The 70334-nt window shown below is 44.9% G+C and overlaps 4 protein-coding genes and 2 long non-coding RNA genes across 28 annotated transcripts in view; 3 read left to right on the forward strand and 3 right to left on the reverse strand.

Moving 5' to 3' along the window:
* The window catches only part of ZNF655 (zinc finger protein 655), a 13408-nt gene extending 12389 nt beyond the window's left edge, over window positions 1-1019 (reverse strand). For 6 of the 9 annotated variants that reach the window (XM_068565874.1, XM_068565879.1, XM_068565877.1 and 3 more), the window contains exon 1: window positions 715-917. The gene's annotated coding sequence lies outside the window, so the exon portion shown is untranslated. The other 3 variants (XM_068565876.1, XM_068565873.1, XM_068565875.1) reach the window with 2 other exon arrangements.
* Window positions 1020-5615: 4596 nt separating this feature from the next.
* Window positions 5616-10449, forward strand: LOC137778684 (uncharacterized). Its single transcript, XR_011076972.1, has 3 exons — window positions 5616-5718; window positions 6397-6705; window positions 8540-10449. It is a non-coding gene; the product is annotated as an uncharacterized lncRNA (long non-coding RNA).
* Window positions 10450-20217: 9768 nt separating this feature from the next.
* ZNF789 (zinc finger protein 789) lies at window positions 20218-31659 on the forward strand. 10 transcript variants are annotated; one of them, XM_068565906.1, is made up of 5 exons: window positions 20218-20303; window positions 22710-22787; window positions 26686-26812; window positions 29341-29454; window positions 30557-31659. In XM_068565906.1, the coding sequence occupies exons 2-5, from the start codon at window positions 22719-22721 to the stop codon at window positions 31567-31569; spliced, it is 1323 nt and encodes a 440-aa protein (XP_068422007.1). In that variant the 5' UTR covers window positions 20218-20303; window positions 22710-22718; the 3' UTR covers window positions 31570-31659. The 10 variants fall into 10 exon arrangements, with proteins under 10 accessions (XP_068422007.1, XP_068422015.1, XP_068422006.1 ...); XM_068565905.1 differs by having other exon boundaries at window positions 20262-20445; XM_068565907.1 differs by lacking the exon at window positions 20218-20303 and adding an exon at window positions 20482-20520.
* On the reverse strand, window positions 24761-33154 carry LOC137778685 (uncharacterized). The gene is made up of 3 exons (XR_011076973.1): window positions 33104-33154; window positions 26473-26870; window positions 24761-25362 (listed from the first exon to the last, which is right to left on the reverse strand). It is a non-coding gene; the product is annotated as an uncharacterized lncRNA (long non-coding RNA).
* A 7351-nt stretch (window positions 33155-40505) lies between these two features.
* ZKSCAN5 (zinc finger with KRAB and SCAN domains 5) lies at window positions 40506-60206 on the reverse strand. Of its 6 annotated transcripts, none has more exons than XM_068565868.1 (7): window positions 60115-60206; window positions 58458-58974; window positions 54822-54960; window positions 50707-50789; window positions 50298-50433; window positions 45714-46322; window positions 40506-42841 (listed from the first exon to the last, which is right to left on the reverse strand). In XM_068565868.1, exons 2-7 carry the CDS (start codon window positions 58869-58871, stop codon window positions 41715-41717), a joined length of 2508 nt encoding a protein of 835 aa, XP_068421969.1. In that variant the 5' UTR covers window positions 58872-58974; window positions 60115-60206; the 3' UTR covers window positions 40506-41714. The 6 variants fall into 6 exon arrangements, with proteins under 6 accessions (XP_068421969.1, XP_068421968.1, XP_068421970.1 ...); XM_068565867.1 differs by having other exon boundaries at window positions 58458-58977; XM_068565869.1 differs by lacking the exon at window positions 60115-60206 and adding an exon at window positions 59417-59662.
* A 4835-nt stretch (window positions 60207-65041) lies between these two features.
* ZNF394 (zinc finger protein 394) overlaps window positions 65042-70334 on the forward strand; it is a 7392-nt gene continuing 2099 nt past the window's right edge. Inside the window, exons 1-2 of the mRNA XM_068565871.1 lie at window positions 65042-65566; window positions 66346-66472. Coding sequence (XP_068421972.1) covers window positions 65156-65566; window positions 66346-66472 — 538 coding nt within the window. The 5' untranslated portion in view covers window positions 65042-65155. The remainder of the gene's footprint in view (window positions 65567-66345; window positions 66473-70334) is intronic.

Consider the following 70334-nt stretch of genomic DNA (forward strand, 5'->3'; position numbering starts at 1 on the left):
AGCCCGTCATCTTACATCCTCAGGACTTAGCAAAGTATCTTGCACGCTGTAGACACAATGAAAATAGTTAATGATGATTAACCACCTAAAATAAACAGCAGGAAGAAAAACGGACATTATTCACTTTCAGATATTTAAGAACCAACTCAAATGGTCCAAGTATGCTGGTTTATTTGAACTCCACTAATCCAGAATTTGTGGAATTTTTTTTAATCAAGGAAACACAATTTAATAGCCTAAAATTTTCTGTGTCAATTGAAAATACTTGACATTTACAAACTTCTTTCAAGGCTCAGGTACGCACCCAAGGAAATATACTAGTTCCGATTACTCGTTATTTTTTTAAAGCAGGCCCCGAAGAATTTTTTGGTAAACACTCTGTCAGCCCACTCTGAATTACTGAATGGCCTTGACCGATAACCAAATTCCACTCTGAGGGGGGGGTCAGACCCTTCGATAACTCAGACCAGGTGGGCAGGCCTTTCCCACAGTCCTGACAGTAAGCCAGGGAAGGGCTGCGACTCGAACACGTCTGACTGGTTGTCCTTCACACCCAAGGACGCGGCAGCGCTCCGTCCCCTTTCCACACCCTCAGAAAGGGCCCTCGCGCCCGGCCCTCAGAAGGCCTCGCCCGGCGCTGCCCTCCTCCCACTTCCCTGCTAGGTCAAGACACTGTCCCAAAAGGGCGAAGCGGGCCCCAGAAACCCAGCTCACAGCAGGGCACGGTCACCGGGTCCTGACGCCGGGGCCCTCCGTCCGCGGGGTGTCGGGGCGAACCCTGACTGAAGAGAAACGGGCCCTCGCACCCCGGCCCCGCGCGCTCCTGGGGACGGGAACCGCAGTCAGCCGGGGACGGGAGACTCCTCCTCCTCCCCGGGAGGCTAAACAAGAGGCCGACCCACCCCGACCCCAGAACGCCTTCCGGAGACTCACCAAGCGGAGGGGCGGGCCAGGCGGCCGTCCGGTCGCGGACACCCAGGCTCGCGGTGCCACCACAGCCTTTCGGGGATCGCTCTAGGGCGCTCGGAGGCCGGCGCTTCTCTGTGGTACTTCCGGAGGCGGAGTCCGATGGCTGGGGGCAGGGCGGGCCCCGGATGAGCGGGTGGCAGTCGCTAAGGCTCGTTTGCGAGGCTTTTCCGTCCACGTCCTTCTGCCGGTCTCACCCTCTCTGCTGACCCCCGCTGGCCGCTCTGTAGCCAGTACATCGGTAGTGACCGCGACAGCCCCGGACTTGGGAAGGCGGCCCCGCTCTCCCTTCCCCGGCTCCAGCCAACCTTCGAGACTCCCTGCGGGGTGGTGGCTCTTCCGCGGGGGTGCGTGTCGGGGAGGAGGACGAAATGTCCAACCTAGTGGTCCGACCTCCATGAGTCAGCCATTCGGGAACTAGCACAGGGGTACAAAATACGCTGATTACAGCCAGGGTTGAAGGCGCTTCGGTTATATGAGAACCTCAGAAAATCATCGGATCGAAACATAATACGGTTCTTGGGGGACGGTGGGGGCATTGAGCAAGTTGGAGTGGAAGAGAGACTGGAAAAGAGCTGTGTTCCTGGTGGAAGGACGGGACTCTGCAGAAGGAGGGATGGATAAAGCACGGTGCACGTGGAGAGGCAGGCCCAGGGCTAGCACAGAAGCCCCTAGGGCATTAGGACCTCCTGCATCCTTAGAGAATGTGATGTCCTGTGGTGGGACTAGGTCCGCCAGGGACTGGCAAGTCGACTAAAGGATCAAAACAGTGATTTGGAAGGGACTTTAGCTACTATTCCTTTGTTTAAGCTCACAAATCAGATATTACCCTTTAATGATATTTGACATTTACAGTTAAATATAAGAAAAATCAAGTGTGACATTCTCCATGCTTTTTCAAACTACATGAGCCTCTGGGAGATTCTGTTATGCCTTCCCTTTCTCTCCTTGAGAATCTCATGGATCTATAGCAACTTCCTACTATGACACAATCTCTCTAGTCTATAGTATCTCTGTCACAAGGGAGTCAGCATCACGGATAGGAAATGCACTGCTTAAAAAAAAAAAAAAAGCACTGCTTGGTCAATTGCTTGTTGGACAGCTCCAGTTAGAAAGTTTTTCGTGTGTTGAACAGAACTATACCTCCTGGTGATGTCCATTGTTCCTGTTGCAATCCCTGGGACAACGGATGACACATTACTTCCTGCTTGTCATTAACAACTTGTTATGAACCAGGTTCGTTTGCCCAATGGGCAGCAAGCCAAACACTGAGAGACTGAGGTTTGCAGCAGAGTTTATTAACACGGAAGCCAAGTGAGGAGATAGGAGAACAAATCTCAGATCCACCTCCCTGAAGGTGAGGGGCTTGAGATTTTTATTGGATAAAGAAGCACATTGGTCTTAGGTGTGGGGTAAGGTGATAGGAGGTCGGGGAAAGGTGAGGTAATCAGTGTTCTGCAAAGGCATATCTGAGTTACAGGCTTCTTAATGGGATGCATGTTCAAAAATGCGGGCACTTAGCATGATCTGAGCTTCGAGTTTTTGGCCCTCTGATGTCAAAAGTTCATTCGTCAGACACCTGCACAGGCCGAGTTTTAGGATCAGTGGTCCCAACCAGTCTTAGCCAGCTTGAACTGGAAAAGAGCTGACTCCAAGTTTCTGAAAAACAGCTTTAGTCCCTGTTACTATAGCCACTCATATGTCAGAGGTGTTATCTATAAGGGTAGTTGAGGAATCTCCTGGTATATTATCTAGGCTACAGGAAGCTTGGAGGGTATGTAACTTGAAAAAAATAAGCGAGCTTGTTCAGTGAAGGCAGAGGGTTTTTTAAACAAGTTGTTCCTTTAGCTGCTGTTCTGTAAAACAAGCTCAAGAATTGGGCACCATTTCAAGCTCTTCTAATATTCTAGGATAGCTATAAGTTTGAGGTTCTTTCCTGAGTTGCCATTCCCCAAAGGTTGTACCTCTCAGCAGAGTGTTGCATTTCTACAGCAGAGGTGAACAAACTATGACAGTGGTGCATTTGTGTCTAAGTTTTGCCTGACTCGGGCAGTTTTCTCCACCGAGAGGTCCTCAGGAGGCACCCATTTAAGAGTCCATGTCCCACCAATAGGCACCAATCCCTAACAAAGGATGGTAAGAAACAGTAGCTACTGTTTTGCTCTTGAGCACAATTTTCTTTCAACCGTTATTCAGATGATGCAGGTGGAAACGACGAACTCACAAAATTTATGATTCTTAACTTAAACTATATTGCTTTAAAGAAAATGTAGGAGCCACTATTCCCAAGGGATTGAACACTTCACTACTCTTTCCCACATGCCCATCATTGCACTAGGCATGGATAGATACAAAAGAAGGGAACTATCACACCAGAATCGATACATGCTCTGAATATGGGTTTGTCTTCCCTGAGTGCTTTGCCTCCATCCACACCATCATCTGAGGGCTTATAGGATGCCTTATCCACTGGATATACCTTAAACCAAGGAACCCATTTTATAGTCAAGGAGGTGTGACAATGAGCTTGTAACCACAGAATTCACAGTGTTTACTCATCAGCCAGAAACAACTAGCATGATGGAACTGTGGAATGGCACGTTGAAGACTCAGCTAAATTGCTGATACAAGATACAGCACCTTGTGAAGCTGGGCAGCTGTCCTCCATGATACAGTATATGCACTGAACCAATAACATATATATGGTATTGTGTCTCCAATAGAAAGACTACATGGATACAGGAACCAAGGGGTCAAAACAGGAGTGGCCCCTATTACCATCATAACCAGCAACCTATGTGTGGAATTTGTGCTTCCTGTCTCCCCAGTCTAGAGTCTGTTGGGTATGATCCTGATTCTCAAGAAGGGCATTTCTTCTAGGAGATACCTTGGGTGTTCCACTGAACTGGAAACTGAAAATGCCACCACGCCACTTCAGTTCCTTGTGCCATTATATCAGCAGGCAAAGAATGGAGTTATTACAAAGGCTTCCTACAGTCCCTTCGACACACAATACATAAATACAAAAACATACCCAGCTGGCTGCACTCAACAACTTACCTTCCTGGATCCTTTAGGCGCTTTAAAGTACGAACAGGGGTGGGAGCATAGGGGAGAAGGCAGATTTAGACAAAGAAGAAAAATACAACGTACAACAATGCAATGGCTCTTAGAGATGATTTGCAACACTGGAAGGAAATAGGAGGAAGAATCTGGAGGCAGAAGTTCTGGGAATATGTCTTCAAGGAGGACCATAGGTCAGGGAGCCAGCCAGTGATAGAGGAGCGAAAACCTACTCAAGTGGATTACTGAAGAGTCACAGGGAAGTAGAAGGAGAAAACAATGGCAACCACAGCAAGGTCAAACCTCGCTGGGAATGGAACATTACTCAGGGCTTGGAAGATTATTCAGAACATCACCTAGTCATTGGTAGCCTCTGTAGTAGGTGGCTGTTCCTTTTGGGCTTTCCATTGTTGCCCTCAAATTCATCTTGGAACTTAAGAGCCATGTCACAATCATTCAAGGTCTCTGTTACTGTTTTATAAAAAGTGAAGTAATAGCAAATGCTGTAATTACTGTGATAACATTTTAATAGCAAAAATGCCTCAAGTTCGAATAACTATAGTAATTCCATTATTATCACACTCAAAACTCCCTGGAAACATTAGCCAAGCTCAGAATCTTGTAACTATCTAGTATTGGAAAGAATATCTGTTGCTTATTGAACGAATATTTGAAAATACTGTCTGTCGACTGAAAAAAAAAAAAAAGGCACAACGTAAAAGTTGAGAATTATGTTTTATTTGGCAGACAAAATTGAGGACTTAAGCCGGGAAGACAGCCTCTCAGCTCTAAGGGGCTGCTCCGAAGAGACAAGGGAGAAGCCTGGATATGTAGGAGTTTTGCAGCAAAAACCTCGTAGCCAGAACATCAAAAGATTACTCTTAATTGAAGAAAACCAGACATTTCAAGTTAATGATTTTAGAGCTTTTCTATATATGGGAAGATGCAAGAGTCTGGGCGCACTGAAATCATTCCTTTGACATGCACCTCAGCTGTCTGGGGCCAGTACCCTGCTCTTCTCCATCCTGAATCCCCTCAGGGTACACAGTTGGGGGCGGCTGCAGTGATTGCTGGCTTGAAGGCCGCGGTTTACTGCTATGGCAGGCAACATTTTTCCTCCCCAGATCCGTTCAAGTGGCAATACGCAATCAGGGTCCCCGGAGAAGCAACCACTTCGGTTTCGTGAAACCATCCATCCTTTACTTCACTTTGCTCTACTGTCTACATTTTTGTTTCAGTTCCTCTGCCACAGACACACAATCACCTTATTGTTTGATAATAACTAGAATTATTACGATTACTGCCATCAATAAGAAAAAGTAGGAGAATTGTATAAGTATCTGAGCAGGAGGGTACCGAGGGAAGCTTAACCCCCGTTTTCCCGGACGGGAAAAGCGGAGCTAAAACATCCCCAAAGCCCGACCCACGAATTGGGGAACAAGAACCAAAGACCTCCCGCTTTCCTAGAGAGGACCAACCCCACACCCACCCCCACACACACACCCCCACCCCCCGACACACACCACCAGCGCAGCGCAGGCCCGGAAGGCGGAAGTTGACGCACTTCCGGCTTTTGTGACACTCTGGGGTCTGGCGAGCGGAGGGCCTGGGTCCAAGTCCACTGCCCTTTGGTCCCCAGAGTCACCTCCCTTTTCTATCCCAGCACCCCAGGCTTCTCCGGGGTTCACGGTGAGACGGGGCTCCAGCCGGGGAGGACGGGCGGGGACGCAGGTGGATGTGTACGGCCGTGTTCCGCGATCCCCCTCGCCACGACCGTCCCCAGACGGGGTGGAGGGTCCGTGTCCCTGTCCTTCGTCCCAGCCTCGGCCGTAGGAAGCGCCGTCTCCCCGCAGATACAGCCTTGGATCCCTGGTTTCTGGACTGGGATGAGATACCTCTGGGACCGGGAGGAGGCAGCCTGCGTGCCCCACCTACGCCGCCTCGTCCTCGGTTTTCACCCCAAATGACCCTAGCCTAATTTCTGTGCTCCCCGATCGTCCTCCTTTGCTTTCCTTCTGGTGAAAGCTTGTCTCCTGGGTTCCTAGGGACCTCGCGGTGTAAAATGAGAAAGACCCTAGAGGCTACCAAGCTCCACGGTTTTGTTTTTGATTTTTTTAGTAGAGAAGTTTAAGACTCATAAGTGTTTGCAGATCATCTGCTCACCCCCAAATCCACCACCATTAATGGCAGTGATTAAAGAATGTTTGAAGCTTAGTGAATAAAGTGAGTTGAACGCAGTAGGAAAAGGTGACATGCACTTCACCCTCTTCCTTGCAGTTTCCGAGCTTCCTGAAAGCTTTTTTACAGGAGTAATTTGAGACACCAGGTGAATTTTTTTTTTTTTTTTTTTTTTTTTTTTTAAAATAGAGACGGGGTCTCGCTATGTTGCCCAGGCTGGAGTGCAGTGGCTATTCACAGGCGCGATCCCACTACTGATCAGCACGGGAGTTTTGACCTGCTCCGTTTCCGACCTGGGCCGGTTCACCCCTCCTTAGGCAACCTGGTGGTCCCCCGCTCCCGGGAGGTCACCATATTGATGCCGAACTTAGTGCGGACACCCGATCGGCATAGCGCACTACAGCCCAGAACTCCTGGGCTCAAGCGATCCTCCTGCCTCAGCCTCCCGTGTAGCTGGGACTACAGGCGCGCGCCACCACGCCCGGCATGAGACACCAGGTGAATTTTTCAGTTGTGGGAGCCAACTGTGCTTGACTCAGAGGGCTGAGTAGTGAGGGGCGTCTGCCGTGGTGCGGCGGCAAGAGCAAGAGCGCTGGGCCATTTGCCCACTGGGCACTGGCACCCTCTCTGCCACTGGTTAGCGGGATGCTCTTAGACAAAACACCAAGTTTCAAATTTATCCTAAGTAAAGTAAACTAGACTGCATATCTCAGAGGGCCCTTCCAACTTGGACATTCATCGATAGAGGGAAATTAACTGAAAAATGCAGCTAGGCCAAACTTAATGCCCCATCTCCGTTTTCTGAAGTGCCACCAGTATACACAAAGACACTGTCATTATTGAGAAAGGCTGTTAAGTAGCAGAGGACCAAAGAAAACACTTATACAGGGCTGTGCTACACAGATCATTTGCAATCAATAAATAAGTTGCGGAGAATACCTTGTAAGCAGATCAATGAAACCTTACTATTTGCTGGAGAAATAGGTTGGTTACATAGTGTAATGGGAGACATAGGTAACTTACCTATGGACACATTATTTACTCATGTATTTTAAACCTGTGCTGCTATAGTATTCCTCCCATTCTTACTCAGATGTTTCATAAGTAACCTGACAGTTGCAATAGAGTAGCATCTCTTAATTTCTAAATGACATGCCCTTCCAAGTATTGCAATACCAGGCCTATAATGAATTTGTTGAACTTTCTCCAAATGGGCAAAAAATGTTGACATTGCATTCATTCAAACAAATGTTTTTTAAAATATCTCCTGGTTGCAAGGAACTACGTCATGTGACTTAAGGGCCACAATGAAAGTAAAAGACAGTCTTTATTCTTGAGGAGTAGTCTAATTGAAATAAGGCATGAAAGCATTAAAAATTAAATTTCAGGGTAAAAACTATCAAAATATTGCATACCAAACTGGAGACAGCTAGTGAGCTTAAAGTCAAGAGATGACTGAGTGCTGGAATCATTCAAGAAATGCAAAATAAAACCCAGTCTTTCTACTGCTACTTGCCTAGAACATGAGCAGGAAAACACTCCAGAAGGGCCTGTCCATGTCCTGACCTCAGCCCTGTATCTTTGAGTTTCACTCCCTTGGAGTCACTTCATTTTGATTCATACTGCCAGTGGGAGGGAAGGCCTCTAGGAATGCGTTATTCCCCATACCCCACCTTTAAATCTTTGATGAGATGTCAAAAACCAAGATTCCTTTTCCTTGATCTTAAAATACCTGAGAAAGAATGAGATTTTCGACAATATATCACTAAAAATGAAGGGAAATGAGCAAAGAAAATAAAATAGTTGGAAGGTGAAAATAAGAACGGCAACACAAATGATGACAGAATATAAATGCTATAAGATGGCTATCAGGAAAGCTTAAGTGGGTTTCAGTGTTTTTAAAAAATAAATACAAGTTTCAATTGTTTTCCCCTGTGCCCCAATGGATGGTCTTGTACACCGTACTTTGGTGATCACTTTCTAAGAGTATCTAGATGGCAGTGTAGCAGCATAGTTAGGACTCTGGACTTCAGACTTGGGTTTGAGTACTGGATCCACTACATTATGTTGTTAGACACATTTTTAAATCTTTCTCAGCTTTTAAAATAGGAATAATAATTGTGTACTTCATTAGGTTTCCATGAGACTTAAATGAGCTGTGTATGTAATGTACCGAATCTGCCTGGTACACAGCTAACATGAATGGCAGTTACTCAGCATTTACTATGTCACATCATTGGATCTAGTGACTTGTCTTCATGGATGAGGTGTAAGCAGCATAGCAACACCGTGTTACCTTTTAATACTGCTATTAAATTTTTCTACCCTGCAGAACAGCAAAAACTGATCTCATAAAACATCTAGGACAAAAAGGGAAGTCCTGCAGACAGACCCTGTTTGGATCAAGTGAGCCAGTTCTTTGAACCTGAACAATGACTGCTGAATCAAGGAATGCTACAGATTTGTCTCCCCGGGCTACCCAGGAGATGGAAGGCACAGTGATAGTGAAGGCGGAGGAGGAAGAGGAAGAAGATGAGGAAGACCGTTTTCAAACAGAAAGAAATAGCCTAGAGTCATCACCCCGATTTCTTAGTCGTTCCACAACTATGAACGAGAGAGCCTTATTATCATCGTATTTAGTGGCGTATCGCGTGGCAAAAGAGAAAATGGCTCACACAGCTGCTGAAAAAATTATTCTCCCAGCATGTATGGATATGGTACGTACCATCTTTGATGATAAATCAGCTGATAAATTAAGAACTATACCCCTTAGTGATAATACAATATCTCGTCGAATCTGTACTATTGCAAAACATTTAGAAGCAATGCTTATGACACGGCTACAGTCTGGTATAGATTTTGCAATACAACTTGATGAGAGCACTGATATTGCAAGCTGTCCCACACTCTTGGTATATGTCAGGTATGTATGGCAAGATGATTTTATAGAAGATCTGTTGTGTTGTTTAAATTTAAATTCACATGTAACCGGAGTAGATTTATTCACTGAATTAGAAAAGTGCATTGTTGGTCAATATAAATTAAACTGGAAAAATTGTAAAGGAATTTCAAGTGATGGAGCAGCAAATATGACTGGGAAACATAGCAGAGTTATTGAAAAATTGTTAGAAGCCACCCATAACAACTGTCTTTGGAATCATTGTTTTATTCACCGAGAAGCTTTGGTATCCAAAGAAATTCCGCCGAGCCTAATGGATGTATTGAAACATGCAGTGAAAATTGTTAATTTTATTAAAGGAAGCTCATCGAATAGCCGACTTCTTGAAATATTGTGTTCAGAGATTGGAGTGAACCATACCCACTTATTGTTTCATACAGAAGTTCGTTGGTTGTCTCAAGGAAAAGTATTGAGCAGAGTATACGAACTCAGGAATGAGATTTACATTTTTCTCATTGAAAAGCAATCGCATTTGGCAAATATTTTTGAAGATGACATTTGGGTAACAAAATTGGCGTATTTAAGTGACATTTTTGGCATTTTAAATGAATTAAATTCGAAGCTACAAGGGAAAAACAATGATATATTTCAATATCTTGAACACGTTCAAGGATTCCAAAAGGCATTATTGTTGTGGCAGGTAAGACTTAAAAGTAATCACCCCAGCTACTACATGTTCCCAACGCTGTTGCAACACATTGAAGAGAACGTTATTCATGAAGACTGCTTAAGAGAAATAAAATTAGAGATATTAGTACATCTCACTTCTTTGTCTCAAACCTTCAATCGTTACTTTCCAGAAGAGAAATTTGCATTGTTAAAGGAAGCTATTTGGATGAAAGATCCATTTGCTTATCAAACCCCAGAATCAATAATTGAGTTACACTTGGTGCCTGAAGAAGAGAATGAATTACTGCAGCTCAGTTCGTCATTCACACTGAGGAATTATTATAGGACATTAAGTTTATCAGCATTTTGGATTAAGATTAAAGATGAATTTCCACTGCTAAGTAGAAAGAGTATATTGCTATTATTACCATTCACATCTACCTATTTGTGTGAACTAGGATTTTCGATCTTGACACGATTAAAAACAAAGAAAAGAAATCGGCTCAACAGCGCACCTGACATGCGTGTTGCCTTATCTTCATGTGTGCCTGACTGGAACGAACTCATGAACAGGCAAGCACACCCATCACATTAAGTACAATCTTTATGAAATTTTGTTTTTGTACATTCTTAGGCACTTTTTGTATATTGTATTTAAATATTAATAAAATTATGGTTGGGATTTACTAGGTTTCATTTTCTTATATAGTAAGTATTGTTTCGTGAAACTTGTTTGTTATATGAATATGTGTGTATGTGTATGCAGAGTAATGATGTAAAATACATTTCTATGAATTGCTGTCAATTTGGAAAAATAGTGCTCTTAACACTCTTAGTTTTATACTCCAATCTGTCGCCTTGTCCACTGCTGCTGCCTTGCTTCTTTCAGGCAGAGCCCCATTCAGGTTCAGTTTCTCACCATTTATGTGCCTATGTGCTCTTCCTTGTCGGTTTTGTTTTGTTTTGTTTGTTTGTTTTTTGCCACACCACGCGGCTTGGGGGATCTTAGTTCCCCGACCAGGGATCAAACCCAGGCCCCCTGCAGTGGAAGCACAGAGTCCTAACCATGGGACCACCAGGGAATTTCTGTCTGTTCTAATTCCAGGAAGTGAATCTTGATGCTGATCATGGTCTAACACCATCCTCGTCGCTGGGTTTATTTATGCATGTGCAAGTGTTATAATTCTAGCTAAGGATATATGTAGGGCAGTCTATCAGGATATCTTTGTGAAGGTTTCCCTTGCTCTCAAGAAAGGACACAAGAGAAGATAATGATGATAGTGCCGTAGTTTTTGTATCTCCCCAAATCCCTCCTAAAAAACACACAGAGCACCATATGCTCCTGCAATCCCACTCCTGGGCATATATCTGGAGAAAACTCTAATTCACAAATATACGTGTACCCCAATGTTCAAAGCAGCACTATTTACAATAGCCAAGACATGGAAGCAACCCAAGTGTCCATCGACAGATGAATGGATAAAGAAGGTGTGGTAGTTACATTCAATGGAATGATTACCCATAAAAAAGAATGAAATTATGCCACTTGCAGCAACATGGATGGACCTAGAGATTATCGTATTAAGTGGAATAAACCAAAGACAAGTATCATATGATACTACCTATATGTAGAATCTTAAAAAATGATATAAATGAACTTATTTACAAAACAGAAATATACTCACAGACACAAAAAACAAACTTACCAAAGGGGATGGTGGTGGGGGCAGGGGAGAGATAAATCAAAAGTTTCAGATTAACAGATACACACTACCATGTATAAAATAGGTAAACAACAAGGACCTACTGTATCGCACAGGCAACTATACTCAATATCTTGTAATATCCTACAATAATGGAAAAGAATCTGAAAAAGAATATGTGTCAATAGATAGATGTATGTATAACTGAAAAAAAAAAAAAACAAAGAGCAACTAGGATTGCAAAGCTGAAACCCATGGACATCTACAACAAAACCAGGTGGCGGAACCAGCAACAGTTACAAAACTAGCACGGTCTCAAGCAATTCTGTAAAAGGAAACAGAAGCAACAAGCATCTGACAGATTAAAGAACTGCAAATAGTCAACAGGTATTCCTGCAATATTTCAGTGAGCTATACTGAGAACAGCAGCTGAAACCAGGATGAGTTTGTCCATTTCTTTTTTTTTCTTTTTTTTTTTTAGATTAATTTATTTTTGGCTGTGTTGGGTCTTCGTTTCTGTGCGAGGGCTTTCTCTAGTTGCGGCGAGCGGGGGCCACTCTTCATCGCGGTGTGCGGGCCTCTCACTATCGTGGCCTCTCTTGTTGGGAGCGCAGGCTCCAGACGCGCAGGCTCAGTAGTTGTGGCTCACGGGCCTAGCTGCTCTGCGGCATGTGGGATCATCCCAGACCAGGGCTCGAACCCGTGTCCCCTGCCTTGGCAGGCAGATTCTCAACCACTGCGCCACCAGGGAAGCCCTGTCCATTTCAATAGAGAGGAAGTGTTGGGAATTGGTGGTAAAGTCTGGGAGCAGTGTAGACTCTGTGAAATAGAATCCAAATTGACCAAGATGGGGACAAGAGAGATCAAGACTTATCTCTGTGTCCTTGAGGCTTGCTTTGCCCAGAATCAAGATCTGTTTGGCTCCTGTTAGTGAAAATTGGCCTTTGGCCAAGTTCCAGGTTTGTACAAGCACCATCCTGTGGACCATGGCAGTTTTTGTGGGGTCTTTTCTATCTAAAATCTTGCTTCTTCTTAGTCAAATACCTGCTTTCTTCATGTTTTCTCACTGTAAATTAAGAAGTATGTATAGCTCACGAGCACAGTGTTTCACCAGGGACGATTTGGAATCACAATGGCCACTTTCAGGGAACTTGACGTGAACAAGGTTGTTCATTTGAGAAGTGCCTTAAACGAAAAGGGAAGAAACTCTCACGAGAGTTCTGGACTCGCGCAAAAGTGGTGGTGAAGCAGCTGGCCCTGGCCTCGCGGTGCTGAAATTGAGGATTTTTAACACGAGAGATAGAATTGGAGTTAGAAGGTGAGTGACGGCAGAAGGTCCCACAGATGAGAGTCAGGAGACCGAGTCCAGTCGTGGGCCTGTCACTCCCTAACTGAACTGACCCAGGTTTGCTGTGAGGCTATCCTTTTTATCTAAGGATGCTTTGCAAATGGTCTCTATACATTATATGGTGTAATGATTATTGTTATCATCACCAGACACTGACACTGTGTCTTGGGTGGGGGTGGGGGATGAGTCTACCACGTGCGCAAACCCTTCTTACATTCTTACAGTTTCAGGTAATGACCAGGTCTGGAGTGTGACTATGGGAGCATGTATTGTAGGATGGAGGACAAGATACTGCAGGAGAAAATTCAGAGGACTGACAGATCAGGATGTTAGAGAACCATTCATGTCTATATAGAAATTACCAAGAATGCAGACAGAACTAGTTTTAAAGAGTGATGGGGATCCAGGAGCTAAAATCAAGGAGAAATAAAAGAAAATGATACACGGGCCAGTAGACCATAACAATGGGGGAGAGGAAGTAAGAGTGTTAAAATCTGATGACGATGCAGACATCCTTCCCCCTGTACCACACTGGCTCCCAGCTCCTGTTAGGTTTCGTGTTACTTTTTGGGAAAATAGATTCTTGTAATTCCAAAGGCCATCTGCCATGTAATCTGTCTCCAGTTTTTCTAGGTTTTGAAGTCAGGAGCTTCGGCTTTCTCCCTCACAAGGACTTTATCAGGTTCACCGTGCAGGATCAGCACCCCAAAAATTGTTCTCACTAGGTAAGGTTTTTGGCTTGTCTAGACCATAGCCTGGGGGTTTCTGTCCTCCCTGGTTTGTCATGACCCTCTGGGTTTGAGAAGGTAAGCAGGGTTACCATTGTGGATTGAGGAAAGAATCAACTATAGCACATTTCTCTAACGTATTTCCCTCTGGGACACATGAGATCTCCTCCCAAACTAACAATCTCAGTACTGACGCCCCACTGCTCAAGATTCACTCCCTAATCAACTGAGGGTGATGGCAGATACAAGGCAGCAACCAGTGCCCCTCTGTTTCAATATGGAAACAAAACCGGAAGCTGAAGGGGGACAAGCATTGGAGAGAGGTAGGAGGGAAGGAAGAAAACTCACATTTTTCAAGTGCCTACTATGTGTCTCACACTACATTAGATGCTTTCATTTTTTTGTTTTCACAGCAACACAGTAGGAAGCTATTATTTTTGTATTTTTACAGGTGAGGAAAATGCTCAGAAACTAAGTAACTGGCCCACTGTCACATTTACCAAATAGCAGAGATAGGATTCAGACCAAGGTCTAACTGACGCAAAAGGCTACACTGTATGGCGAGAAAGCACCTGGAAATTACGGTATAACAAGGACCAGGGAATACATAGTGATACAAGTCAAAAATCACATTACAACAATCTTCTAGACCATCGATTATCTCCATTTTTCTCGTATACCATAGTTTAATTGATTAGTATATAACTTGTATGGCTTAGTGTATAACTGAAAAATCAATTGGGCTTATTACTGCTTTTAGTTTTATCATTAAAATAAAAAGAAAAAGCTGAAGATCTGACATATGCAACTATATTTATTCATAAGCCCAGTCATTTCCTAGCCACTCATCTCTGCATGGAAGAAAAATAATGCCTCTTGATAAATAAATAAATACAGTTACAGTCACATTTTATGTCTGTGCCCCCTCCGCCCCAAGGTATGTATCTCCCAGAGATGTACATTATGAGGATGTACAGAGAAATTGGCATAAATAAGTAAACACACACAAAAATTAGGAGGAAGATAAGAGGAAAGATATGGGTCTTTGAGGAAAGGGAAAAAAGGGTAGAAAAGTAGGTGGAGAGCAGTTAGAAAAGTGAGACTTTGGAGACCTCAGGTTGGTAGCAGAACAAAGAACACTGTGACCAGTTCACAATGCCAGATCTTCAAATAGATCTTTAACATTATGATGATTCCCAATAGGTTTAAGAGAGGGCCCATGAGTCTCTCTCTCCTGAGGGAAAAAAGGTAATCAGGAGTCCCAGGCTGGGTTGCCAGAGCCTGATTTGTTCCATTGCTTCTGAGTATTCAATTTCAGCCAACAGGAGAACATCTCATCTTCAACCAATTTGAAGGATTCTGCACCCTTCCTGTTAAGCATGTAATATACCTTTTTCCCTAGGGTTTCTGCAGATATATATTTAGACTCTATGAAGCACTCAAAAAAATCAGAGGCATGATACTTGGTGTTCAAAACTTGCTTTCTAAGCTTGAGAGATCAAAACCACCCAAACAGGAAGGTTGAAGAGTACAGATTCTGAAGCCATTCTGCTTGGGATAGAATCCTGGCTCTAACACATGTTAGCCTGTACTTGAGCAAGATACTCAACCATGTGTGTGCCTCAGTTTTCTCCTCCATAAAATGGGAACAATAATAGGCCCTACCTAATAAGGTTGCCATAAGAATGAACTGCATTTATACATATATGTGTATATATATATATATGTGTGTGTGTGTGTGTGTGTGTGTGTGTGTGTGTGTATATATGGCACCTAGGAGAGTGCCTGACATATAGTAAGTGCTACACACATGTCTGAGAGAGAGGAAAGAAAGAAAAAGAAAGAAAGAAAGAAGGAAAGAAAGAAAATAAAGAAGGGAGGAAGGGAGGGAGAAGGGAGGGAAGGAGGGAGGGAAGGAGGGAGGAAAGAAAGAAAAAGAAAGAGAAGAAGAAAGGATTACAAATGAGTAATTTCAATTAAATGAGGCACTGTAGAGCAAAGTGAGGTGGAACTAACCAAATAAGGCTTCATAGAAGAGGTGAACACAAAACAGACTATAAAATGAACATTCAGAACCAGCCATATGAACACAGCCTATGAAAAGACCTTACTCAGGGGTTGTTTGGACAGAGTCACCCAAGCATCCCTTCTGCTATCTTTGCCTTTGAACTCTGTAAATTCCTGTATTCAGAGGAACTTGTACTTTAACTTAGTCTAATGTAATTGCTCCAACCATCCTTTCCCTCCAGTTCCAAATCCTATTTCAAGACTAACACCTTTACTTCTTACGTTTTCCTTTAGATTCTAAAATGACAAAAAGAAAGAAAGAAAGGAATGAAAAGGCTTCAAGGCAGAAAATGGTGGGAAAAAAGTGAAACTTCCAGGACATGATTAGGAGAAATCAAACAATATGCCAATGATGATGGGCAAGGCTGTGAAAGTTTTGGCAATGTGCAGATGCTTACAGAGACACCTGGGAAAATAACCCAGAAACAAGATGTTTGTTGTTTTCATAAACCACACAGGGGAGAATGGGAAGAGCTTTGGCAGAGTTCTGGTGCCATCAGAAGACACATGCCGGAGAGAAGCCCTACCAGTGTAAGGAATGTGGGGAAAGCTCCAGCCAGAGCAGAGCTGGGAGTCCACGCCCAGGAAAGGCTCTGAGTGTGTGGTGAGCGCAGGAATAGTTTTAGTTCTGGCTCATGCCTCACCATGCCCCACACGAGGGAGAGACCACATCATTGCCTTGACAGTGAGAAAACCTTACATGCACCACCCAGAAGGTGCATCAGAGAATCCACACTAAACCACAAAAGGTTGTGAGAGTGGCAAAAGCTTCATGCAGAGCTCAGCACCCTCATCACCACCAGGTGGCCACACTGAGGCGAAATCCCGTCCTTGTGGGGAGTGTGGGAAAAGCTTCAGGTAAAGCTCATGCCTCACCATGCACCAGCGAAACCAATTGTAGGAGAGACCCTACAGTGCGGTGGGTGTGAGAAGGCTTCCAAACTCAGCATAACTTTGTGATGCGCAGGAGAGAAACCCTGCAAATCATGGATGTATGGCACCAGCTTGATTTTACATTACAGAATCTACCTGGAAGAGAAAACTTACCAGTGTCGTGCATAGGAGAAGAGGTTTGATGGCAGCTCTTATCGTTTACGTGAGATACCAGAAAACTCACAGCTCAGGAATGGTTTGACAAGGAAAAGTTCTATAAGATTAGATTTCCTTGGTCATAAGCAACTACACTGGGCAAAGGAAAGAATCCATGACCCAAAGGTGACCTGTGAATAAAATACCACAGGAGCAAAGCTATCTATTGTTTCCCTTTACCCCAGGATCAAGGGCATGGTGTTGGATAGACAGGCCAGGAACCCTCACGTACAAGTGTGTCTTCTCACTTCCCATTCCCTACCTTTACATTTCAGTCAGTGGGTTGGGGAGGGGGGCGAAATACTGAGCAAGCATCAGAGGTGTTGAGACCAAAATCCATAACCTGATACCCCAAGAGAAAAACATCCAAATACAATTTTAGAGAGTTCACTAAAAAATGCAAATGGAATTTAATCATATAAAAACTTCGAGTGCACTCACATTAAAAGAAACACACATTAAAACTATACTGAGTTTCTTCTTCTGGCCGTGATGCAGTTTCTAGGACTGGACTGACTTATTGGACTCACTGTAAAAACTATCAAACTAGACAGAATATATGAAAAAATGTTCTCAGACCTTGGACAACAGGCAGGGCAGACCCGTGATCCCTGGGAAAAAGGAAACACATCAGGTGAGGCCTATATGGCCCTGACTTTCTAACTGGAGGCACTTTCCAGGCCCCAGTGCAGGGGAGGAGGAACCCAAACAGACCACAGCAGGCTCTCAGATGAGGAGACAGAGATTTGAGTTCAAGGAGGCAGAGGGAGCTGGGATTTGGGTAGCAGAAGCCTAGAAAGCCAGAAGCTGTACAGAGAAAAAGCTCTAGAAATCTCCATAACGGGTCCTCCTGAGTTTGTTCCTGGCAGAATCAAGCCAGGCAAAGAACAAGCAGGAAGCTGTAAGCTGAGTAATTCCCAGAGCTCACACAGAGCTGGGAGATGTTCATGTCCTGGCCAGCTATAATGGAGTCCTCACTGAACACCTGAGGCAGCCAGTAGAGATCCTACAAGGATAATGCCTTAATAAAAGGACTGAACCAGGCCTGGAGTACTTCAAGATTAGTTCAAGCTTTCAAGCCAAGATCACACTCTTCCAGGTGGTGATACACCCGTACAAAGCTTCAAAATAAGCCTTGAAAGAATCCAGGTGATATAAAAGTACTTTGAACTGTTGGCCAGGGGGAAATTTTTTATTATGGTAAAATACATGTAAAATGAAATTTACCTTTTTAATAATTTTTAAGTGTACAGTTCAGTGCCATTAAGAGCGTTCACATTGTTGTGCAACCACCAACACAGTCCATCTCCAGAACTTTCTTCATCTTCACAAACTGAATCTCTGTACCCATTAAACACCACCTCTCCATTTCCCCCTCCACTCAGTCCCTGGCAACCACCTTTCCACTTTCTGTCTCTATGAATTTTACTATTCTAGGTACCTCATATAAGTGGAATCATACAATATTTGTCCTTTTATGTCTGGCCTATTTCACTTAGCATAACATCCTCAAGGTTCATCATGTTATAGCATTTGTCAGAATGTCCTTCCTATTTAGTGCTGAACAATATTCCATTGTACGTAGACTACCGTTTGTTTATCTATTCATCTGTCCAGGTCACTTGTTTTCACCTTTTGGTTATTGTGAATAATGAACATGGGTGTACAAATATCTGTTTGAGTTGCTGCTTTCAATTCTTTGTGGAACTTACCCAGAAGTGGAATTTCTGGACTGTATGGTTCTAATGATTTTTAAAGGAAGACAACAAACTCTAACATGCAATGTAAACTTCATAATTTCTAGCGTCCAATCAAAAATTAATAGATATGTAAAGAAGCAGGAAAATGTAATCCAAAACCAGGAAAATAATCAGTCAGTAGAAACAGATTCAGAAAGAACAGAAATTATGGGCTTTGGAGACAAGGACTTTAAAATAATTATTATGGATATGCTGCTCAAGGATTTAAAAGAAAGCATAAACATAATGAACAGAAAAATACAACATAATAAAAAGAAATAAATGTAACTTGTAGAGATTTTAAAAAGCACCAATATCTGAAAGGATCAGCAAGCTTAAACAGTAGCAATAGGAACTATTGCTTATAAGACTTACAATTATTGATCTCCTCTCCATAGTGGTCTTTATCTCATAAACACTGGGAGACTGGAAAATTCCTCTCTTCCTTGTCCAATGTTCTAGTATAGCTCTTTAGCCTTCTGTTGCATGTAGCTTCAGATATCAGTAAATATTTTGATAGGGAAACTATCCCTGAGTTTGAGGCCCCCAGGTCTCCAATGTCGTCACTTTAGCACAGCATGATTGTCAAAAGCTCAACTGTGTGAGCATTTTTCTGTCTGAGTTCAGCAGCTTTCTGCCTGGACCAAGCCCTATGTGCTTTGAGTAACATTTAAATGTGTACTATTTAAAATCTAACAGTGCCTGGCACATTCTAGGCACTCAATAAACATTAATCGAATTAATGAATTTCATTGTATTTCCTGATTTTTTAAATTCTCCTATGGAAGTTCAAACTGCTACAACACTGAGTCAATGAATGTCTGTATTCATCTAAAGATGTTTGGAAAACTGAAGGTTTTCACTCTAATACTTGAGGAACATTTACTATGTGCCAGGCATTGTTTTAAGCACTTCACACATATTAACTCATTTAATACTCATAACTCTATGAAATTCATAATACTGGTATCCTCATTTTACATCTCTGGAAAATAAGGTACAGAGGAGCTAAGTAATTTGTCCTAGGTCAAACAACTAGTATGATACCAGGGATATATATATGTATATCCTGTGGAAATCAGCACTTAAACGGAGATTTCACACACTACCTCAAAAGGCTTTTTTTTTTAAATCTGTAGTCTCTCTTACTTCTTTACTAAACATATGGAATCATATAAAAGATTAGTCCTACTATCAATTACAATTAATTGCCACTAAGTCCTCTGTTGCTTTAAATAACAGCATTCATGTCACAGAAAAGTAAACAATTCTGAATAACATAGTTTCAGATAAGTATCTATTTTTATGTTTTTATCTTAATAACATATATGTGTATTATAATTCATTATATTAACATATTTTTTTTGCCTGGTAGGGCTGTGTCCAGGGTCGGCTCTCTAAAAAGTTGGTCACTCTACATTAGACTACCAGGAGGAGCTTTTAAAAATACCCAACTGCACGAGGGCTCACTCCTAGAGATTTTGCTACAATCGGTGCGAAGGGGAAGGACTTGGTATTAGCCTTTTTAAAGCCCCTAGCCTATTCTTACGAGAGATTCCAGACCTCCAGGGTAGGCTGGAACGGGTCGGGGCGGGGCCTGGAAGTCACGTGGCCTAGTCAACGCCCTCTGCGGCAGTTGATTGGCTCCGGCCAGGAGCGGGGATTACGAGAGACATGAGCGCCCCGCCCCCTTACTCGCACACTCCCCCCCACCCCCGCCCCACCCCTTACCCCCTATCAGAGAGTTGCGAAGCCTCCGCCGTTCCTAGAAGGTACTCGGGTGGGGACGCTCTGCTCGGCGTGCGCCAGTGATCCGGCCGACGGGCACAGGGATCTTCTGCGTCGCGCCTTCAGGTGCGGGTTAGCTGAGAGGCTCGGACCTGATTCCGGGTCCGCCCCAGCACCTCGAGAGGGGAGCCCAGCCCCCATGGCAGCCGCAGGTGTATCCTGAGGACTTCCTGGAGGAGGCGACGCGGCTGGAGTCGGAGGCAGCGAGGTTTGGGGAGAAAGGAGCTAGTGTGATGGGAGGATTGGGTGCCGCGGGGGAGCCTCGGTGGCCCCGCCATAGAAGGTGTGAGGGCTGGAGAGACACCCCCCTCCCCCCGATTCCCACCCCGATCTTCAGGGCACTTACTGAGCGTCTTCCTGAAGACGCCAATCTCTGAGTATTGAGTATGTTAGGTCTTCATTAGGGAAGAGAGAGTCCGACGAATGAATGGCTGGTTAATACTATTGTTTGCTTTGGTATTGTTATAGATTAACAAATTGGATTATGGGTTCTGACTTCCAAATGCACAATGCTCACAGAAGATAATATAGTTTAGATAATTAAAGGGTCGAGGTCCCTTCCCCTGATCAGGACCGTCTGGGGAGTGCCTCCTTGCTCAAGAGGCAGCAGCGCTTAGGAACAGTGTTTTTAGGGAACGTGAACGGTGTGTGAGGGACTTTCTTAAAGATGTACTTACATAAAGCAAGGTTCGCCGGTAGCCAGAGAAGCACCATTAAAAAATGAGGATCCTCCGTATCCCATCATTTGTGTACTCCCTGAGAGAAACAACACCGAATTTACTATATTAAAAAAGAAGCAAAGTGGAGGCCACAGTTTGGGTATGTCCCCTGGCCAACCACCCATAGCTGCGGAACCAAAACTTAAAAGCTGTCCTAGTTTCCCCAAAATGCTGGCTCTGTCCTTAAAGGAAACAAGCTTTCTTCATGTCAGGGTGACCTTGCAGCTTCCTAGCCAATCAGCTACAAACAGGTAAACTTGTCCGGTGCTACTCTTCTAAAAGGGATGTCAGTTTCTAGTAACCAGTCCCAATAGAAAACAATGTACTTCCTCATTCATGTGCATGGGAGGAAAATAATTTTCTCTCTACCCTTCTGAGTACTTAGTTGAGACCCCCGCAATAAAAGATGAAAACAAACAAGTTTCTTAACATGTATACCTCATGTAAAGATGGGAGATACCCAAGGAAAAATGACTAACCCCTGAGATGGCTTAGAATTCAGGCCTAAATACTATCTTCATAGGGAAAGCGGAGGGAGGTTCCATACCTGGAAGAGGCTGAAACGGCAGTTAGGTTAAGTATTAAGTGTTGGTTTGCTGACATGGGGCTTAGCATGAGTGAATCCACATAGCTTTCAGGATCTTAGTTCCCCGACCAGGGACGGAACCCGGGCCCCGGCAGTGAAAGCCCCGAGTCCTAACCACTGGACTGCCAGGAAGTTCCCCTGTTGCTTCTTTTTTAAACAGCCGTTTTTTAAGTCCCACAGCTCAGTATTCTAAAGTGGTATATTTTGGGGTGGCTTATTCTGCCACCCCTTCACAGGCTTTATAAACTGAGCGGTAACTGCTGAGAGCCCAAGACTTTCAATTTTGAAGTCTCCTTGTTCACAGTTTGGGTTTTGCTCCATAAAATGTTCGTATCAAGTAAAGTCTTCTGAATTTTCTTTTGACCACAATTAGCTCTTTGTATATCATATGTAGCCTAAAATCTCTAACTGCCCTAAAATCATTTTTACACTATCTGAGCTGATTCTGTGTGATGTAGAAATACATGAAGACCACCCAAAAGAGAACAAGCAAAGGCTCTTCATTCCCTTCATGGCCAAGGGAATTGGCCACCATCACATGTGTTTGGCAGAGACTCAAAGGCAAGCAGGGGAAGTTTTATAGTGGAAAAGAGGGAAGACTCAAATATGCTGAGTTTGGAGGTGATTGGCTTGGAAAAGCTGGAGGCAGGTTAAATAAAAGAAGTGGAACATCCTATGTGATTGGGTGCGGGAGCATATTTGGCTTTTCCTGTCGGCCCTAGATGGAGGATGGGGATACATGTTAGAGATAAGCTGGCACTTGTAGACCAAGTCCTGATGTAGGGCCTATTGCTGCATTGCTTGTGGTTTGGGTTCCAGGCGGGTTGCTGCAGGTTGCAGGTCAGAGTTCTGTTTTTTCCTATAGTCTGGTCCCTTGGTGTATTGAGTCTCTCAACGAGGTGCTGCAGAATATATTCTAGGGAGGAGGTGAGGGCAGAGCCACAGGTTTCCTTGGATAAAGACTGGAAATTGGTTTAGGTTCAGAAATTCCTAACAAGAGTATTCTAGCAGTTGCTTTCATTTTATCGCATATTCCAACACCAAACACAGTGACTTTGTGCTAGCTGAGGTTTGTTGGCCCCATTGGAATTCCCTGTCCCAGGGCTGCCCGGTGAGAGAGCTTCAAATCGGGGCTGGCCTTACGTGTTCTCTTGTCCTCTCCTTCAGCTTAGCCTGATGGCCAGGATCCTGCACCACCTCAGAGACCAGGCCACGGAAGCCGTGTTCCTGCCAGTCCTGTGGAAGGTGAGCAGGTCTCCTCCGCTTCCTTGGTGAAGTCTCAGCGCCGGGCGATGGCTTTCACATGGCTTTAACTCCTCTGTTCAGGTCGAGCCATCTTTATCAGCTGGGGGTTTTTCCTTCTTGGAAGGTAGGATGTGAAGAGCTTAAACTTTGGGGCCAGACGGGTTCAAATCCAGACTCTGTTTTAGATGTGTTACCTGATCTCTCACGGTTTCCTTTTCTGGAAAATGGGCTAATGATAGTAGCTGTCGCAGAGTTGTGAGGAGTCAGTGAAACGGGGCACGTGGAGTATCGGCAGGGTATCTAGTGACATGTGGAGCGCTCTGTAAGTTTGGGCTGTTGGCACCACAGTTGCTCCTTGTTTCTGTCAGTGAGCATTATTGTGTACCTACTGTATACTAGATAGTACTGCCTTTGTGCTGGGAGAGAAGCTCTCACCTAAGGCACTTACAGGCCATTTGGAGAGGGAGCTATGGAAACAAACTCCTGCAACACAGGATAAATTCTGATCTGTTGGCATCAAAGGGTACACGGGAAGCTTAGTTACTGAACTCGTAACATGATGGAGGGTGATTGTGAGAAGCTGAGTGGAAAAGTGAGGAGACACGTGAGGAACCATCGTGACCGTTTGGAAAGAACAGTCTTGGATGGGAGGGCGGCGAGAGGGAGTTCGAGGGGCAGCGGTTTGACCCGTTGGCCCAGCGTGTCCGCACTTGCTGAGGGATCGCAGAGCTCTGTCTGCCTTTCTGGTGGCATCTCCCGCCTTCCCTGACGGCCAGAGGACCCGCCCGCAGGGGTGTGGACTCCCTTCTGTCCCCCGGCCTGTGTGCATCCTGGTCTCCCTGTCCGCAGGCAGACCCACCTCTGCATCTGCTGAGACTCAGCTCAAAAATCCCCTGTGAAATCTCTCTGAGGTCCCGCATTAACCCCATTACTCTCCCTTGTGTCCCCACGTGGGCGGAGGGCTGGGCTGGGCTCAGGAGGACAAGCTGCAGAAGAGCCAGAGAGGGTGGGTGTGGGGTGACTGGAGGTGAGTGTGTAGGGTTTTCTTTACAGAAAAGGCCCAGTAAGGGAAGGAGAGGGCGGAAGCGAGAGGGAGCAAGGCACCCAGAGCATCTTTGTGAAGGCAGGAGAGGCGGCAGCAGCCTTGCGGGCTACGGGCAGGAGGGATAGTCTGGGAAGGAACGCGGCTGTGTTGCTCTGCTTCATGACGCCTCACTTCTGACCGTTCTGACGCCAGCTGGGTGCCCGCAATTTAACTCATTCTGACACTGTCCCCCTGGACTTAGCATCGGACCCACAGGGTAAGGGCTCAGTCCCCGCAGGGCCGCCCCCTGCCCCGACCTCAGACGCCAATCACAAGTGCGGGCTGTCACCTGTGCTTCTGACCCACCGGCTCTAAATTGGGGTTCCCACGACCCACTCCGCGGGTGCCATTGATCTGGTAGAGTGGCTCCCGGAACTCTGAAAACGGTTTACTTAGCAGATCCCTGGTTCATGTAGAAGGCGACAACTCAGGATCAGCCCGACGGAAGAGAGGCACAGGGCAGGGGGAGTGGGGGAGGGGTGCAGGGCTTTCCTCTCCAGGCAGACACCCCCCAGCACCTCCGTTTCTGCGTTTTTATGGGGGTTCATTACGTAGGCGTGCTAGGTCGAGTCACTGACCTTGGGTGACTGGCTGAACCCCAGCCTCTCCCCGCCCCTCAGGTGCTGGGGGTGAAGGTTCTCACCCTCTCGTCACATGCTTGTTCCCCTGACATCCAGCCCCATCCTTAGGAGTTTTCCGCATTAACATGAACTCAGGTGTGGTTGAGGGATTTGTTATGAGTAGCAAGACGTTCCTCTCACCTGTATGGCCCTGGAGCTATTTCAGAAACCGAGGACAAAAGCCCAAATATTAAAAGATGCTCCTCTGTTCTTATCCCTTAGGAAAATCCAAGGGTTTTTAGGAACTCTGTGCGCCAGAAGTAGGGAGGAAGACCAAATATATATTTCTTATTTAAATCAGAGTATCACAAGGGGGGAAAGGGCAAAGACAGAAGAGTCGTGGTCATTGGATTAAGACTCTGGAGGAGACAGGGGAGAATGGAATCGGGCGGAGGAGGAGGGGTCACCAGGAGGGAGAGGAGAGGAGGGGTGAGGCCCGATGCAGGGAATGTCTGGGAGCCGGTGGGGAGGCGGGAGGAGGTGAGGGCCATGTGCCCCGGGGGCTGTTTTCTGGGATGTGACTGGCAGTGCCTCCTGAGAGGAGGGGGTGGGGTGAGCCCCTGTCCTCACAGCCCCCGTCGCCCCCCGTGGACCCCTGGTTCGTCACCGTGTTGACTTCTCCCGCTTCCCCACTGGACCCTTCACTCCCTGAAGCGGGGCTGGGGCTCCGTGGGTCGCACAGGCTGTGCCCTTAGCAGCTCTGGGGGCCCCGTTGTCACAGCTTCCATGTGACGTGTCCCCTAGAGTCGAGCAGTGCGCAGCCCGAGGAGCTGGTCCTGTGGGCCCAGCAGGAGCTGTCACCTCTGTGCGATTACTGTCACTGGCGTGTGGCCCGGAGGCCGGTGACTTCTTGGTGCTCAGTAAATGTTTCCTGAAGGAACGGGAGTGATAAAGGGGGAGAAGACCACTGGTGAGGACCATGAGGGCGAGAACTGTGGGGCCACACGAAGGGCCCAGCTAGAAAGCCCACGTGCAGAGAGAACTCTGCGGGTTTGAACCGTTGTATCCCAGCACCTGGGAGCCTCCAGGCGGGTGCAGAGAAGGCAGCGGGCGGGTGGGGCAGGTGAGGGCGTCTGCAGGCAGCTCTGGGGATGGAGGATGTTGGGGATTGGGGGAGGGGGCGTGAGACCCTAACCCTGGAGCCAGGTGTGGGCAGGAGGGAAGAAAGGCCTGTCGTTTGGGAGACTCAGGGTCTGTCTGCAGAGGGGAGCGATGTGAAGCATCTCGGATGGGGCTGGTATCCCTATTGCCGAAGCCCTTCTGCACGAACACCCCCGAACCACAGCGAGTGTGGGGGGCAGATGCCAGGCCTCTCGGCCCCCGGGAGCTGGATACACAGTTGCAGATGGAAACTTCTGCCGTGGGCACGGTGCTCAGCGGTCTGCATTTGGCCCCGTGGAGACGCTCTCCAGGAGCTGGATACACAGTTGCAGATGGAAACTTCTGCCGTGGGCACGGTGCTCAGCGGTCTGCATTTGGCCCCGTGGAGACGCTCTCCACCGTTCCCCACTTTGTCTGCGCCCTGGGAGGCTGGCCTTTATCGTCTCCATCCACGGGCTCCCTTGCTCTTGCTTCGGGTTGGCTTCTGGCAGGGGGATGGGGTGGGGCCCGGAGGCCTGGAGGGGATCGCTGCTGGGGGTTTGTCCCTCAGTCCCTCCCCGCTGGGCTGCCCCCCGCTCCGGTCTCGCCTCTCCAGCAACTTTCTGGATGCCAGTGTCCCCTCCCGTCCTCCCCCTTCACACCTAGTGGGTAGCGGTGCCCACGACAGCCAGCCCGCGAGCTCCAGCCCGCCTGGTTGGTTCCCGTTAGCCTGTCCATCCCTGTGTCCCGTTAGCCTGTCCATCCCTGTGCGAATGGCCCGCACGCTGCCCCATCCTCAGTGACCTCATGGGAGTGAGCCATCTCTTTCCTGACAGGTCCGGGCAGAAGAAATACAGGATGTGGAAGGTAGGGTTGTGCAGAGCAGGGTCGGCCAACTCACCTGGAGCCGGGAGTAGTTTTATTGGGTCACAGCCACACCCGTTTGCTCTCCTGTTGTCTGTGCTGCGTCTGTGCTACCAGAGCAGAGCTGAGTGACTGCGGCAGAAACCAAACGGCCAGAGAAGCCTCCAGTGTTGACCATCTGTAATAATAATACTGTAGCTCACGAAGTTATTGTAAGAATCGCAGCTGCAGTTAGTCGCTGTGTTTCCAGGGGTTGCTGGCCTTTGAGGACGTGGCTGTGTACTTCACCAGGGAAGAGTGGGACGCACTGCACTGGCCTCAGAAGGCCCTCTACAGAGACGTGATGCTGGACAACTACAGAAACGTGCTCTCCTTGGGTAACGAGTCGGCTTAACATTTCACTTTGAGTGTCTGCACATCTCCTCAGTCTCTTATCTGCAATTCCAGAAGCAGAAAAAGCTCTGAAAACCAGTCGTTTTTTCATAACTCATTTGGCTGTAAGACCCAACCTGAAGTCATCAGGTGGTTCAATCTGATTTTTATCATACAGGAAGCTATTTATCATCTGCTATTTGTCATCCTTTTTCTCATTTGGTCTTTTTATATATATATATATATATATATATATATATATATATATATATATATATATATATATGGCATCAGAAATATCAGTGTGTTGATTAAGGTTTCAGCTCCAACCCCTGTTGGGGGTGGTGCATAAGAGAAAATATACCCACCAAGGCACCTTCCTGAAATCTGGAAAAATTCTGAGTCATGAAACACATCTGGCCTCAAAGTTTTCAAATGAGGGATTGTGGACAATGAATAGTTTCCTTTTGTTTTAGAGTTCAGAGACGATTAGCCCATTCCCCGCCCCGACCCGAATCCTCCACACCTGTTAAGACTCCTAGGAGCTGAAAAGACTGTGGCCGCTGCAGATTCCAAGTCTAGCATCTTGCTCCCTTGAAGAGTCTTTTTCTTCCTTCTATCTGAAAATGGTTTCCCTCCTTGTTTACAACATCACTGGGTGCCCAGGAAATGATTCTTCACTGACTTCACTTCTGAACCTTCACAGCTTCCATCTTCCCAGGAGCCTGCCTTTGTCTTACTCCGATGCAGAGTCTCCCTAGGGTGGGAGGTTCCTGGATGAATTTTTCTTTCTGGGGAGTGTTGGCTCCCATGCTGACACTCTTGGCACAGGGTCTTGACCACCTCTTGTGAGACTGTCCACCCACCACTGGATGTTTTACTGTTTATTTTTGTTTTAAAAGCATTACAAGAGCATACTTGAATATATGGAAGATAGAGGAAAGCATAAAGGGAAGGGGAAAACATTCAGGGCTAACACTGTTAATATTTTGGAATATTTCCTTCCTGTTTTTTTTTTTCCTGTGAAAAAGCTAGCTGAGCATAGTCTATGTATAATTCTGTAATCCCTTTGAAACTTAACATTATAGTATCAGCATTTTCCCTGTTATTAAAAACCCTCATAAAGCAGAAAATTAAAATCATCTGCATGCCCACTGCCCAGCATTAACCCTGTTAACATTTTGGTTACTTTTATGGATGTATACAGACAGTCCTATTTATGATGGTTCAGCTTAAGATTTTTTCAACTTTACAATGGTGTGAAAGCAATACGCATTCAGTGGCAAGTGCACTTTGAATTTTTATCTTTTCCTCAGGTAGCGATATGCAGGACCGTTCTCTCTGGTGATGCTGGGCTCAGAGCCGCAGCTCCCAGACAGCTATGTGATCATGTCATCACGAGGGCAGCCAACCAGTACACTTAAAACCATTCTGTTTCTCACTTTCAGTACAGTATTCATCAAGTTACAACAGGTTTTCACCACTTTATTATACAGTAGGTTTTGTGTTAGATGATCTTGCCCAACTGTGGCGTAATGTTAAGTGTTCTTTGCGTGTTTAAGGTCGGTGAGGCTAAGCTATGATGTTCGGGAGGTTAGGTGTAATAAATGCATTTCTGACTTAGGATATTTTCAGTTTAGATTGGGTTTATCAGGAAGTTACCCTTTTGTAAGTAGAGGAAGATCTGTACACACACACACATGCACGCACAGACACACACGTAGTTTTTAAAAACAAAATTTGGGTCATAATTTACATGAGTTTTGTATTCTGCTTTAAAATATCTAGGGAGCATTTTCCTATTTTAAGAAACATTCTTTGAAAAATGTATCAGATGCACTGGGGGGGAAAAGAAATATTCTTTTTTTTTTTTTAATATGAAACTTCAGGGTTTTTTTTTTAATGTATTTTATTTCTTTCTTTATTTTGGCTGTATTGGGTCTTCGTTGCTGCACGCGGGCTTTCTTTAGTTGTGGCTCGCGGGCTCTAGAGCACAGGCTCAGTAGTTGTGGTGCACGGGCTTAGTTGCTCCGCGGCATGTGGGACCTTCCTGGACCAGGGCTCGAACCTGTGTCCTCTGCATTGGCAGGCGGATTCTCAACCACTGCGCCACCAGGGAAGCCCAAAAGAAATATTCTTTGAACACATGGATTTTCAGTATCTGCCTAATACTTCTGCCTTCCTCGTATTCATGTGCTACACTTTAACCATTCACCTACTGACATTTAGTTTATTTCCAGTTTGCACTGTTTGTTAGAACTCTGCTGAACATCTCTGGTACATTAACCTTTGTCCTAATTTTCCTTAGGCTATATTTCTGAGAGTGAAATTACCACGTCCCAGAGTGTGAATATTGATCAGGCTTTCAGTAAAGATTGTGCCAGGTCCCCTCCGCACCAGCCCTCTCCATTACTGTCCTGATCTCTGCCTGTCACCGTCCCCCCACCGCGCAGACCCCATGGGGTAAAATGAGCTCCGAGGCACCTCCTGCTGCTCACTAACCAGCACATCCCATTTACTTCCCCACGAGTAGGATTTCAGTTTCCCAAACCTGAGGTGATCTGTCAGCTGGAGCAGTGGGAAGAGCCGTGGATCCTGGATCTACCGCGAGCTGGGACTAGGAAGGCTTCCGGTAGTGCTTGCCCAGGTGGGTGAGGAGAAGACCCGGCCCTGTGGGGGTCTTGCAGAGGGAGGGACCCCCATTCACCAGGCCCCTCCTGCACCAATACTGAGCCGGGTGTCTGGCGTCTCTCCTGCTCATTATCCCTTCTGCCGCCTGCAGGTGTGGGTATGATCGTCGGCCCCATTCCCAGGTGAAGAAACTAAGGGACTGCGGTGTCTGTCACACGGCTAGTAGGTTGAGAGTTGGGATTTGACATCAAGTCTGCAAAGCTCATCCTCTTTCTACTGCAGTTAAAGTGCTTCTCTGAGGCAGCCGGCCTGGTGTTTTCTGACAGCTCTTGTGCCATCCTAGATACTCCTTTTTTCTACCCTCATCACTTACCCTTCCTCTATACTTGCTCTTGTTCCCTTGCTCTCATTTTGTTTTCCAAATTCTCTCGGTGTTTACTGATGTTCCTTTTTCCTACATACTGATTACTGCTTCTACCTGTTTTCACATCCCTCCCTCCATGGTTTCACAGCCTCAGCACCGCTGACGTTTTAGCTGTTTAACTCTTTGCGGTGAGGGCTGTCCTGGGCCCTGTAGGATGTTTAGCAGCATTCTTGGCCTCCACCCACTAGGTTCCAGCAACACCATCCCTGGTTGAAAAACCACTGCTCTAGTCCATTGGTTTTGTACTTATTTCTCTCTGGTTCCTTTTCTATTCTATCTTACACACTTTCTCCATTTTTAAGAAGTTGTTTCTCCCAGAATTATTAAAAACATGCTTATCTAGAAAGTACAAGATGCTACCTCTCTCCTAGTTATGTGACATTGCTGGGTACTGAGAGTAAGTTGTTATCCCACTAATGATGATGGATTTATTCAATTCTCACATTCTCTGACATACACTCTTGTGCACATTTTAGCTGGTTAGCTGATGTCAAGAGCTCTTTCTGATATGAAAGCTGTGGGTCCTATGGAAGGAAATCAGAATACTGGCCTCTGTAGTATGATGATGTAACTAGGTGAGCACTTCTTAGCCTCGTTTGAGCCTCTCGTATCACAGACTTCCTGGCTTCTTTCCTTTTTTTCTCCTTCTATGGTGGTCAGGTCATTTATATACTTTCTTTTTTTTTTTGGCTAGGTCCTGAAGCCAGATTCAAGATGAAAGAGCTAACTCCAAAGCAGAACATTTCTGAAGATTTAGAGTCATGTAAGATGTCACTGGTAAAACAGAAAATGGCTAGGAAACCCTTAGAAAAGTTACTTGAATGTAACGAATTTGTGGACATTTACCGACTTTCACTCCCTACTATTGGTGATGAATGCTGTAAGGACTTCCTTCAAAACCTTAACCTTATTCAAGATCGGAAAGCTCAGGCAAGGACGAAGCAGGGCAAATATGATGAGTATGGAAAACCCTTCCATCAGAGATCACTGCTTTTGAGGCATAAGCGAATTCTTACAAATGCAAAATCTTATGAATGCAGCGAATGTGGAAGAGCCTTCCAGCGTCAGGCAAATTTTGTTCGACATCAAAGAATTCACAGTTCAGAGGATCCCTTTGAGTGCGACATATGTGGGCAGGCCTTCAAACAGAAGTCTGCTCTGATTGTCCACAAACAGTGTCACTCACAAAAAAAGCCATATAAATGTCATGACTGTGGAAAGTGTTTCCGTCAGATGGCGTATCTTGTTGAACATAGGAGGGTCCATACCAAAGAAAAACCCTATAAATGTAGCGAATGTGAAAGAACATTTAGTCAGAATTCAACCCTTATTCGACATCAGTTAATCCACAGTGGAGAGAAACCCCATAAATGCATTGAATGTGGAAAAGCCTTTGGCCGGCATTCAACCCTTATGAGCCATCGACAAATTCACAATAAACAGAACACTCATAAATGCAGTGAATGTGGTGAATCCTTTGGTCGGAATGTAGATCTCATTCAGCATCAAAGAATCCATACCAAGGAGGAATTCTTTGAATGTAGAGAATGTGGGAAAACTTTTAGTTTTAAGGCAAATCTTCATCGACATGAGGTCATTCATACTGGAGAGAGACCCTACAGATGTGACAAATGTGGAAAATCTTTCAGTTGGCGCACAAGCTTTATTAAGCATCAGGGTACTCACAGAGAGCAGATACCTATGTGATAGTAACCAGAAAAGCTACCATTTAAAGACCAGAACTTAACCACTCTTGCAAGTATGTGTAACTCAATTGTTTTATGAAAATTAATAAACAGGAACTGAAATGGTTTTTCTGTGGGGACCCTCTCTTCGTAGCTAACCTTCTTGCTACAGTCAAGAATTACTTAATAGAGGACTTCCCTGGCTGTCCAGTGGTTAGGACTCTGCACTTCCAACACAGGGGGCATGGGTTCGGTCCCTGGTCAGGGAACTAAGATCCCACATGCCGTGCAGCACAGCCAAAAAACAAAACAATAAAACTGGATTTAAATCAAAAAAAAAAAAAGAATTACTTAATAGAAATGTCATAGGCTGTCGTGTCCAGTCTCCCTGGGTCCCCTTTACCCTCATTTCCCTGAGTTAAGTCAAGGCAGATGGAAGGCTTAGAAGTTTTACTCTGTGGTCCCCCAGGCTGGAGACCATTTTCTGGATCGTGAACGATCTAAGAATGCCTTTCTTGGTTTCATACTGAAAAATCACCTGAGATTGTATAGACGTTTTAAAAATAAAGTAAGGGCTACCCACTAGTACCACTGAGATATTAAGAATTACCGAAATTTACCCAGAAACTAAAATTAGTGTGCTACTGGGTTCTACTGAGAGTTCGAAGTCAGTGTTCAGAGCAGATGCTTGTTAGTGCCCCGCCCCACCCCCCACCCCCCCCCACGGCACCGGCCTTGCCCCTGCCGTGTGCTCATCCCACTTGCACTATCTGTGTCTCTTGGGCTGCGGGCCTTTTCGAAAAACACGAAAGACCACTGCTCTGGGGGCAGCCCTCAACCACGCTTGATGGGATTCTGACGAATACCAGATCTCCCTCTCCCCTAGGGTGGAACATCTGTGAAGCATGTGTTTCACACTGTTTTCAGAGTCTTTCCATGGGATGACGCACATTCCCTCTCCGTGGTAGCTGCTTTATTAGCTGTCTGCCCTTCTCTGTGTCCCTTCTAACCCCCCTACCAGTATTTCAACACCTCTTCTCCCCATGAGTAAATTGCTGCTGTTAGACCCTCTCATGTTAATCAAATCCCTTGATTTTATTATTTTCTGGTCCTTACCAAGTTCCATGATTTCTTACCCAGCACATAAAAACAAAGTTCTATTGGGAATGAGAAGAAAGCAAGTGGCACCCCATAAAATGAAGGAACCTTCAGCTTTGCAGGAGGAAACTAATAAGTGTTAGATTATATACTGGGTTCGGTATCAGTACTTTTGTACCAAGCGGCAGGAATTGGCTGGAAGGAAAGGCTGCCAAACTGTATTTCCCCGAACAAAATTAAGAAGTCAAGGCCTGACAAGAGGAAGTAAGCCAATGAGAGAGAATTCTTGCTCACAACCACCTTTGGAGTTGGGGACCTGTGAAAGCAGATCCAGGCTTGAGTACACAGTCTGGCTCAGGCTACTGAATCTATTTTGTGTAGATGATGTACATGCTTCCAGCTTTTCAGAAAGAGAGAGGGTACAGCTAAGGATCCAGAGGTAACATGGAAATGCCTACCTTCAGCCACATCTGTCCCAAGGAGGAGTAAAGAGCTGCACTCTTCAATATGGCAGCCACTAGCCATATGAGCCTATTTAAATTAAAATTTTAAAAAGTTAAAAACCGTCCTCAAATCAAAAGCCACATTTCAAGATCAGCACAATGACAGAACATTCCCGTCTTCCCAGGCTTACTGGACAGCCCTGCTGGAGACACCCTAAGGACTTCTTATGGAGGCACAAGGGAGCTTGTATTTGGTGCCACTTCCTTCTCTACAACTAAATTAAATGGCCTTCCTTTCCCTTTATAAATGGCCCCTATAAAATGTTTTATTTGCTGAAAATATTTTTTTCAGTAGAATTCCTGGGACACAAAGGAGGGGAGGGGTGGGGCTGGTCTGGAAGCCTTGCTGAACTAACTTGCCTTGGGAGAAAGGGGTCCCCAGCTCAAGAGTGCCGGCGTGCAGGGCAGGCTTCCTGCCTTCCCCAGAGGCTGGATGGTCACCAGGCCGGGAGCACAGATCAGCGATGTCATCGTCAGAGTATGGTCATGTCTGTCAATATTTAGCAGTAGGGCAGAGGCTCCGAACTAGCCCTCCAGGGAAGGTAATGGAGAAGAAACGCTCAAGTTTTGGCTTTTCTATTTAGCTAATGGGCTGGACCCACTGTCCATGCCTGGCCACACAGGGCAACCATTAGCTCATACTGCAAAGGGCAGAAGAGTCTAGAATACTCCACTGGACTAGAAAAGGTGCACCTTTTTTTGACAAGACCAGTGAAGCTTTTTACACCATATTTAAATCAAGATGAAAAATAAATAATACAAATGTTATTTCCTTCTTTAGCTAATAATGCTAAACTATAAAAAAGACTGTTAAAACTCAAATGACTAAAAATAAGATATAAAAATTGTTCAGTTCTTTCATTTTCTCCTCTTTACACATTTGGATTACAGTTCATTAAAATGTCACGTAACATGGTCATATGACTAGTATGCAGCTCACACCTTTGACAACACCTGTGTGGGTCTAGATCTTGTGCAAGTTCACACTCAACTGTAGCTTTTATCAAGGTGGCTTCTCTTTCTGCCAACATTTCTTAGCTGGTAGAAAGGAGGGGAAGCATAAAGGAAAATACTACATGAAATTCTACAGTTTAGAATAAAATAGTAATAGATGACTTCCTGTCAAAACATACATTTTCAGGTAAGTTCTTAGATTTTTTTCAAGTAAATTTATGGTCAGTTATTTGTATCATTATCATAAATGGATATTTCCCCCACTTCCATTTCCAAGTGCATATTGCCAATATAAATGACTCAGTAGTGATACTGTTATTCTGAAATAATTTCCAAATTGCAAAAATAATACAGAGAATCCTTTACACCATCTACCCAGATTTACCAAATTTAACATTTTTCCAAGTCTGTCTCTCGAACTAATTTACAGCAGTTTGAATAAACTGGATCTATTTATATACAGAAACATAAATCAATCTTAAAATGGCAAATCAAGTTCCAACATGACAGAATACAATATGTCTGCATAAAATTTTAAATCCTGCAACACTACATATATTGTTTATGGATACAAGATCTTGTGGTATAAAATGGGGAAAAGAAGGACACAATTTCAGTATAGTTATTCCTTCTGATGAGGGGAAGGAATGGGAGTCTTTACAGTACATATTATTTTATTTCTTAAAATGATATGAGGGATTTCCCTGGTGGTGCAGTGGATAAGACTCCGCACTCCCAATGCAGGGGGTACGGGTTCGATACCTGGTCAGGGAACTAGATCCCACATGTGTGCCGCAACTAAGAGTTCACATGCCACAACTAAGAAGCCCGTGAGCCGCAACTAAGGAGCCCACCTGCCACAACTAAGACCTGATGCAACCAAATAAATACATTTTTTTTTACAAAGATATGAAGCAATTATGTTAAGCATTGATTAATCTGGTGCATATGTGAATGTTCTTTAAAATCAATCTCTATTGTCTATACTTGTCTGTATGTTAGCAATATTTTACAGTAAACATGTCCATGTTTATTGTGAAATAATACCATAATTCAAAAGTATCTGAGGATATATGACAGTAAATGATAATAAAAAGAACACCCATGCAGCCTCATACTAGGTAAGAAATAGATCATTTTCAGAATCACAAAAGCCTCTTATATTCTGTCCAATCTCCTCTCCCTCCCTCTTCACCAAAGGTTAACAAATACTCTGAGTTTTATGTTAATCATTCCCTTGTATTATGTAGACGTACCACCTATCTATTTATGTCTGGATGATGTATTACTTAGTTCTGCTTTTTCAGAACTTTACATACATGGAGTCATACTCTTATTCTTTCACTGCACATGTGTTTCGAGAATCATGCATCTTTCTGTGTAGCTGTGGTTCAACCACATTCACTGACAATAAGTATCCCACTGCAGGAATACAGCACAATTTATGAATCTATTCTTTTGTTGATGGGTTTTCAGGATGCTTCCAGTTTGGGGCTTTTATAAAACAGCATGTCAACATGCCTCTTGGTTCCCTGTGAAAAGACCTAGAAATAAGATATATACATGTTCAACTTTAAGAAGTATGGCCAGGGACTTCCCTGGCATTCCAGTGGTTAAGACTCCACGCTTCCAATGCAGGGGGCACAGGTTCGATCCCTGGTTGGGGAACTAAGATCCCACATGCCATGTGGCATGGCCAAAAAAAAAAAAAAAGAAGTATGGCCAAACTGTTTTCCCTAATAAATGTAACAACTTACACACTCAACAGCAGATGAGAGCTTCCACTATTCTATATCTTTATCGGTACTTGGTACTGACAGATTTTGAAAGATTTGATAATCTTTTGTGAAATCGTATCCAATTGTGGTTTAATTTGCATTTCTCTTATTACTAATGTAGTTGAGCATCTTTTCATCTTCCTGGGCTGTGCTTCCCATTTTGTTTGTCTTTTCCTAATATAGTGTAGTTGTAGTTGAATTTATCAATCTTCTACAGTTCGTAATTTTTGAGTCTTGTTGCAGATTGCTACCAGTTTATCAAAAATTTGTTTGTCTCCTTCCTAGACACACAGCTAGATTACACTTTGCAGCTTGTATTGTTAAATGCAGCTAGGTGACCGAGTTCTAACCAATGGACTATAGTGAGGATGATGTGTGCCACTTCTTGGTTTGGCCCATAAAGCCCTCTCACACGTCCGTGTTCTCTTCTCCCAGTGGACTAGGTTAGAAAATCCCCAAGGAGGTCTCAGAAGCCACGTCTGAAGATGCCAGGGCTGCCATCAGATTGACTGCTCAGAGGACAGCCTTCCTGTCAGTCATGTATATCTGCCTTACACTGTTACAGGAGTAAAAAGTAAACTTCTAGGGGCTTCCCTGGTGGTCCAGCGGTAAAGAATCCGCCTTCCAACGCAGGGGACGCAGGTTCGAGCCCTGGTTGGGGAACTAAGATCCCACATGCCACGGGGCAACTAAACCCACGCCACAGCAAAAGAGCCTGATTGCCGCAAACTACAGAGCCCATGAGCCCTGGAGACCTTGCGCCACAGCTAGAGAGAAGCCCGCAGTACAACGAGAGATCCCACACGCCTCAACAAAGACCCCACATGCTGCAACTAAGACCCGATGCAGCCCCAAAAATAAAATAGACAAATAAAATAAATAAATATTTTAAAAATTCATTAAAAAAAGAAAAACTGCTATTGTGTTTGAGCAGCTAGACCTCTGTAGGTCTATTTGTTAGAGCTGTTATCATTAAACTGACTTAATACATGTTTAAGATATTCTTCATTAAATCTGAGATTAGAACAATACCTCCTGCATTTTCTTTTTCAAAAGAACTGAAGAATTTCAACAAAGAACTGGATGGATTATTGGGCTGTAACCAAAAGCTAAGCGATATAGTCTGGCAAGTGGGGCTCGGACAATTAAACATCATTAAAATGGGGGGCCCAATTATGATAAGCCCTTTGCTCACCAAAAAGAATCCAGCGTGGGTTCTGAAGGGGACAGGATGCCAAGACAGATGTTCTAGTTCAAAGTGGCAATGCAATCTCTGCTCACCAAGATGAATGGCCACGGAGGCCCCCAAGCCATGCTGTGATCATCCAATGATCCCACATCCACTGTGACACCTGCTGGGGCAATACCGGTTACCGCAGACTGTTCAGAATCCCGCCAGAAGGTAAGCTTGTGAGAAGCAAGGGCTCACCCGCTCCACCTCGGCTGACTCCACCGCACCTGCCTGGTAGACAGCCCCACCCCGAACCCTCGCTAGGAACCACAGATGCTTGTTACACTGCTGGGGTTACTGCGAGGACACAGACCCTGCCCCTGCAGTTCCCACCCCAGAGGCCCCAGGAGCTTCCCTTTTACCTCTGTGCCATTGTCCTGGAGACTTTGAAGTTCCAAGCAGGAACTAGGACCTTCCAGAATAGAGCTCAGAAATTTTATAAACAAAGATGAGCTAAGACAATAGATTTAAATGACGTTATAACTCCTCTCCCAGTTCCCATCAGGTCTTCTATCACTTTGTTAACAAAAATCTAGATTTACCATTTTGCAAGGCGCTGAGCTAGGTGCTATGGGAAAATACAGAGAGTGACAAGATAGTTCCCAACTGTTCTGGACTGAATTGTGTGCCCCTCGCAAAATCCATGCACTGGAAGCCCTAACCCCCAGTGTGACTGTATTTGGAGACAGAGCACTTAAGGAGGTGACTAAGGTTAAATAAGGTCATAAGGGTGGGGTCCTCAAGGATAGGACTGGTGTCCTTATAAGAAGAGGAAAGAGACACCAGGAGTGCACAGGCCACAGTGAGAAGTCAGCCGTAGGCAAGCCCAGGAGAGGGCTCAGAGAAACCGACCCTGTGGACACCTTAGAAAACGCTAGTGTCTTGTTTTGTCTCCAATTCCTTTCCTAATCGATCTCATCATTTAGGTTAAGTCAAAGCACAAAGCTGGGCTGGGAGTGGGTGAGGGAAACGTGGGAGAGAGGCATCTCCCCACATCCTGCCGGGGGTAGTAACTACGCATCTCTTGTCCCCTACGCTACCCGCAGCCGGCAACTCCGAGTCCCGGGGACGGTGCGGGAACCAAGAACCTGCAGACAATACAACAACCTGTAGAACAAATAGAACGAGTTCCGGAAAGCTTACCGGAAGCCCGTCACGGTTCCGACCCCCCGGAACTCCACCCCTATTGGTGTTCTCTAGGAATCTAGGAGGTCTCGCTGTCTCGGTGGTTCCTCTATAAATCTAGGGAATTTAACCCCCTCCTCAGTTGAGGAAAAAGACCAAGATTTAGCGGCACGTCCTCACTAATGGGAAAGAAGTAAGGAATTGATGGGGAATCTAGCCTCCTGGGTGGAAGGTGCAGGTCACAAGTTTTGAGAACTAGCACATGGGTGTCTCTTTCTAATTGTTCCTTCTGCAGGGAAAGGACTCCAAGCTGATGACATTGACCTGGTCGCACTCAGATGGCTCTGATACTTTTGTGAAAACAACAACAAAAAATTGATAGAATCAATCACAGGCTTCCTCCCAGCCCCAATACCGTAGCAAAAATTTCTGTAGAATTCAACCAACGTGCTCCGGGCACGCATTTACTGATGTGATTGGAATGCAGATTCTACTGTCCTGTTCCTTTTCTGCCTTTAGTCCTTTACAACATTTTAATGTTAAAAAACGATAACAAAACAGCGTCTTGAGCAAACAGATTTTGCTCTAACTTGCCGCAAAATTGAGGAAACAAAATACATGACCCTAACGTTTTGTTTCCCTTTTCTTTCAGAGGTTTAGAAGGTAAGGTGATGATGGATGTGATGAGTGAAAGGCAGAAAAGAACCTGACAGTCGAATGTTCAAATCATAAAACTCTTCTTTTTTCTGCAACCAGGAGATGTAAGACCCCAGATCACCATAGTTTTCAGCTCACTAAGAAGTTTCTGGCAATCAGAGCTGTTTTTAAATGGAAGAGGCTGCTCTGGGAAGCAACGAGCTCCCCATCAGTGGAAGGATTTCATGCAGAAACTGGATAATCAGATGCCAGGAAATGTTTTCTCCAGCTCAACAAAGTAATTATGCACTTGGTGCCTGCACATACCTACAATTGAATGGCGATTCCTCCATTGGGTGGGAGGAATGATCGAACCCTTTACAATTCTAAGATTCTATTACTGTATGATTTTATCATATCTTGGATCAAAACTGTCTTTCACACAAACTGACAAGAACAGCGTTTCATCACTTAGTAATGTTTGATGTTTAATCATCTAAGACATAGTAGAGTTTGGTGCTTAAGAGCTTAGCTTTTGGAGACAAAGTGATCTTGGTTCAAATGCTCGTTCTGCCACTTATTGGCTGTGTGACCTTGGGCAAGTGAATTAACTATTCTGAACCTCAAGTTTTTCCCAACTGTAAAATGAGGGCGCTAAAAAGTGAAACCACCTCATAATGTGAGGATTAAGTGAGGTGATCCACATAAAGCACTAAGCATGATGTTTAGAACACAGTAAATGCTCAACAGACACTAACACCAGGCTTTACTGAAGTTGTCATTCTCATTCAAGTCCTATAACACCTTTAAGTCTTAATCACCTTTAACTCTGTAATTGTTTGCAGGCAACAAGAGTCTCCTTAAATGCTACCAACGAGGCCCTCTGACACTCACAGGTTGCATTAAGTTGGTGGGTATTTGTGCTGTGTCATTTTCTCTCTTCAAGCAATCAGTGGCTTTCAGCAAGAGCCACTCTATTCCATAATCCTTACATTATTTTCATTTTGTTCCCCAAACCTTACCCAAGTCAGTGCATCCACTTCTACCTGAATTCCATCCCAGTTCACCAAAGTGAATGTCTCCCAATTGAATGGCCACCACACGCCAGAAACTACCAGTGCCCTGCCCACCATCAGTGATGCGGTCCTCGTTGCCTCATGGTGAGTGGCCAGCTCCACAGTCCATTCTTACAGGACCACTCATGGTGCCACACATCAGATCAGGTTCCCTAAAGCAGAGCCTGAGACAAGGATTCAGAGTCATGTGATTTGTTCAGGGCATGGAGGGGATGAGGGGACGGTACATGAGCATGGATGTAGTCTAATAAAGTCTAGCCTCAGCCTGATCCACAGTGGGTGGGTCTGAAGCATAAACTGCACCAGTTTCCCACCTTGAGGCATGTGAATCAGCCCTTTGTACCCCCATATCAATCCGTCATTGGCTGGGGGGTGGGGAGGACAGCTCCTGGATGGGGCAGCTCTGACCACCTGGGGGCAATTCCCTCAGAGTCTCCGGAGAACAGGGTGAGCTGTGAGCACTTGGCAGACAAAACTCAGAGCAGCTGGGGGATGGATATGGCAGCCTGATAAAGGGGATCTGGACCAGGTACCAGGGTACAGCACACACAATCAACAAGTATTTATTGGGTGTTTATTGTAAGCCAGGCAGTCAGCAGAAGCAGGACTTCGGTGGTGCCCAGAAGTGCCTCTCCCTCTCTCTAGCAAACAGGCTCAAGTTAACCATCTTTTCCATGTCATCATCCTTCCCCCACAACCCCTACCCAGACCTTCCCACAGGCAGGGCTCACCAGACCAGGACCTCCCTGCATCTACTAATGTTTACTTTCAAATCCAGCTGCAACTCAAGTTGAAACTCCTTCTCTATGCCATTATCCTATGGGGGAGATCTATCTCCCGGGCAACTGGGAGTTGGTACATCTACTGCTTGGACAACTCTTGATTCAACCTGGTCCAATTCCTTCTATGGATATAGCTGCCCTCATTCTTGTGGGTAATAGAATAACCAGTCCACAGTCTGGCCCGTCTTCTCTTCTCTATTCCCCTAAGGTCCCGCTCCCCTCTCCCCAGGCTGTGACTGAGCAACACAGTTTCTCCTGAATTTACAAACTTAACTTCTCTTTCTACTAGCCAACCATGATGCCGGGAGAATCAAGGCAAAACAAAAAGGTAGAGTGTGTTTCATGGAGAAGTTGTAGGTTGAATAAGGCAGCGAGAACACATACCATCCAGCCTCTGAACCTCAATTTTGCCAAAACAGAAATACCTTAAGTCAATTTCTTTTCAAAGGGTTTAATACTCAAGATGAGAACATCGCCTGGAGCATTCCAGTGTCTGGCATCACCACGTCTAGAAAAGGTTCATTGCTGAGGTACCAAAACCAAGATCATGCTGAAGGGTTCTTTCTTTCACTGTGCTCTTCCCTGAATAGATAAGCTGTCAAACAAGGCAGAAACTACAAATGAAGCTTATTCCTACTGCATTTGTGAGGCTTTTCCCACTGTCAATGTTCTGAGAGTCGCATGAAGAATGAGTGCCATCTGAAGGTTTCCCTTCGTCCCCTGTATCCTTAGGTTCTCTCCTGTCTAGACTCCCAAGCTTGAAGATGCAAACGAACGCATTTCTCAAGGGAAAAGCAGCTATCTATCTGCTGTGGACGCTCCAGTGTCCTAAGTTCTAACTGAAGGATCTCAACAGATCCGTAGGTTTGATGGTTAAGTTGGAGGAGATGCTTGAAGTTGTTACTACATTCGTTATAGGAGTAGGGTTTGTCTTCAGCAAGGCTTCTCTAAAATCGTGTAAGAGCTGTTCTACAATAGAAACCTCTAGACACTTAAGGTATTTATGGGATCTGTCCTCTCGTGACTTCTCAGATGTTTAAAGAGGCTACAACTCCAACTGAAACTCATTCCGCATTCTTTACATTGAAAGGGTTTCTCACCAGTATGGATCCTCTGATGTTGATTAAGATGTGCCTTCAGAGCAAAGCCTCTGCCACATTCGTTACATTGATGGGCTTTCAGGTTGGAATAGCTTTTTGGATGTTGTTTTGTGTGGGAACACTGGCCAACGCTTTCTCTACACATATCCCATTTATAGGTTTTCTCTGCGGTATGAGTTCTGTAATGCTGAATGAGCTCTGAACTGTAATGAAAGGCTTTGCCACACACATCACACTTATAAGGCTGCTCTTGCAACTCAACCTTCTTATCCTCAATCACCGTTAAGTTCCAGCTGTATGCTTCCCCGCGGATGCTATTTTGTTCATTTTTCTGGCCCATGTGGAGGACCTGGTGTTCAATGAGGCTAACGTACTGAAAAAAGATTTCTCCACATTCATGACACTGATGGGATTTCTCTCTCGAGTGGAGCCTCAGATGCCCAGCAAGGTGTGAACGTCTCCCAAAGCCTTTCCCGCACTCATTACACTTAAAGGGCCTCTCCCCACTGTGCACACTCTGGTGCTGAACAAGGTGGGACCTCACTCTAAATGCTTTCCCACACAAGGGACAGGTGTAGGGCTTCTCCCCAGTGTGGACCCGCTGATGCTGAGTTAGGTGCACACGCTGATTGTAGCTTTTCCCACACTCGTCACACCTAAATGGTTTCTCCCCGGTGTGTATTCGCTGATGCTGGATAAGATGTGCACTCTGAATAAAGCTTTTCCCACATTCGTTACATTTATGCGGTCTCTCTCCGGTGGAGGACTTTTTGTGGACATACGTGACTTCGCTGAAATTCATCCTCTTTGAAGAGGGTTGTCCTAGTATCTCTTTCATGGGAATTCCCTGCTTTCTATCCAATTTGCCCTGGTGTTCATGGCCTTCTCCAAAATCTTGAACCTGAGAAACATTTCTTGGGATTATTCCTGTTGGTTCCATGTCTGCTTCTGAAAATTCTGAAATTTTCTTCTTAACATTCAATTTTGTATTCTTACTTCTTTTATCATTGCCTGAAAAGATAAAGAGGAAACACAAATGTTATCAGTTCTTTTGTAGAAGAAAAATAAACTATCAGGCAAAAGAGGACAATCAAATGAAACTACGATGTAATAGGAGTAACAAAGGCAGGGTGATGGGTGCATGGACGTGCTTGATGCCAACAGAAATGAAAAGAACCTTTCGGTGTCTGTCCAGTGAAAAGAACAAAATGAAGAGAAAGCTTACTTGGGATGGTGGTGAGAACGACTGAGGTTAGGCAATCATAGGGGAAAGCCAGACACTTTTATTACACAGGAAAGAGAGAAGGGAATTCTGAAATGGGAGAGGAGGTAGGAAATGTGGAAGGGATCATTACCCCAACATGAGTCAGGGAGACAGAATGAGACAGAACAAAGATACACAAGTGGGGCGTTCCCTGGCAGTCCAGTGGTTAGGACTCTGTGCCTTCATTGCCGTGGGCCCAGGTTCAATCCCCTGTTCGGGGAACTAAGATCCTGCAAGCTGCGTGGCAGCAGCCAAAAAACAATTTTTTAATAAAAAATAAATTTAAAAAATGAAGATATACAAGTGGCCAGTGAGAATTGATGAGAACTAGAATAAAGGAGTATGAAGAGGATACGGACTTGGAAGAATACCCGACTAGGAGCCAGGAAAAAAGAGAAATGAGCCAGTAGAACATATTGTCAATACGATGGGTGACACATCAACCTCTGCTCTATGCCCTTAGCCAACACCCCAGCTTCCTTTTCCCTCCCAGGGCACCCAACACTTCTTTGGGAATGCTCATCACCTTGAACGCTCCTCCCATCAGACCTTCAGCTCCACGAGGGCACGAACAGTGTCTGTTCTGCTTACTGCTGAATCCCAAGCACCTAGCACTGGAGGCGCTCAATAAATACAGCTGCATGAGCACACAAAGTATCCCTCTTTCGATCAAAAAAGTGGGGCAAGTATTAACTAGGAAACTAGGCCGAAGAACAATTACAGGGAAGATATAAAAGATACTATTTTAAAGCAGTTGCTTCCCAGGTTCGGAGTGCTATTGGATGGATTTCCCCCAAGAGGCAGTCGCCAAGGAGAATGGGATCGAACTGGCTGAGGAGACGGCTCAGCTCAACCCAGACCATAAAGACACCATGAGCTTCGTAAGCTTCTATTCCATGTTGGAAGAGGTGACAGCAGCTGTTAATGTGAATGACAAGTAGCTGGGCTTGGGTACACCAAAGGCATAATTTAAAAATAAACACTTTGGCCAGTCTTCGAGTTTTCTGAAGAATATTAATAAACGCCTTTAAGTTCACAGCACAGTTTACAGTGATCTCATCCTTACAGAAGTCATGTGAGCCAATAAAAAAATAAGTACAAGCAGCCTGATTCATAACTAAATTACTGAAAATGAATACAGCGAAGAATTCTCTTCTGCTTACACAATTTGCTAAAAAAAAAAAAGTCTGATAGCCCTGGAAGAAATTTAGTACAACTGATACTCTCATATGCGGTATAATTGTTTTAAAAAGCAATTTGGCCATATGTATCAAGAACCATAAAAATGTCCTTGGCCTTTCATCCACTAGTCCCACTTCTGGGCATCTATTATAAGGAAATATTCCCAAGTATAGAACAAGGCATAAGCACAGTTATCAGGACAAAAGAGAAAAAAAATGAGAACTTCAGCTGGGGAACAGTTGAGTAGACCATGATGTTTCTACACAATGCCAGGTTGTCAAAAACAACAAACAGGAGGGCCAAGCCATGCAGGAAAATGTGTGTGTCTAATATTTGATTGTACCCTATGAGTAGCCCTATATAAAAAAGGCTTATAAAAAAAATGGAAGCACACTAAGTAATAACAGTTCTACTAGTTAGGATGGTGGAATTATGGGTGATTTTTTTCCCCCTCCCACTTTCTTTCCCCCAAACTTCCTGTACAGTTGACCCTTGACCAACACGGGTTTGAACTGCAGAGGTCCGCTCATATGCAGATATTTTTCAATAAATATGTACTACAGTCCTACACAATCCACAGTTGGTTGAATCCGAGGATGTGGAACAGCAATACGGAAGGCTGACTGTAAAGTTACATGTGGATTTTGGACTGCGAGGGGGTCAGCACCCCTAACCCCTCTGCTCTTCAAGGGTCAACCATACTATTATTACTTTATCATTTTAAAGTAAGTGAAATAACTAAATTGGGAAAAGGGGGAAGAGGGAAGAAGCATGTAAGAGAGCCAAAGTCCTCACTTACGAAATAGAAAGTCAACAGATAATGTCTAAAATTGATGGGTCAAGCAACAGCCGTATTACTTTAAAATGTGGAATTAGCAGAAGAAACAGGTAAGATTGCTGAGAGCAGCACCTCTGGGGAAAGAGAAGTTGTGGGGACGGCGGGGAGGGCACAAAGTTTTGCCAACTAATCTGGCAATCAATTAAAGTACAAGTGATACAGACACAGAGAACAGGCTGGTGGTTGCCAAGGTGGAGGGGGTGGGGGAGGGACGGACCGGAGGTTGGGATCGGCAGATGCAAACTATCATGTAGAGAACGGATAAACAACAAGGGCCTACTGTAGAGCACAAAGAATTATATTCAGTATCTTATGATAAACCATAATGGAAAAGAGTATCAAAAAGAGAAGTATATATATGCGTAACTGAATCTCCGCTGTACAGCAGTAATTAACACAACACTATAAATCTACTATACTTCAGTAAAAAAATAAAAATTTAAAAAACCCCATAAAGTACGTGATAATAAAATAGACGGTAACTCTTTGTCCCTTCCTGCTACTGCTGCCAGGATCACCACCCATCTGTCCGATAGTTCTAAGCTGATAAGGCAATTTCTGCCTCGTTTATGCTCCGGAGACAAACTGCTCACACCTACATCTTTGGGATTTCTCTCTGAAGTGGCGCTTGAGGTGCTCGATCAGGTGGGAGTGGCGCCCGAAGCTCTTCCCGCACTCGGGGCAGCCGTAGGGCCTCTCCCCGCTGTGCACGCTGTGATGCTGGACCAGGTGTGAGCTGACACGGAAGGCCTTCCCGCACACCTGGCACTTGTAAGGCTTCTCGCCGGTGTGCACGCGCTGGTGCTGGGTGAGGTGCACGCGCTGGTTATAGCTTTTCCCGCACTCCCCGCACTTAAAAGGTTTCTCTCCCGTGTGGATTCGCCGGTGCTGGATGAAGTTGGAGGCCTGAAGGAAAAATTTCCCGCAGTCGTTACATCGGTGCCCTCTCTCGCCGTTGGTGTTTGGCTTCCGGTTCACGTCTGTGATGGCGCCGAGATCTCTTTTCTGGGAGGAGGTCTGCCTTGACTTCCCCACGGGGGGGTTGACCTGCCACCTTTCTACCACGCTGTGAGGGTCGCTAACTCCTCCAAACTCTTGACTCGGGGGGACATTTCTTTCAGGGCTTCCTGAGGTCATCCAGGGCGATTCGGCTTCATCAGAAATCTGCTTTACTATGAGTTCCACATTGTCGTTCCTGGACTCGTAATCTGAGATAATAGAGGGAAAATGGAAACATTAGCTTATTGCCCGCATTCAGAAATAGCGGATAATTACATGAAACCAACACGTGCAAGCAAGGCGTGACTTTGTAAAGCCATCTGCAAAATGACTTCACAATACAGGGATGGGATGAAGAACACTGAAGCAGGAAACCGAGGCAGGTTAGGGAAGACAGAGCCGGCAAGAATGGTTCAAGGGGATGAGACTGGGAGAGCAGTCATTCCGTTTAATGACGATCACATCCTCTGGGTACAGTACGTCCGTACAGTACCTGTTTGGGAACACCTGTGCCATGTCAACTGTTCTCAGTAAAATCTGATACTGGGTGATGCAGCTAACCCAGTCCTCACCTTCCTCTTCTTGTTTATTCAGAGCCTGGAGAAGAAAGAGGATCTTTCTAGCTTTTTCAATCCCCAAAGAATCTCAGTTTGGCGTGAACTGGTCTAAAGGGGAAAAGGCGTTCCTTCTGTACCCAGAGAAGCCCGACAACTGTCGAGAGCTAGCTCGCCGCTCAGTGGTCATTGCTGAACAGAGACATTTAAGAGGCTGCAATCGGTTCCCTGCGTCACTGGATCAGCAGCATGTATTTCACTCAGAACGCTGACATTTAATACAGTTTGCAAGGACAAACCTTCAGCAGTTAACAAAAAACAGGGAATGCTTTTTAAAGGATAGAGAGATAGATCATGGCCTACTGAGAACTTTCCAGTAAGGCTGTTTTGTAGAAAGAAAAGTAGTTTTCAAACATTACATAAAAATGGTATTAAGCACTAACGCTTGCAGAGCGTGTACTATGGACCAGGCACTACGCCTCCAAGTGCTTTTCAGTTTTACAGCATTTAACCCTTACAATGACCCTTTGAGGGAGATACTATTTCTATCCTTTTTTTGATATAGTGAGAAGTTGTAATTCTTGTACCATGAAGGCAACTTTAAATTTATTTTCTAACTATATTTACTTAAGTCTCTTCCTAAAAAGGCATTTTAAGAGTGGAAACAAACATATAAACAAAAGAACTCTATCACAAAACCAAACTTTTTGATGTTTTTTTCCTCCTGCATTTAACAAGGCAAGTAATCTCAGCTATCACAATATTTCTTTTTCTTTTATTCTCATTTACTTATGTCCACACATTTTATCCTTATTAGAGCTCTCTCCCATTCAGCAAGGCAAATAAGCTCACGGCTTTCTTTTTCCAGGGGCAAATTTGAAAAAAATCAGATGAGCTCCGTGTATCGCTTTGGGACTATTCACAATCACCCTTTTCAGAGAAGGTGATTATACAGGTTGATATACCAGCTGGCTTACAGATTTGTTTTTTTCCTCTTTCCCCTCCCCTTCTCTGAGTACATGAGGAGCTTTCTGTTGATTCTCCTGATTTATTTGCATGTTTGACAGAGAGCTGTGTTCCTTGTTCAACACTATGCCCGGCTGCTTAGTAATGCACTGGGGGCGGGGGTTGGGGAGGGAGTTGGTTCCAAAACACCCAATCAGCAGATTTGGTGCTTTACAAATTCACGCTTTTCAACCTCACTGGTACCCCACACTGGCATCCCACATTTCTAAGGTTGGCTAGTTTCCCACTCATTCTTCTCAGCAGCTACATCAAAACGTCTTCATCGTGATCTCCAAGATAGATCACTGTATTTAAAAATAGAAGAGTGTTTGTTTTGGCACAAACTTGTCTACACACAGACTGTGTCTAGAGATGCAATCAGGAAGCGTAACAGTCACTGCCTCTGTGCGGGAAACTGAGGGACTGAGGGTCGGGAGACTCACTTCTCACTTTAAACCCACTTAAACTATTAGGATAATTTTTACCACGTGCGTGCGAACCAAAGTCCTCTCTGCACTCAAACCTCTGCTCCACCACCCACCCCATCACCGGCTCACTCGCAACAGGTGACTCTGTCTCCTATTTCAGGGAGAGTCTAAACTATCCAGTCAAGACCTCCTTGGACATCCTACAACCACAAGTGTCAGGGTGCTGGCAACCTGACTCTCCCGTCCTCCCCTTGCCTCACAGCGGAAGAGCTGACCCTCCCCCTCACCAAGGTCAATCTTTCCTCCCGACCGGGGCCGGGGCCTCACCAGGCCATTCTGTCTTCCAGGGACCTCCCTGCACCAATTATCTGCTCTTCCTCGCTCTAGCATTTCATACTCACTCCCCACCAGCTCTCGCCCAGTGACATTTCGATGTGCTTAAAACTTCTCCCGTTAACAAAGACAACATACAAAAACCACCCAGCCATCTACACCAGGTATGCTGTCGGTGACCAGCCCTCTTTTGCTTCGCCTTCACAGACAATGTTCTTGAAAGTTTATCTACAACAGCTTTCTCAAATTCTCTCCTGTGCAATCTTCCAAGAAACTGTCTCTTGTTCCCCAACATCCCAGCCACTCCCCTGAAACGGCTGTCTCCACGATTCATTCACTAATTTTTAAAAATCTCTCTTCTAAATTTGATGGATACTTTAAAAATCGTGACCATCTGTGATGCTGTTAGGAACCCACAGGATGAAAATTCTCTAATGTCGTTTCCCAGAGAAGCTGAAGAGGCAGAAACCACTGAACATGTTCTTAGTGTAGAAGAGTTTACTCAAGTTGTAAAGATATTGTAAGAAAAAGATGAATAATGAGAAAAAAAAAATCAGGACTTCCCTGGCGGTCCAGTGGTTAAGACTCCGCGCTTCCACTGCAGCGGGCGCGGGTTTGATCCCTGGGCTGGGAAGTTCCACATGCCGCGCGGTGCAGCCAAAAAGAGAAAAAATCAGAAAGTAACAATTCAAAACCCCTTGAAGAATGGTACAGAAAAACTGCGCCAAGTTCTGCAACTCTGAAACCCATTAAATACCTATAAAGTAATTGAAAAAGATAAAACAATACTAATCAACTCAAATCAGACAAGAAAGGTATTTGAAATTAATTTTAAAAGAGAATGAAAAAAATTTGCATTAAATATGATAATATTTATACTACATAAATAATTCCTTGAGACCACCACTAAGATCCCGATAAATAAGCAGAGGGCATATGCAAATAAATCAAAGAAAACACAAATATATATCAATAGTAATAAAGGAAATGGAAAATTTAAGAGAGAAGTCAATTTTACTTTTTAAATAAAAGCCTGTGAGTGAACTAAACCCTTAACGATACAAACTGGGATAATGCTTTTCAAAAGAAATTTAGCATCATAGTATATGTATTCCATCTAAAGTCTACCAGCATGCTTGATAGTGATTCTTCCAAAAGAATTCACTCAAAAGAAGATAAAATTCATAAGCTTCAAAATGTCTGCCACAGTGCTGAGATTTTTTACAATTGCTCCAGGCAGCACAATCAAATATTAGTTTCCAAGATCATAACTTAGAAATAGGTTCAAAATCTTATCTGGGGTGCAAAATTCAAGAAGGGATAAGACATGTAAAATGCAGATGCCAAGGCAAACATCATAAAACAAGTACCAGTGATGTGAGAATGGTAATAGCGTGAACAAGTTGCCACCCATGCGTGAGAGGAAAGGAAAAGAATGAATGCTATTGAGACACTGTAATAACTACTTCAATAAACGGTTATTCAGCAAAGTCTGAGATGCTTTCACAAATGAGAATTATTCAGTTAACAATGATTCAGTTTGTCCAGGAACAGAGTACAATCACTACTACAACTCTGTTAAGATCCAATCCTGTTAGTTTTAAGCTAAATATAACATTTGCTGGATTGCAAATACTATCCCCAAAGCATGATCAGTCCTCAATCTTACTCTTATTATGATGAAGATAATCAGAATAAGCTGAATAAGAAAAAAAAAGAGAAGGGTGATTTACTCTTTCACAGACAAAAAAAAATACGCAAAGTCACAGTGATTAAAACATACATGCTCTTACAGGATGTGCTATAAATATTCTTAATAACAAAATGAAGATGTCCTAATCCATGCAGACGAAATCATTCTTACCCATGGAAGTAATACTCCCATAATTCTCCTTCCTGTCATCCCTACAGAGGGACTTCTGGGACTGGTCCAAGTGTCCCCATTCCTCCAGGATGAAGGATACAGCCACGTCAGCCACATCTTCAATTTTCACCAACTTCTGAAACACGAGATCTCCACTAAATTCCCATTCCCTAGGTTCAAATTTGGAGCGAGGGGAGGAACTGGGAGCCTTAGGGAAAGAAAAAGGGAAGGGACCGTGCTTCACAGAGGATGGGGGAGCAGAACAGAAAAAGACAGAAAAGCACAAACCCAAGATGGGCCCGGTCTCTGGTTAAAGAGACACGACTCTGATAAAGACTCAGGCTTAAGGCAGCTACTTGTCCAAAAACAGACGTGGGTCCTCAATGTGGGCACACGGACACCGGCTCACCTGGGACCCAGCTGAGAGAAGTGAGGCTGTCAGCTCCTGGCTGTCCTTCAGGGGAAGGGAGGGAACTTGGAGAGCAGGAAGGGCTGAGGAGGGGAGAAAAAGAGGCGTCAGTGAGAATCTCTCTACCCAGTTCCAACTGCCATCATGTTCTGCTTTTGCTCAAGAATCCACAATGGCGCCCTGTGGCATCAAGACCAAATTCTTCTGCTCAGCCGTCAAGACCCTCTACATTCTGGGCCCCCCACACCTACCCTATACTCACCCTTCCCCTGAAAAAAACTAGACTCCCTGTGTTGGTCAGGCTAATCCTGCTGCTGACGGGGGATGGTACCATTCCCCTATAAAGGATGCTCTCTGCTCTGCCCAGGTCAAACCTAGTCACCTCAAAGAACCTCCAAAGGCCCACTCTTCCGTGAAGCTGAAGCGCTGCCTAGAGCCCAGGGCTTCCCAAGCTCTAATGTGCAAACCAATCCCCTGGGGGTCTTGGTACAGGGCAGACTCTGCCTCAGTGGTTCCAGGGTGGCCCCCATACTCTGCATTTCTAACAAGCTCGAAGGTGATGCTGGTGCTGCAGCTCTTTGGACCACACTTTGATCAGCAAGGCCTTAGTCCACGTTCTCTCCCTTCAAAAAATGACTGCGGTTGGTTTATAGTCAGCCAACTAGCTTGTATTAAGTCTACTCTGTGTGTTCTAAGAATTGGCAGATAAAACAATTCTTGCCTTCCAAAACCTCACCATCTGATGGGGAGGGCAGGCATGGAAGCTCTACTCCCAGCCCAGGGTAAAGAGTATTATCCTCAAAGTTCACCCAAGTTCCTGCAGGGACACAGAGGCAGGGCCATCTACAGAGTGGAGAGCAGGAGGTGGGAGCACCCGGAAAGCCCTTCCACAGGAAGTGACTCTGGAAGCAGGGGTGGGGTGGGGTGAGGCGGGATGAGGTGCTTTCTGGGTAGAGTGAATCGCATGTGCAAGGCCTGGAGAGTCTGGTCTCTAGATGCTAGTGAACATTTGACCCTCTGCTGTCACCTCTGCTCTCCTTTGTCCAAGATTCATGGTGCATCTGGATCTGTCTACATGCACCCTGACTTGGACATCCACCTGGTATCAACCTTTAACACAACGATTTAGACCTTTCTATGGTGTCCCCGGTCCCAGAGATGTATGTGCATATGTAGCTTGCTTGTGTCCAAGGACTAGGAAGTAAGGAGCAAAGACCCAAAATAGAGGAGATCGTGGTTAGAAATGAAAGCCGAAAACAGACACGGGATCTGAACCCAGGAGTGTGGTTACAGTCGAAGTAAGACGTGAAAGAGAGGGATGAACATAGTCTATACACAAACAGTAATTATGTTCCAGCCACAATTGGAATAATGAGAATAATTACATTCTAAATAATTCCACTTATTTTTCTTGAAGTTCTTGTGAAACCTGTTGTTTCTAACTTTTAAGTAAACAACTTTGGCCCTCTCAAGCTCAAATGAGTCCCAGAGATGGAAAGCCAGCTCTCGGTGCCATCAAAGGCATGAAGGATGCAGCACCTTCCAGGGTGTAAAACCAACCAACCAACCCAGTATTTTTTTTGTTGGAATAAGGAAACTGGCCAGGGCCTGGCTAACAGGGCAGAGAAGAGAAGCAGCGCTGAGCGAGCAAAGACGCGCAGCCTGACGTGACGAGACTCCGCGTGTGAAGGGAAGATGACAGTGCAGAGGGGGACGCGGTTCTGCACGGGGAGAGCCTGGAGGTGAAGCAGGCAGCACAGCTCAGTACGCGCTAAACGTGCAGAGTTACAGCCAGACTGCTTGGGGTAACATCCCAGCTCTGTCGTGTAACAGCTTTGGGACTTTGAACAAATTATTTAACCTCTGAGGGCCTCAGCTTCTTAACTTCTAATATGAGAATAACAATAATACCTAGTCCATGGGGTTAGTGTGGGCATTAACCCTTGGAATGCCAGCTAGGTCTACTAGATACAATTTTGGGTTTGGGGGTTCTCTTTTTTTGGACAGTTTCAACTATTTTTAAAGACTGGAATGACATGACTTTTATTCTTTTAGAGGTCTTCTGAAGAACAAAAAGAAAATGTTAGTATTATTAAAAAATAAAAGAAAACTCTATCTTGTAATTTCCATACGGATCCATTGGACCTTTTTACAAATCTAGGATACATTTTGGGATCTGAATGATCTTCTGTCTCCTGTACCATGAAGCACTCTTCTAGTTCATCATCCTAGGAATTATTTCATTTTTACTAATTATTCATTAATGAGTCTTAATGTTAGCACGAAAAGACTAAAATTATAAGAAAATGGGAGAATAAAAGAAATATTCAGGATCAGGCAATAGTGAAATAAACCATTGTTCTCAAAGTATTAAATACATTCCCCAGAGTTTTGCATCATCTTCAAGAAGGTTTAAGGCTGTTGACACCTGTTTTTAGCTTTCATTGACCATAGTCGAGAATTCAGAATTTCTCACTTTCCACCCACCCATATCGACAAAGAGAAGAAAATGTGCCGTGGAAGACGTTTCACTACTAGTAGGTGAATGAGAAGATGACACAGAGAGCAGTGTGCTAAAGACAGTATGAAACTGAAGGCATAGGAGAAAGCTGACAGAGTCTGCCAATGACAATATCCTAGATGAATCTTCTCACACTCAAGAATCAATGATAAACACTACATTTCTAATTCCAAAAAGGAGCTATGACACCTTATCCGATCATTCAACAGGAAGGACTTCATCACGCAATATTTTGCAACAAGATTCTGGACCATCCCATCTTGCTAAAAGGACATATTCATTTTGCAAAAGGGGTGGTATTGAGCGACAGTATTCTTTCATTTTTTTACGATTTTTATATTATCAAAACACACTTGATACAAAGAGGTTTAATTCTTACTAAAGTTCCTTTAAGATTTATTTTTCATTATCTTTTGATTCTTCTGTAAGTATTCATAAAATTACTTAAAAACATTAAAAAAAAAAATATAAAGGACCCATTGGCCCCAGATGTTAAATGGTGAAGATTGTTTTTCCCGGTACTACACTGAGGGTTAAATGAGTTCATACAGGTAAAGCAGCTTAGAACAGCTCCTGACACATAGTAAACACCACATTAAGTAATAGTTACTGTTACCACAGTGAAAGGAAAGCTGGAAAAGCTTAGAGCAGTGGGACTTCAAGGCCGACCACTAAGAGGAGCCTGGAAGAAAGGCTGGGGCCAAACAGGAAATTCGAGTTCACAATTCCTTCTCCACATTCCGAAATCCCAAATCTTTAAATACCAAAAGTTTTTTTTCTTTTCATTAAGTTGGCCATTGAACTAATTTGACAGCAAAACCTGACCAGAACTGACATGAAGCTATTTGAAGTTTTTATTTAATCCACTTACTGTAACCAGGCATACATTTCACTGCCGAAATATTAATGTGATTATGGGGTCACACTTCAAATCCTGATGGTAGTGCACTGTACGTAAATCAGATCATCTTACTAAATCTGAAAAATTCTAAATTCTAAAATATATCTGATAGCAAGAATTTCCGATTAGGGATATTAGACTTGTGGACATATATCATCATAAATGAGATACTCAGCTGCGCGCTTTTCTTCCTTGATGTATCTTATACAGGTTAATAACAGTGAGGGCAAGAAGGAGGGAAGGAGAGAAAGAGAGAACAGACGCTCTAAAGGTCCTCGTGAAGCATGGCTTAAAATCAGATTTCGCATGAATGGCTGAACAGCCGGAAGTGCAGTGAGGAACTGGAGAGCTTTGTCTACCTGAGCCTTAGGACAACAAAATGAATGAGGCAGAGCTGGAAAACTGTTGCAAAACCATGATAATACTCTCGTAAAAGACTTCTGTGCATCTTTTAACAGTACCTGTACTTAGAGTTGTCGTCATCTGCGGCATAGCTCTCGAAGGACACTGGTTATTGGCACGACTCCTAGCCAGCCTTCGAGCTGACCAGGGACCCGATGCCAGGCCCCCACCCCTTCCCAACCTCCAGATCCGCTGACTGCGGAGACGCTGCCCAGCCCCAGTCTCTACAGATACCGCTTACCCACAGGGCCAGGGAGCTCACATCCGTTCCACTGAAGCCCAGATCCTCACCGTTTTCCTCCAGAAGATGAGGCCTCTGCGGCCCGTGTTCAGGCTGCGGGTCCACGGGCAGGAGCTGGTGACTGAAGGACTCGGGCCCGGCTCCATGCGGCACGACCTTCGGAGGAAGCACTTCAGCACACGCCACGATCTGACAACCACAATCACACCAATCAGCACGTTACAGGAAAGGCTATGAAGGAACCCAGCAAGGTCACGTTACTCTTTCATTCACTCCTTGGCCAAGTATTCCACGTGCATCTACAACGAGCCAGGACTAATTACCCAGTTGCTGCATAAACACGTTGTAGTTGAAGACGACTTCTATTAGACATATCGACACAGCAATAAATTCAGTTACAAACTGTGTTATATGTGAAAAAGGAGAAGAAAGTGGTGCCATGAGGCAGAACAGATGAGACCTACTTTAGACTGGGTGGCCAAGGAAGGCTCTTCTGAGGAAGTGTCACTTAAGTCAACACGTAGAAGAGGAAAGAAGCCAGCCGGGGGAAAGTCAGGAGTGTCCCAGGCAGACAGAATGACATAAGCAAAGACCCTCAGGCAGAAAGCTGGTGTGGGCCAAGTTTAGTGAGGTGGGGAGAGAGTGAGAAACGAGCTTGGAAAGGTCAACACAGGACACAGGAAGTCACCCTCGAAGCCCCAGACGACCAGGTTCAAGTAGGACAGACCAACCACAAGAGCGGTGTGTCTCTGTCTTTCTGCTCTTTGTTCTTGCACAACCCTAGGGTACACAACCAGTCTCTAAAATCTGCCTCTTCTGGAAGGTACTAGCTCAGTGCCATCCTAGCAGGCAATAAGATCCGGCTTTGAGATAGAATTGCCCTCCCCGCCCCCAACCCCGCCACTGTCCCTTACGTTTCAAAGCACTTTCCGTTTTAACTCTCCCAGTACTGGCAAAACGTGGCACAGGAGTGTTACATTAAGAGGCAGCGGCAACACAGTTGTGGCAAATATGACTCTGCACGGAAGTGTGTGTGTCCTTGTGGACCTGCTCAGGACAAGAGTTAAGATGATGCCAAGTAGGTCAAAGGGCCCCTGGGCAACGAAGAAGCAAAGCAGCCCTTGAGGACCCCTGAGAGTAGGACAGAGAAACCAAGGAGGAGGGGCAGAGGATAAAGCCTGGGAAAAGGCCTGCTAGAGACAAGAACTACCTGGAGATAAAGGTGAGAAACAATGCCAGGGATACAGAGGGCAGGCAGAGAGAAAGGCAAACACAGTGAGCTGTGCAGGCCCTCAGGAAAACCCCCCTCTCTGGGCCTCAGATCCCTGACCTACCATCAAGAAATGATCTCCGTGCTCCTTCCACAGATGGGGTGCATATCCCAATGACAGGGGTCAATGCGTAATATCTGCTGTAAGTCATCCATTTAAAAATGCTTTCTGTTTTAAACTATGATTTTGAATATTTATTACCATAAAAAAGTAGGGAAAGGTTTGTCCGCTAATGTCCCAAAAAGGTTTAAAAAAGGAATAACCAGATGGCACCAGGCACCTTTACTTCCTGTCCTGACAGAAGCAATAGAAAGGTTCAAACACTGCGGTCTGCAAGACAATCATTCAGCTCAGCTGCAGGGTCTGGCGGCGGGTCCCCAGCGACTCCCTCTGCCGTCCCCTTGCCTCATGGAGTGAGCTAGCCCAGCTGCACAGCCTGAGGGTGTTCTGGAGTATTGAAGTAGCCCTGACCCAGAGGGGAAGAATAACGAGACTGGTACCTTACACTGAAGGGCAATGGCTCTGAAGAATGAGGGAAATTCTCTAACTAGCTTCAAAGTCTTGTACACCTAGGATCCCATGATTTTTGTTTCTTTGCTATAAAAAAAAAAAAAAAAATTAAAGTTTCAGAAATGTGAGCCTAGCAACAAGAGGGAGGTAGACAGAGTCACGTGATAAATGAGTAAGAACGGACAAGAAGACGTAACAGTGTAAAGATGCGGAACCTCCCTAAATTAACATCCCATTTCATGCAATCCCAGCAAAAACTACCAACAGGATTTTTGGGGTGGTAGAAGCTAAGTAATTCTAAAGTTCATATGGAAAAAAGAAAATATTGAAAAAAAAATTTGGAAGGGGGAGGGCAGACCTATTGACCAAAACACTTTACATAACTCAGATAATTGAAATACTGATATGTAAACAGACAGTAAGATCAATAAAATAGAATAAAAAGACCAGAAATGGACCCAAATACATGTAAAAATCTGGTATGTAATAAAGATGGCATTTTAATCAGAGAAGGAAAAAAAGGGATTGCTGTATAAGTTGCTGGGGCAACTGGATAGACATCTGGGAAAAAAAATAAGCTATAACCACACCAAACACCCTACACCAAAATGAATTCCAGATGGATCTATCATTTCAAAGGGTAAAACAAAAACAACAACCACCATAACAAAAACGTGGAGAAGAAATGATAAGTTTCTTATAATACTGTAGTGGAGAGGGCCTTTCTAATTATGGCACAATTCCCAGAAACCATAAATTAAAAGATTTAAACTGACTGCATAAAAATAAAAACACATGGCAAAGCAAAAATCTCCATAAGCAAAGACAAACAACAAAGCGGGAAAATAACTCTTGCAACTCAGATGGCAGACAGTGCTTACTTTTTCTAACAGGTTAATATAAACAGATAGGTCACAGAAAAGGGTATATGCACAGCCTTTCAAAATATGTACGGTGATCAAACTCACTCATAATAAGAAAAATGCATATTAAAATTGCACAGAAATATTGCATCTTTCAGATTGACAGTAATCAAAAAGTTGGGTAACATCGTGTTATCAGGCTGCAAGCAAACAATTTCTCTCATACATGGCTGTTGGGAATATAAGCTGGTATAACCTCTGCAGAGAGCAATCTGTCAACAGCTGTCCAAACTACAAATGCAAGGCGTACGGGCTCTGAGCCAACAATTTGATTTCTAAGCTTTGATTCTACAACTAATGAGGTATATAAAGGATATTCATTGCAGCAAAGTCTGTTGCAGTAAAGATTCAGAAACAATCTAAAGGAACAACGTAAATGGCCTTCAACAGGAGTTAAATTATGGTACATCCATACAATGGAACACAATGCAGTTTCAAAGAGTGAGGCAGCTCTCTTTGCACTAACATAGAACAAGCCAGGATATACTATAAGAAAAAAAGCAAGAGGCAGAAATGCACAGTGATGTAAAAACATCTGTGTTTTTTTAAAACAAGTCATACACATATATTCTAATATACACAGAATACAGTGTATCTCTGTAAGGATAGACAAGTATCATGGGGCAATGGTTGCCTCTGGTGAGGAGAACTCAGGCGGCTGGGGAATTAGGGGTGGGAAGGACACTTACTTTTCATTACAACCTTATGTACCTTTTGAATTTTGTACTATGTCACCACTCAAAAAATAAATACAGTAATTTAAAATAGAAATAAAATCGCAGACTGTCTTCTCCAGATTAACAAACTGCATACTGCTTCTCTTTGCTGGAGTGGCAGGAAATCTCCACAGTGCACCTAATCCCAGGAGAACAAAAGAATATGAATGAAGCACCAGGGCGCTCAGGATCTCACCCCTGCTCAGCAGCTCCTCAACTCTCTTCCTCTCCTTCCTCATTGCCCGAAGGTCTCCTCTTTCACTCACCTGTTGTCTGCGTTCCTCTAGTTCTCTTTGTATATTTTCTACCACGGCCACAGCCTCTTCTCCGTTTTCCGGGTGATGTTCTCTCACCCAGGTCTGGAACTCTTCAGGCAGGATGGTCAGGAACTGCTCCAGCACCAGCAGCTCCAGGATCTGCTCCTTGGTGTGCAGCTCGGGCCGCAGCCACTCACAGCAGAGCACCCGGAGCTGGCTGAGGGCCTCCCGGGGGCCTGACGCTTCATGGTACTGGAAGTGCTTGAAGCGCTGGTAGAAAGTCTCAAACACGGGCGGATTGTACTCCCGCATCCAGGTGCAATCTTCTTCTTCCACCTTCACTATCAGAAGGTCTTCTTGCTCTGGTGAAGTCTCCGCGGGAGGGTCTAAGTCTATAACTTCCCCAGATCCTGTCATTATCATTCCAACTCAGAGGGATCTCTCTCCAGGTAAGCTGGGTTACACCGACCAAACTTGTTTTCTGCTCTTTGAGATCTTCTGAAGGACGCTTTCCTTAGCGTGCAACCTACTGATATATTGGAAATCGTTATTAGCAAAGAGATGACAAAGAGGTCATCTATCCTAAAGATGATCACTCAACAGAGTAATTTCCTTAAGAATTACAAGACAGCCATCACTCCACCCACAAAATAATGACCAACGGAGAATATTTCCAACATTTAAAAAGTGTAAAGGAGAGCAATAAAACTCTGACGTACGGCCTCATGAAATACAATTTTTGTGGTGAAGAACATTAAATTTCATGTAAATAGGATGAGACTTACTAACTAGTCCAGACGCAGCCGCTCCTTCTCTCTACCACAAGCCAAACTTAAGTCTGAACAGAGGTCAAAAACATTACAATGGTCAAAATTGGTCCTCTCCCTCAAGCCCTAAGAGCTTGACAGACCAACAGGAGACTTCATGGGTCCCGAAGAGAACCAAGGGTTTAAGTACAGATTTTGCACCTGGATTGCCCACAGTCGCTCCTGACCCCGATCCACGGAAACCGGCCCGGTCAAGGTTAGGGACAGGACCCTCGTCTGTATACAAAGGCCATTCCCTTTCCTCAAGGCCACAGTCCCGGGGACCTCCCCTGGAAGACCAAGCTCCAGCAGCCAAGGCTGGGAAGACGGGTTTCTTCTTACAAACAGAGAGAAAGCCGAAGCCGACACTTCACAACATTTCTTCGCCGGAAGTAAGCAAGTCCAAGCTTTCCCTGACCGGCGGGTAGAGCCATAAATCCCACCCCCGAGAGCACTTCCGAGTCCTCTCTAGGAATCCCGGAGGTCCTCGCCTCGCCGCGGGAGGAAAGTGCCCGCCCCAGGCCCCGCCCCAGAGGGGCTGTGGGCCAACCGGCGGAGAGATGAGGCGCCGGCCCGGGATCCCAGTCCAACCTCCAGTAACGCGGCCATTCCCCGCCCACCGAGCCGCAAGTACAACAACGCTAGAGCCGGGGAGAAAACCCAGCCACCCTCTTCCCCACCTAACCCCACAGCCATTTAAACAGCCCGAGCCCGTCCCTTTTCTTAGAGTGGGGGCAGGGGGCGGGGTCTTAGGTGTCCGGAGCGCTTGATAAGACAACAGTTGCTAGTGTCTGTTTGCCGTGGAACTTGCGCTCCCTCACCCCCAACGCTCTGCGCCCCAGTTAGAAGTACGTCCGTACCTTTCTGCGAGCCCGCAACCCTCACTTCTCTTTAATGGACTCTTCGGTTTCTTCACCTGAATCCTCGCCACTCCCCTCACCACCTCTCCAGACACACCCACCGCTTTACCACCGCCGTCAGCTCAGGCGGCCGAAACCTCTGATGTCAGACCCTAGAGTCCCCAACGGCTCCGGGGACTACATCTCCCAGGAAGCCCCGCGCGGGCCGCGCCCTCCAGCCAATAGGGCCGTGACTCTTTTCGCAGCCTCAGTCTTGCGGGCCTATCAGAATGCGGGAGAGCAGGGAGGCGTTTCCTCGGCGCCTCCAGTGGAAGGCTGAGCTTGTCCGGAGAGGGTCCCCCCTCCGGGCTGGGGAGAGTGGGGGCTGAAGCTCTGCATCCTTGCAAAGTGATAGGAGCCGTCTATTCAGGGCCTCTCTAGCCAAGTGGATCCCATCCTTTTTTTTTTTTAACGGCGACGTCTGCATTTATTTGAGGTTCATAGTAACTCCGAAGCCAACAGGTTGCAGCAAGAGGAGCCGCGAAGCACAGATTTTCACTAGAGATAAGCAACTTACCCTCTCGGGATCCCATCTTTAATAGTCTCATTTTTGTATCCGTTTGCAAAGCTCTTCGACAGGTACAAGAGTCACTGTCTTACAAGTGACGAAGATGAATGAGGCTCACCGACTCCACTCTGAGTGGCATATATCCTTGGCTACTCCAGGCGTTATTTTTTTAGCGTATGTTGTGAATTTTCACTCAAGTCAGGGATGGAGTTTTGAGAATGCCTTGCTCGCGCCGTGGTCTACCTTATGGGAATGAAGAAATGCAGAAAATCCCCTACTATCTCCAGAGAGACCTGGAGACGCTTAAATTGACACTGCGGTATGTTTGGTGCAATGTAGTAGCTGTATTTCCCTTTTTACATTTAGAATCGTCAAAAGTGCAGACAAAAAAAAAAGTAAAACCAATGAATCGCTGAAGTGGTAATTAGTAAATATTGTGCACACACCAAAAAGACAGTGGGCTCCCCTGGTGGAGCAGTGGTTGAGAATCTGCCTGCTAATGCAGGGGACATGAGTTCGAGCCCTGGTCTGGGAAGATCCCACATGCCGCGGAGCAACTAGGCCCGTGAGCCACAACTACTGAGCCTGCGTGTCTGGAGCCTGTGCTCCGCAACAAGAGAGGCCGCGATAGTGAGAGGCCCGCGCACCGCGATGAAGAGTGGCCCCCGCTTGCCACAACTAGAGAAAGCCCTCGCATAGAAACGAAGACCCAACACAGCCAAAAATAAATAAATAAATTAATTAATTTAAAAAAAAAAAGAAGCTCTGCTTTAAAAAAAAAAAAAAAAGACAGCAAACTGGGAGCACTCAAACCAAAACAAAGCATGAGGCTCAGAAGTATATTGTTTCAAAGTATCTTATGTAGTGTGGAGGCAGTGACTGTTTATTCTTCACAGCGATTGGTTACAATATTAGAATTTTCTTAAATGAAAGGGAATTGGTTAGCGGTTACTTTATATCAATTTGGGGAAACAATTGAAGTTTTGCTTATGATTTTCAGAGGCATAAGCAAGAAATACCCAGGTCACTGTAACCTGGCTTGTCTTGCAAATTAAGTAAGCTAAGCTAAGCTTTGCCCTTATTTTTCTTAACTTATTTATTTTAGTTATTTATTATTTTTGGCTGCGTTGGGTCTTCGTTGCTGCGTGCGCGCTTTCTCTAGTTGTGGCGAGCGGGGGCTGCTCTTTGTTGCGGTGCGCGGGCTTCTCATTGTGGTGGCTTCTCTTGTTGTGGAGCAAGGGCTCTAGGCGTGCCGGCTTCAGTAGTTGTGGCGCCCAGGCTTAGGGGCTCCGCGGCATGTGGGATCTTCCGGGACCAGGGCTCAAACCTGTGTTCCCTGCATTGGCAGGCGGATTCTTAACCACTTTGCCACCAGGGAAGCCCAAGCTTTGCTCTTATGAGTATAAATTTCTCTTTCCTCTTGGTACCAAGAATAGCTGGATTTCTCCTAAGCCACTATAGTAGTTTGCTTTTACCCGAGATGCACTGCACATCACGGAACTGATCTTGTTTTCTTCTTGCTTTGGCTGCTGAGGTTTCTCAAAGCCAAACTGGGGGTTACCTTTTGCCAGTATACAGCAGTTTACAGTGGGTAATTTCTAATCCCATCTTATCCCTGGCTCCATCTTATTTATTCCTGCCCTGTTTTCCTTTTCTCACTTTCTCTCCTCAATTATTTTTAAAAGATGAGGCAGCTAGCATTCTTCAATTAACTTTTTGAACAAAGCATCAGAAAAGGCATTGGGAACAGAGAAATATGTCATTCAATGATATCAGTGAGAGCAGATGAAAGCATTTGATATTCTGCAGATGAAGGCAAAAGTTACAGGAGAAAGGGAGATAAGAGCTAAGCAAATCACTATATCATGATCAGAGTTCAGAGTCACACAACCCAGAAGCAGGAACTAGTGGAGCCCGGACTGGTAATCAGCTAGTAAGGAGACCTACATCTCCTCTCACTGGGAGGAGATGAAAAATGCTTGTACTGCCTTCATAGAACGTGATATTCTCTTCTGTATTCCATTACTAGTTATACAGGTGGATATTGTCTGGAGCTAGATTTGCCTATACTATAAAGGGTTCTCTTATTTGTGGATTTGCATTCTGTCCAATTCCCTTGCCATCCTTGGCCACCCAATCCTACTCAAAGCCTTGTCCTGGAATACTGGGAAAAGAGCTTTTGACTTCCTGCCAGACTGTGATAGCATTCCCACACAGATGAAAAAGTAGACTTGTGCAAAGTTTCTGCCCTCCAGGGACTTTCAGACCACCTGGAGAGATCAGATGCAAACATGTGACAAGTTATGTCATTAAATTATTACATGTTGGGACTTCCCTGGTGGTCCAGTGGTTAAGACTCTGCGCTCCCAATGCAGGGGGCCTGGGTTTGATCCCTGATCAGGGAACTAGATCCTGCATGCATGCTGCAACTAAGAGCCCATATGCCGCAACTAAAAGATCCTGCAGGCTGCAGCTAAAGATCCCGCAGGCCACAAGGAAGATCCCGCACGCGGCAACGAAGACCCAGTGCAGCCAAATAAATAAATATTTTAAAAATTATTACATGTAGCTCTAAATTTGTAAAATGATGAATATGAGCCTTGTGAGTAGTGAATTTTTTCTGTGTAAGTGGATTTGACATAAAAATTAATCCCGAAAAATCTGCCTTTTCCTGTTTTTTTGTCCTGTTAATGTCCAATCAAAACAGATCACAACAGACTAATACAGCCACTTACCTGCTAGAGCCTAAAGTAGGGGTTGACTGCCTGTGCTTTTGCACAAACTATGGATAAATCATTAGTTTATAATTTAAACTTTAGTCCACAGATATGTCATATGGAATCCTGACCCTGCCTGGGACTTTGCATTCATAAATCAGGACATTAATTGTACAATACTTATTGAAATAAATGGTATTTTAAATGAATTTACCCATAACATAACTTAGATAATTCTTCATTTGTTAAATAATGCAGATGATTTAATGTAAATATTAAACTAATGTATAGTATCCTTCATTTCAGTTACGTGGTTTATTTTTCTGAACACTGGCACAGAAAAGAAGAGGTGGGGTGGCAGTGTCCATGTAGATACTTAAAATGAAGTGAGGAAGAGGGAGTAAATGATAGAGCAGGGGAGTAGGGCTTAGAATAGGACAAAATCCTTGGCAACTTGGATACCAACTGTGAAGCACTGCAAGGAAGCTGGGCATAGGAAATCTAAAGTTGGAGGGGATAATACAATCTACTATGGATTTATTGCCTATAAATTTAACCAATTTGAAAATTAAAGGGACTTGCCTGGTGGCACGGTGGTTAAGAATCCGCCTGCCAATACAGGGGTCGCGGGTTCGAGCCCAGGCCCATAAAGATCCCACATGCCGCGGAGCAACTAAGCCCATGTGCCACAACTACTGAGCCTGTGCTCTAGAGCCTGCAAGCCACAACTACTGAGCCCACGTGCTGCAACTACCCCGTGCACCTAGAGCCCGTGTTCCGCAACAAGAGAAGCCCACGCACCACAACAAACAGCAGCCCCCGTGCAGCAACAGAGACCCAACACAGCCAAAAATAAATGAATAAATAAATTTATTTTAAAATAATAATAATTTTTTAAATTAAATTAAATTATGTCCTCAGTCCACATGGACTCTTTAAGCTTTATCTCTTCTGTGAAGCTTAATTTCTTCTGTGAAGTCTTTCACTGTACCCTCTCCATTAGGCATGGTTGATTATTTCCACCTCTGGTTATACAAATAGACACTGCATACACCTCAAAGTACTGCATTTACCACACTGTCCTGCAAGGATTTGTTTAAGTGTCTGTCTCCCTTAGGAGACTGAACAACGGAGGACGGGGACTATGTCTTCCCAGTTTTGTGTCTGTAGTGTCAAGCACGATGCCTGGCATGTAAAACATACTCAACAAACCTTTCTTGCATTAAATGAATATCCAGTAGATGAATGACCACTTATTGTACAGTTGGAACTTTTAACTTTCCCTAAAACAAAATTTACAAAACTTTATTCACAGATAATGTGTTAAAGAATGACATTCATTTTTAAAGGAAGAATATCCTTTAGTTCGGTAACCTTAAGGACTATAAGCGCCACACTGCAAGGTACTCGTGCAGAGTATCTCTGAAGGGTGAGGACAGCGAACCACAGAGATGCACGTCACTCCTCCGGGGAGCCTAGAGAGGCCCCGGAAATGCCCGGGATTGGGCACCGCAGTGAGTCGGGGACGCACTTCCTGCTGGGGCTATTAGTGGTTTTTGTCACGGGACTTGGCAGCTTCTGGGAGGGGTAGCTGCGGGTAGGAGGGGGCTGGGAGGGGGCTGGGAGGGGGCTGGGCAAGGTGGGGGCTTGTTAGGGACGGGACGGTGGGCAGCCGCTGCTTTGGGGAGATCCGATGAGCTCCGTGGCTTTTTGCTGGGTTTGCTGTCATTTCACCTGAAGGCAGAACTCCGGGAAAGTGCGCACTTGCAGGAGAAGGATGAGTTGGATCTGGACCGCAAGTCAAGGCAGGGTCGCTGCTCTGCCCCTGAGTGACGGACCTTGGATAGTGAAAGTGGAGGAAGATTCACCCGGAGGTGGGGAGTCCGACCCACCTGGGGACTGTCCGGATCCCGAAACTTCCCGACGGCATTTTAGGCGGTTCCGTTATCAGGAGGTGGCCGGACCCGAAGAGGCGCTGAGCCGACTCAGGGAACTTTGTCGTCGGTGGCTGAGGCCCGAGGTGCACTCGAAAGAGCAGATCCTGGAGCTGCTGGTGCTGGAGCAGTTCCTGACCATCCTGCCCCAGGAGCTCCAGGCCTGGGTGCGCAAGCACTGCCCGGAGAGCGGGGAGGAGGCTGCCGCCTTGGTTTGGGCTCTACAGAGAGAGCTTGATGGGACCTCACGCCAGGTGAGGAGTGAACGTGTTCTGGTGGTGGGAATGGAGGTGTGAGGGATGCTGTGGGCTTCATAAGTTCTTTCCTTATTACATTTTGCGTGAACTTTAGGATGTGTATGAAACATGAGCCCTTTAACCTAATGGGATGTCATACCATCTCCAGGTAGGTAGGGTCAGAGTTGTTAAACTGTAGGACACCCAGCTGGTGCCGCAGAATTGCTTGACCTGTGGAAATGCACACATCTGGTGTCAGAAGTGAAGGAGTGTTGTAGTGAATATTCAGAGTACTGAGAACAGAGGAGACACACAGGAGTGTGGTTTTCCTTTACAAGGAAAGGAGAGGCTCAGGGGAAAACACATTACTGCTGTTGGTGAGGTACCGTCCTCTGAAGATAGAACTTTGTATCCATTTCACAGGTGAGGGAACAGCGTCTGAGAGCCAGCACTGCAACTCGGGACTCCGGTTAACCTGTATATTTTCAATCCATATCAGGTTTCTGCTTTGATAAATCACAGCAATATAACCCAAATGAACATTTTGCTCTCCCCCACAAGTTAGCGTAGACAGTTCATAGAAAGGCTTTTCAGGATTGCAGGAGAATGCCAGCTTCTGTTTCTGGTCACTTTGCAACTCCCGCATCAGTACAAGGCTCACTGATAAAGACTCCGTTGGTCGTGACTCGGTTTCTCAGCGCTCGCAGACTTCTCTCTGGAGTCCGGCTTCATCCTGGCACTGTTGGTGACGCCATCCTGGGACGGCAGGTGCTGAGGGAGGTCTTGTGTTGTTTCAGGGGTTGGTGACAGTCCCGGATGTGGCGGTGTCTCTAACCTGGGAGGAATGGGAGCGTCTGGACCCAGCACAGAGGGACCTCTACAGGGAGAGTGCGCCGAAGGATTATGGGAACGCAGTCTCGCCAAGTAAGTGCCCTGCCTTTGCTTGTTTCCAGCTGTGTGTGATTTGTGGTGGGCTTGCTTCAATAAATCCCCCAGCCAGCCTGCCATTCAGACAAAGGTTGAGAGCCTTCGAGTCCCTTTTGTGACCCAAGCAAGACCTCTCTGTTCTGTATTGTTAGGTGATAGAGTCAGCTTTTTATTTTGGTTCATTTTTTAATCAAAATACATAAGAAAGTATAAAAACGTATAATGAGCACCTGAGGATTCACCACCCAGGTTTATTGAATTTTAATATTGGCCGTGGCTTCATTTTTTTTTCTGAAGAGATAATATATTACAGCCATAGCTATAGGTGAAGCTCTGTGTACCCTCCCTGAAAGCTCTTCCCTTGATCCTTCTGCAGAGGTAACCAATATCCTGACTTATCATTTCCATGCTTGTTTTATATTCTTTCTACATATACATGTAGCCACATATACACATTGTCTCTATATAAATGTATGTAAACACATAAATATGTAAACGTATATAGTATTTTTACATGCTTTTATGGTATATAAATTATATTACTGTATGGTTCTTTTGCACCTTGGCTTTTTTCTCAGCATTACATTTTTGGGATTTATCCATGTTGATACGTGTAGCTCTAGTTTATTCATTTTAACATCTATATATTTCATTGTATGACTATTCCAATATTTACTTATCCATTCTCCTGTCAATGGACGTTAAGGCTTCTAGTTTTTCACCGTTACACACAGTATTATAGCAAACGTTCCTGTCTCTTTCTCCCTGTGTTCATATGTAGGAGTCTCTGAAGAGAATATACTTAGGGATGTTTGCCCATCTGGCTGTCCAAAATGATGGGAGCCAATTTGTACTCCTACCAGCCGTACATGAGAATTCATCTTTCTCCACACCCTTGGCAACATTTGGTGTTCAGCTGACAGCATGATGTCTTAACCCAGTAGCCCAAGTGTTCCTTTTAGAATGTTGGGTTGCATCATACCTCTGCTCAGAACCTGAATACTCCTCATTTCACGCAGAGTAAAAGCCTGTGGTGCCTGATGGGACTTGGCCCTGTTCCCTCCTGCTCTCCCCTCACCTACGCCCCCAGCCTCACTGACCTTGCTGCTCCTTGAGCGTGGTGGGCATCCTGCCTCACGGTCTTTGCTCTGATTGCTCCCTCTACCTGGAATATTATTGCTCCGGATCTCCACCAAACGGACTCCCTGACTTGTTTCAAGCCTGTGCTCACATCTCACTTTTCGGCGAGGCCTGACCTGACCGTCATGTTAATACATGATTCCTGCCATCAGCCGCCTCACAGATCCCTCGCCTTGCCTGACCTGGTCCATAGCATTTATTACCCTCTGACATCCTATATATTTGACTTTATGTTCATCTATTGTCTGACCATCCCTTCTGGAATGTCAGCTCCACAGGGGGAAGGATTTTTGTCTGTTTTGTTCATTTATATCCCAAGTGCCAAGAATAGTGCCTGGCATAGAGTGGGTGCTCAATAAGTAATACTGTTAGGATTAATGAATGGTGTATCCTTATCTCCTCTCCTTTCCTCCACTGTCTTTTAAATTGTTTTGTGGCTGTTCTTTATGTTTTTGATACTAATCCTTTGTTATTTTATTGGTTATAGAGGTGGATTGTCTTTCTAACCATGGTGTTTTTGTTATATACAATTTTGAAATTTTAATATAGTCAAATTTTTCAGTCTTTTCCTTTATGGTTTGTGTTTTTCAAATCTTCTTAGGAAAATAGGCCCTTCTCAATCCTGATTCCAACTTCGCAGAGACAACAACTTTAAAATCTTTTCACCCCTTCCAGTGGTATTTATTTTCATATTTCTAAATAAGATGCTTATTCTGCTGGGTTTTTTTTTCTCAGTTTCAGTTATTATCTCTTGACTGCCTGCTAAGGAACACAGGGTCGTGTCTCCCCAGCATGCTCACATTTAGCAGTCCGTAATTCTCTCAGCATAGTTAAATCAGTCTGTTTTTGTTAAGGGAGTATTTCAGTATTATGCCCATATAAATATTATCTATATTCACCCACCTAATATATATGATTGTAAGTCTTTTCCTTTACAGCTTTTAGTTTTTCCCAGAATTAATAATGCCTCATTCTGCACGTGCCTCCTTTTCTAACTCCTGAGCACTAGTTCACCCACAAACTCTGTTAGGAACGTAAACCCCTCTCAGTGAGTTCAGATCCATCAGATGGGCCATCGGCTTCATTCTCCCCTCGGAGAGTCCCTCCTGAAGCCTCCTCTGCTCCAGGGTGGATGGGCTTCTCCAGGTCAGTTACACAGCTGTTGTCCTAGAACATTCCTTCACTCTCACCTTTTTCTCTTTCCCGGATCCCATACGATTTTCTTCCTTGCTTTACCCCCTCCATGTGATACAGAACGACCTCCAGTATATTACAGAGAACATATACTTGGGAACTCGATGCATGTCTAAACGCCTTTATTCCTCTCTCACATCCAGATCATGGTGTGGCTGGAGGCAGCATTCTACTTTAGAAATGACTCTACCTTTGAATTTTGAAGACGGTGGATTTTGTAACTAGCTTGCCATGTTGCAATTGAGAAATCTGACGCCACTGTGATATTTTATCCTTGGTGTGTGATCTGTTCTGTGCAGAAGCCTTTAGGAGCTTTTCTTTATTCCTGCTGGTATGAAATTTCACAATGGGTGTGGCTGGGTGTGAGGTTTCTTTTTTCATTCATTGTTCTGAGTAGTTGGCGGGTCCTGACAATATAGACGCCCGCGTCTTTGAGTTGTGAGAAATTTTTTGTAGTATTCTTTTATTTTATCTATTTATTTTTATCTCATTTTTTCCTGTTTTCTTTCTGGGATTTCTTCCAGTTGGATGTTGGAACTCATGGGCTGATCCTGTAGGGTTCCCTACCTCCTTCCCATTTCCTTATCTTTTCTTCCCCTTTCTGGGAAATCTCCTTAGCTTTATTTTCCAACTCTTAGGTTGAAATATTTCTGCTCTCATTAATATTTTGAAGAGCTTTTTCTTGTTCTTTAAACATCCCTTTTCTTTTCTTTCTTTTTCTTTTTTAAGATTTTTTTGATGTGGACCCCTTTTTTTAAAGTCTTTATTGAAATTGCCACAAGACTGTCCCTGTTCTATGTCTTGGCTCTTTGGCCGCGAGGCATGCGGGATCCCAGCTCCCTGACCAGAGATCGAACCTGCATACCCCGCATTGGAAGGCGAAGTCCCAACCACTGGACCACCAGGGAAGTCCCGAAATATCCCTTTTCTTATTTTTTTAAATAGATTTATTTATTTATTTATTTATGGCTGCGTTGGGTCTTCGTTGCTGCACGCAGGCTTTCTCTAGTTGCGGCGAGCAGGGGCTACTCTTCATTGCGGTGCATGGGCTTCTCATTGCAGTGGCTTCTCTTGTTGCAGAGCACGGGCTCCAGGCCTGCGGGCTTCAGTAGTTGTGGCACTCAGGCTCAGTAGTTGTGGCTCGGGGGCTCTAGAGTGCAGGCTCAGTAGTTGTGGCACACGGGCTTAGCTGCTCCACGGCATGTGGGATCTTCCCGGACCAGGGCTCGAACCGTGTCCCCTGCATTGGCAGGCGGATTCTTAACCACTGCGCCACCAGGGAAGTCCCAAACCCAAGCATTCTGACTGGAAACTCTATTGGGAAGGACTTGTGAACTGTGATCTTCAGGACCGGGTCAGGCATCAGGCGCTGTTTCACCTGGGAATTCCCACATGTCAGTGTCTCAGGGTCTTTGGCCCAGGCTGCCAAGTTTTCCCATAGAGAGATTCAGTCAACAGATATTTCACTGTGTGTCTGCAGATAAGCCAGGCGCAGTTCTAGGTGGGAATCCAGTAGGGACTAAAG

Source organism: Eschrichtius robustus, chromosome 16 (assembly GCF_028021215.1).
Source record: "Eschrichtius robustus isolate mEscRob2 chromosome 16, mEscRob2.pri, whole genome shotgun sequence".
Lineage (NCBI taxonomy): Eukaryota > Metazoa > Chordata > Mammalia > Artiodactyla > Eschrichtiidae > Eschrichtius > Eschrichtius robustus.

What these genes read in the sequence shown, in the direction of transcription:
- ZKSCAN5 (XM_068565868.1), bottom strand. Translation starts at nt 58,871, where the DNA reads ATGATAATGACAGGATCTGGGGAAGTTATAGACTTAGACCCTCCCGCG. An exon ending in TAGAGGAACGCAGACAACAG is followed by an intron (nt 54,961 to 58,457) that starts GTGAGTGAAAGA and finishes TGTGGTTGTCAG; the next exon opens with ATCGTGGCGTGTGCTGAAGT. An exon ending in TGGGAGTATTACTTCCATGG is followed by an intron (nt 46,323 to 50,297) that starts GTAAGAATGATT and finishes CTATTATCTCAG; the next exon opens with ATTACGAGTCCAGGAACGAC.
- ZNF789 (XM_068565906.1), top strand. Translation starts at nt 22,719, where the DNA reads ATGGCCAGGATCCTGCACCACCTCAGAGACCAGGCCACGGAAGCCGTG. An exon ending in TCCTGCCAGTCCTGTGGAAG is followed by an intron (nt 22,788 to 26,685) that starts GTGAGCAGGTCT and finishes CTGTGTTTCCAG; the next exon opens with GGGTTGCTGGCCTTTGAGGA. An exon ending in CAGAAACGTGCTCTCCTTGG is followed by an intron (nt 26,813 to 29,340) that starts GTAACGAGTCGG and finishes CCCCACGAGTAG; the next exon opens with GATTTCAGTTTCCCAAACCT.